Genomic DNA, 72,089 nt, shown 5'->3' with positions numbered 1-72,089 from the left:
GATGCCACTGGAAACCGGTGTCAGCATGTCAGCAATACAAAAGACTGGGGTGTGATCAATATCCTTCTTACTGGGAGCTATAATAGCTGTTTTCATCCACGCAATCACAATTTCACACAGGGGAAACCTTTTTTTTTTCTTTTTTCAATTAATATTTGTGAAAAAACCACAATTTCCACATACACAACAAGTATATACTGTACCTACAAGTATGGACACAACAACTTGTTTTCGAGGTTGAGTGAAACAGGTGAGTACAAGCTGAGCGACTCCTGCCCAGAGAGTGATTTGATATGCAAATAATGTTGACCTGTGGTGCAGGTCTGACAGAGTGGCCATCTGTTAGCAAGCCACAGAGTCGCTGGTGGACGAGACCTCCAACAGTAAATCCCTCTGCCTCCAACCTTCTAAAAATAGGCTACCTTCCTTTTTTTGTTGTTCTATTTATGCAGTAACAACCATGCTAGTATGTATTGTACACAGATCTTTATTTTATTTAATGTTTGTTACACACATATCAGCACGTAATCCCCAGTAAGAAATACTATGTATATGTTCATTCATGAGTCAGAGAGGTTCTCAACAGAATCCGAATTAAACCAGATGCGGAAAGTAATGTGTAATGAAAGTTAAATTCAGGGCACCAAAGCTTTCTGTACTGTAGATTGTTTACATTATTATTGTGTTTAATCTCACTGAAGAAAAAGAAATAAAACCATGTTATATAGTTGACCTCTCTAGGCTCTGGCAGAGAACAATAACAGGGGCCAACAACAATTAATAATTCATTATTATCATTACTGCCACCAACACCACTAGTGGAGAAAGTCCTATGATGAAAAGTGCATGCAGAATATTTTTCACAAATAGCAGGATGATGTGTTTTTCATGAAAAAACCGGGAGCCGGCCTTGAAGTCTATCCATAATGAACCACAGTGCTTTAGCATTTAAATATAAAATGCACTTAGATGTGCAGAATACACCTGATATGAGATCTGGCAGATTGAAGAGACGAATCTGAAGACTCTGAATAGGAACAGATGGTATTAAAGCCTTGACCTTACTGTAGCCCAGAGTTGCGGTGTGATCAGCGAGTCTGCTTGCAAAATAATTTAGCTGGGGAAAGAAGCGGAGACATGAATAGTTCAACGCGCTACGTTTTCACTGGTAGTCACATAGTTTGAATGTACGCTGCAGAATTTAATGAAACGTAAACACACGAGGAACACGAGCCACACGGAGTTAATTGGCTAATGGTTGAGAGTAAATGTATATGTGAGGAGTTACGGTGCCGCAGTTAGATGCAATCATGAAAAAGCTGGAACATGAAGAACAATAATGAAGCCAAAGACCAAAGTCGGGTCAGCTGCTGCACGGGTATTGATTACAGACGAGGAGCTGCAGCTGAACACAATCAGGCTAATTAGCTATTTCATTACAGTCGCTGATTGTCCGCGTCTTCAGGACGGCAGCGTGGTGCCAGCGCCGTGGAAACCACAACTTAACCACGTCTGACCGCCGAGCTGCCTGCACAGAAAAACCCGTCTCAGAAGGCAGGATTAAAGCATCTAAAAAAAAAAAAATGGCCGAGCCAAAACATTTAAAAAGACATCAGTTTTTTTCAATTGGACCCCAGTTTTACATTTGGACCAATCATGTAACGACTGGCATCAACACTGTAGTTTGTCTGTTGGGCTCTAAAGCACCAGCTCGGTAGCTCGGTTTCAAAGCACTTGATTTGTCTTGAGGGTGATAAACCAGGACAAATTCACATTTTCATGCAACAACTGACCAAACCTTTTAGGTTCAGTCCATTAATTAGGATTTATTTCCCTTTTCTTTATCTTTACGGAACTGTAGCGGAGACACAAATCAGTGTTTATTATTTACAGATCAATAAGTGTGTGCCTGAGGTTATTGGCCTTATGAGAGTTCTGCTTTATAGTGAGTGTCTGCCTCTGAAATTCACTGCAGAAGTGAAAAAGCACAGTGAACACTCAGTCTAATACATCTGCCCAAAGCACACGGTGAGAGCTGAGCTCCCAAGTTTGAAAAGAAAGAAAGAAAAATTTTAAATTAAATGTTTTCCATCTATTCAGCTACCAAAGAAGAAAACCCTCTGCCCCTCATTTTCCGCATTGTGAAAGGAAGAAATAATGATTTCCTATTTGGTATGCATTTTTTCTGCGTCTCACTGGTGGAATTTTGATTCTTGGGGAGCAGAGAGGCGGGGTGGTGCCTGCGCCTTATTAAAAGTCAGCTCTGTGTTCCGTATCTTATCAAATACAGAGACAAAAATTACGGAAACGAGCCACTAGGTTAGATTGTCTGCCTGAATGGTAAATATCAGGTGAATAATTAGCTTTCCCTGTCGCCGTTTCTGTCTTTTGTAATGTAAAGTGCTGGAGCACCTCTGAGAGAAGGGTACCGCGCTGCTTCTGTAAACATCTTTTCCTCTTATTACTCACATCCCTGGGACATTCAGTATCTCGACGGCATAAAAAACAAACTGCATCTTCAATAAACCCAATTATGGGAAAAGTTCGATCAGCTGATAGTGTCCTCGTTGAATAACCTATGAATCTTCTCCCTCATAGAAACAAATGCTGTCGACTGCTGCAGCAAGTCTGAGGCAGATTAGGCACTGTGGATAATTGCTGCATAAATAACACTGAGACTTGACAAAGCTTAATGAGAAAGTGATGAAATCAAGTATCATATGCATGTGTCGTGAAGCCGGTGAAGAACATTATAAACATGTAAGTGAACTGTACATAAGTGGAAGTGACAGTCGAGCCTTAACCCTGATTCATAATTCAGTAAGAAACTGTTGATTTTCCTTCGTGATTCATAATTAAAAAAGTCGACTAATAAATTTGTGCATCAATTTGTAATGTTATATATGCAGTTAGTGTTTTCATGTATCATTAAACAGCACTTTAATTATTTAAGACCAGTATGTATGTATGTATTGTATGTGTGTTATATGTCTGACACAGTATGTTCACTTATCAGTGTTCACACTCCTAATCACGAGTCGAATCTTTTTGCTATTTAAAAATATTGACCATGAACTATTGAACTATTGAACTATTCAATTACATTAGTTTCTCTTCAGTATGAAATATATGTATATTTATATGGATCTGCACACCCAAAACAGTATTAACTTTTAAATACAAGTGCACAGTCTCCATCTTTGGGTATCTGCGCTCATCTAAAATGCAGACGCCCCCTCTGTGCCCTATGAGAGGTGAAATATTGTTATCAGAAGAGCAATATTTTAAATATGACACAGTTTGCTGACGTCCACATGCTCACACACATGCACTTATTTGTTTTCCATTGATTTTTTTAAATCTATTTTTGGGTTTGTTTTGATTGATCCAGTGGTGCTGCTCAGGATACTCCACTGGATAAACTGTATTTTCATGTGTTTCTTTTTCTTTCTTTCTTTTTGGTCAGTTACAATATGCCCATGGACAGAACATCTTTGATTCTTATACAGTCCCTGTTTCAGTATAATTATATGTTGAGGGTTTGCTCTCCTATAATGTAAGCTTGATACACTTAATATTTCCTGCCACACTCTCCTCATCGTCCTCGTTTGCCTCCCGTCTACTCACTTTGTTTGTGATTTGTGGTTTCGTGGTTTCAAAGGCCCGTCAGAATCCTGCTCTTTTTTCCCCCCGTGAATAAATAACATAGAAAGACCTTCCATTATATACCCTACTTAATCTTGTTGATATTATTCTACTTCCTTTTTATGCCACTCCATTCTTTAATGCATTTAACGCTTTCCGACATACATCACCCCCCTCTGTTTACAGTCTGGTGTAGGCCTGTACGTTGTAGCCGTTCATCATGGCGAGAGGCTTTTTTACCCCTCAGCCCTGAGATTTTTTTCATTGTTTTGAACACTATTGAATTTTTTAATGATCGAGACATCTGTGGAAGAACAGAGGTGAGATGAATACTGAACTCTCCAGCTCATTTTTTCCCCTGATGTTGAAAGCTACAGACTGGTGTTTAGATACTTCATAAATGTTAGTGATTACTTTGTGCTGCTGTCGATAGACTAATCCATAGAAGAACCAATCACTGTTAGTGGAGTGATTTTAATGGAGGAATGCAGCGCCAAGGCTGAGGAGATGTCCAAAATCTATTATCTTGATACAGTCCAGCTAAAATATTGTGATTATATAATATAGAAATCAATATTACTACATATTTTGGTGGATTCCTTCTAAATGCAGAGTTTTGTAATGTTAACTGTGAGACCATATAATCTGAACTGTTCACATTTTGAATTACACGTCCCTGCAGAGTGCAGGAGTCCTTTTATAAGTTGGATTTGTCTTTGTAAACGACATTTACCAATTTGTTCTCTGTTTTGCTGCACGTACAGTAACATTTACTCGCTCTCAACTCTGAGTTTATGCTTCTTCTCTACATAACAAACTCAAGGCCCTGAGTGTTTGACGCCCTGTGAAATTCATCAGTCAGTGTCAAAGTCATCAACGACTCCCTCAGATTTTATAGAAAACATACCCCAGCTGTCACGGCAATATGAGAACTGACGTCAACGCTGAGGATTTTTCTGTCCATGATTTGTATTTACTTTGAAATATCGGGGACAGGACTCGCACCATCTGTTACAGAACCACCTTATATATCCAATACTGCGCCGAGCGTTGTGATGGATTCCACTGCAGATCCCAAAATCCCACCAAGTCCTGTACGGATATCTGACAGGGACTACTTTTTAGACAGACACAATCAAGCTAGAGGCAAGTTACCCCGAAAATCACAGTGTCGATCTATCATTGTTACATTTCTTATCTAAGTTGTTTTTATTGGGAAGCAAGACAAGCACATAATTAGTGATTTATGGTGCACGTTATGTGACATCACATACGATACTATAAAAAGTGGCAGTCTGCTTCATCCACTAGTGGGACGGGGTGGGGCGGGGCGTACACTGGGGAGATGGGAGCTGTTTTGTTGTTTTAAATACATTTGTAGTGACTAACTGATGAATGAATAAATAAATAGAAACACCTCCCCTCACTCCTCCTCGTCATATATTTATAAAATGAAATGAACAAAAACGCAAAGCAAAATGTGGGCTTCTCAGGGATAGGAAGAAGGGCAATCATGATGTCATGTAATAATAGCTATAATGGTAATTAGGGTCTTACATAAGAAGTGTGGTCGACAGCGATGGAGAAGAAAGAAGACGTTGTGCTGGTCTCTTGTGTGTGTCTCTGTCTGTGTGTGTGTATGTGTGTGTTTGATATCACAATCACAATACATCCAACCACACATTAAGACATACACAGAGATGGGACTTGTGGTTGTTTACACATCTTTGGTCTTTGGGCAAATAGTCTTTCTAAAAGAGTTAGGAATCTACTGTACAGTATTCTAGGTTTCAATAAAGACTCAATATGTTTTTCTTTCTATCAGCTGTGATTCTCTCAGTTGCAATGTGTAAAATCCAGTAAGTGAACAAGATTTTCCAAATTTCCAGTTTTAAAAGAGAATGTTCTCAGCAATAGTCAGAGAAATGAGTAATGGGTTTATGTGTTGAGTTACGAGGGCAGCCTGATTGTGAGCGATGTCACAATGGGATTCTGCGGCTCAATATAATGGAGAGTTTCTCAGTGACTACCCAGAATCCATTGTAAAATGGTTTTGGTGCCAGATAGTCCCACTTGAAACCTTTTTACCTTGCCAACCCTGCACACCCAGATCAGTGTACTGAATGATATGAATCGGTTGTTTCTGAAGAGTTAATAGAGACGAGTGATTCCCCTTTTTGTTGCGATGATGGAAAGTAGACCGGGGTCGCTGACACGGTTCTGGTTTTGTTTTTGTTATGTATTGATTGAGTCCTTTTTTTAAACTCAAAGATGTGATCTGAGGCATGTCTGCTTTTGATGAAGCATGTCTGGTCAGGCTGGATTAGTGTAGGGGTGTCTGTCTGTTCTGGTCACTGGGGCTTTGGTGATAATTTTGAAGTCAGTGTTGATTAGTCAGAGAGGACGGTAGCTGGAAGGGTAGGTTGGGTCTTTATTGGGTTTTAATAGAAGTGTCATGATAGCGATATTCATGTGCATGAGTATGCTGGAGGTAGCTTTAATTTTGCAGTTACTCTGTAATAGTGGCGATAAAATATCCCAGAAGTGTCTATAGAATTCAGCCAGAAGTCCATCTGGTCCAGGTGATTTATTATTTGGCATTTTACTAGACTTTGTTTCTGCAGGATAAAGGGATGCATCTAAAATGTTTGCTCCCTAGGTAGTGTCAGTGAATCCAGCTTGTTTAGATTGATAATTTATAATACAGTTGCACAGCAAGACATATGACATTGCTATGCAGTTAGAATAGTGACCTAAGTATTTGTGTCAATGCCGATCCATTGTACAGTAAAATAAAGGGTTTACTACTTCCAAATGCATTCACATCCTATGCCCTATGGTGTCGCTTTAGTGAACGTCAGTATTATGCAGTGCTTTAGTTGTAAAATGAAGATGCTACTCTACAAAGCTCTTTCTCCTCTGGTCATTATAATGGCATGTTTGCAGCGAAGGCCAAGCACTTGAAAACTCATCTAACTTACGGTTTGTCTTGTCACTTCAGCTGGCCTTGCAGATTTGATGTCTCCGTAATTCATGATTGCCAAAAAGACGACTCGCAGGAGTTTAACGTCCATTTTTATGGCTTTGTGCCGCCGACGGCTGTTGCCAAAGGCAGGGCGTTTTCAGACTGTCTGTCCGTCAGCTTTCCCGTGAGCACGTATCTCAGGAATTGGGGGGGGTTCTTCAAATGTGGCACAAAGGTCAAAGTCACTGTGATGTGATGTCACAATGTTCTGCAAAAACACTGAGAGAAGCTCAACTTTATGTAATGAGGAGCGTCGCCGCCGAAGCAGCAGCCAATTGCAGACCGGGGTTCTCACAGCGGGAGAAATTGAGAGCGCCTGAGTGGACACATCTGCAGCACTGCTTGAAAGTCCCGCCCCTTTGGCCGCTAGAGCAGGCGGCGGGATGCCAGCGACCAGAGCATCTGCAGACGTAAAAGATGCTTTTGGTGTGAACGTACTAGGGCTGACCCAAAAAAATCGAAGCTTCGTTCGTTGCCATCGTAATCGATCATGAAGTCCGTGATCACATTTTTTCTTTTTTTTCCTTTTTGTCACCGGTTCTCATCGGCAATTGGAAACCTGCCTGATTTTGGAGATATGCAGTGTTTGTTTGCCATTACTTTCATTATTTCCGCTACGATCGCGCGCACCCCACACCCCTCGGCCGTCAAAGCTTCGATTTTGATCGATTTTATGTCCGCGAAGCTTCGGTTATCAAAATATGATAATCGGGACAGCCTTAGAACGTACATTATCGCTTTAACTCAGCGACTGAAGGGGAAATTGTGACGATATTTCCTGCAACCTGACTGGTAAGCAGAGGCAAACAACCACAAAGCACTAATTCTTTTTTTTCTTTTTTCTTTTCGAATCAGTGAATCATTGGCAGGAGCTGATTTTCATGTTTAAGACTCTCTTTGGGCAGCTACGTCTGTATGCTCCCCTTGTTTATTTTTTAATAACGCCCACTAATCTTACAAATGTGTCCCATTGTTTCTGTTACACTGTATTCTCTTCATTAGCTGCAAAATGGATATAATTGAAAATATCAATTACAACAATATCAACACAGGCCTCACATCAGCAATACGCTCCCACCGCACAATAACAAGTTTATCACAGCATTTATTTCCTCGACAGCGGTAGAAACCTGGCAAATTGCGCTGCGAAGTCATGTCATCTTGATAGCTTTTGTACTTGTGCATCTCTCTTTTTTGCCTCCTCTGGCTGAGATTAATTGCTCCTGCACGCTGCACTGACAACAGCGTTTATGGAGGGAGGGCTGCAGACATGGGATGCCTGTATTTCAGGTCCTCAGCCTCCCTTACTTTTCTTTTTTTCCTTTTTTTTTACTCTCCCTCTGTCCTGCTTATTTACCACTCTGCACCAGAGGGAGAAGCACAGAGGGAACATGAACTGTAATGGGAAGGTGGGAGATAGGACACTACAAGCCATTGCCTGCAGGGTGAAGGAGCGCTGATGTCTCAATTTTTGATGCACCTCCTACGTTTTGCTTAAAAAAAAGAAAAAGAGAAAAAAAAAAGATGAAATTCATCATGCAGATACCTCCTGCTGACCTCGTGCCACCGCTGATCCCTTTGTCACCCACACAAGTAACCTGGCTGCTGCAGAGAACCAGGGAAGTGTTGTAATTGCAGCCGTAATTCTTCTAAGTGCAGAAAGTACATATTATAGTAGAGCGCATAAGGTATTAGGAGACTCTCTCAGCACCTCCCGACCTACTGAATTTAAATAAGGTTATGAAAACCTTTAGGATTCTCATGCCTGTGACATTGACCTGATCTTCCTGACTGGGTGATGGGAAATCAAATGGGTACTGTATGGACGTAGGAGCTACTGTTAATAATTCATCCATCTTTTCAACATGTGGGACTCCATGCAGGACAATGAAAGGTGTCTTTGGACTTGAATGGGTTTTATTCTCATCTGAATTAATTCTCCTTTGTGCATTGTTCCCTTGTAAGTTTCTTGAGAGGGACTCAGGGATGAGCACTCTAAAACGCTTTAAGAATCCAATGTGCTTCAACATTGAGGTTCTGGCGCAACGTGCCCAGAAGCTATTGAACAGTGTGTTGTCAGATGACTTAAAAGACAAGGCCTTAATTGAATTGACCCTCGCTCAGTCAGCTCCATAGTCATCTGCAAACTCCTCAACACTCAAGAATTCACTATCTATATGCATCACTCCAATGCAAGAACGGTGGTAATAAACAAATACATGTACAGCAGCCAACATTTGTTTTCATTTTCAATTAATCTGTCAGTTACAGCTCATAAACTTTAGTCTATAAAATTGTGGAAAATGTCGGTAACACTTTCCCACAAAGCTGAAGTGATTGTCAGTGAAGCTTAAACTTGAACTGCAACAGGAAAAAAATAATTATTTTTTTTGCCCTTCGTGATTTTAAAATTAAAATTTCTGGGTTTGGAGTTGTTGTTAAGACCTTGGGAACATTTTAAAGATGTCATCTTCAGCTCTGGAAACTTGTTTTGAGCATGTTATCTGTACTTATGACATTTTTGTACACAGAAGAATAAATCAATCAGTGGAGAAACTCTTCAGCAGGCTAATCGATGACAGAAAATAATTGTTTCTCGGAGCTATAGACTTATGAAAATTGCTTGTTTTCTCCAGCCAACAGCCCAAACTCAAAGATATTCAATTAGGAACGATGTTTAGCATCAAGAGGCAGACAAATATTTATCTTTTTCTTTCTTTTTTTTAATGCTTAAATAATGTTTTTATCAAACTGGGAACAAATTGAAAAAAAGTATCCAATAGATGGACCATCTCAGTTCCAATAATGATTCTGTTGTTATGCCTGTGGCTCATGTTTGCTTTTACCATTCCCAGTGCTTATGATGTGAGTCGCTCCTCGGGATTTGCAAGCTGGTTCAATAATGCGAGAGCGAAAGCGCTGGTGGTGGCGTCATTTATCAGACACAAAGAGCCGGACGAGAGCCAATTCTGTTCCTTTGCCACCTGATGTTGTCTCTCGGCGGACCGCAATTTCGTCAGATAAGTGTCCCTGTCCTCGGGGGCGAGACGGGACCCACCTGGAGAAGAGATCCCTCACATTCTATTATGCCTCTACTGTCCAGACCAACACCTAGAGTCACGGTTACTACAAACATCCATCACATCTCTCTCTCCCCCTCCCTCCCCGACACAAACGCAGAGAGGATAAACCAAACCTCCTCCATGACCGTCCACCTCTTCTTCTGCTTGTGCAGTCTCCTCTGATCTTCTGTGAAGCAGGGACGGACTGAATAACAATTATCTCCGACAACACTTTTCAACTTACTCCCTCTATCTACTTCAGAGAGAATCCTGGCACCAGTGCGTTTTTTCAATCTTCAAGTCGGGAGGGGCGAGGGATGTGTTTCGCACTTAAGTTTATTACAAAAGATGTGGGCCATTCGATTTGTTTATGAAAAAGAGAGCAGGCAGTAAAAGCGCATCATTTTTTCATGCATTTGTCAAAGACATCAGCCGATTCCCACAACTGTCGCTGCGCCTCATAAAAAACATTTACTTTTACTTTGCAGATGAAGCTCATTTCTGATCACAAATTCACTGACGGCACAGAAATCCACCAGGCAGCCACATTAAGCCGGCGAATGCACGCTGCTGTTTACACCCCCTCCCCAAATACACACACACACACACACACATACACGCACATGCACCCCCACACCCCGACCCGCTTTCAAGCCCCAGTGGCATTCTTCTATTCAGCTGATGAAAGAGATTGCTTGGGTCTTGCGCTAATGAATTGGCATTATTATTAAATGATGTTTGTAAATTATGACCCAGTTTGCTCCCAATGAATGGTGCAGGAACTCAAAACCCACATCGTCAATTAGGAGCTCATAGCCACTGTGAGCAGTTAGTTGAGGAGTTGTGCTGGGTGGAGGGTGGGTGGGGGGTGTTGAGGCGGGGGTGGGGTGCGGTGGGGTGAGTGGGGTGCGGTGGGTTTAGGATGCAGGCTGGAGTTGGGAGATTCTATTTGCAGCTCACTAGCGCTGCCTTGTGGCACCAAGACAAACATCCATATTCCACCTCCTTAAAAAAAAGAAAGACAAAAAAAGCATCCCTTAGTAGGATTTCATTAAAGTGTGACTCACTGTTTTTATTACTTTTTCATTGTTTTTATAAAATAAATATTTGATATTCGAGTTGAACAGCAGGTTATGTGTGAAAAATTAACGGCTGTTTTTTTTTTCTTTTCTTCATTCCCTCAGAACACTGGAGTTGGCCACAGTGTTTAAAGGCAAGGGACTAAACACATGTTAAGATATGAGCTCACACATCCAACTGTGACTCCTTCATTAGGACCGAGTTTTGTGTTCCGTCCTCGGCCACAAGGGGGAAGAACAGTGGAACAGATGCAAAACGCAGAGCTTCTCATCTCAGTGATCAAATATTTCTTTTTCATTTCAAATTCTGCTTTGTTGTTAATGATGTTGACAACAACTTCAGTCGACGTTTGATAATTCTGACGGCTGAGCATTTGACAAATGCAAAAGAGCAGATGTTAATTAGTTTTTTGATCTTGTTTTTTTTTTCTTTTTTCAAAAAATCTCTCCTTGTAATGTGTTTGTTATTACCTTGCATAAGAATGGTAGAAATTCAGACCTGCAGCAGCGTCATCCTCACAGTGACACCTTGTGGAGGCTGCGTGACACATGCAGAGCATCAACACTGATAATCAGCTGATCTCTCCTTACTTTGGATTGATTTTAGACAGTTCATGAAAAACAGTGAAAGAGAGTAAGAATGAAATTTCAGTGACATGTGATTGTCACATCACAGAAGATAGAGTATTCTCTTTTAATCATCTAAAAGCATGATATATATGTATATATGTATATTTCATCACTTAATATCATTCATTCTGTGTATATACACAATCATGCCACACATTAGCAACAACTCTCTTTTTTGTCATGTTGGTTCTGTGCATTACCCAGTGATACGAGATGATAAATAATTAACTAATGAAAGCAATTAGTCAACATAAAACCAACAGTTTAAACCTTGATTTTATTATATACATATTTTAAAATCTACTTGCTGTATGTCATAAGTCCATAGGTTTAAGTTTCAAAGTCAAATACATCATTAAAGAAAATATGTAATAAAAGAACACACTAACAAACAATAAACAAATACAATTAAATAATAATGATAATAAATTATTTTAATTGACATGAAGATGTGAATGAAGCTTTGTGTTCTCTTTGACTCATTATGCATTGAGTGGTGTTTGTTTACTGTGTAATTTGACACAGGGTTGAACTCCAGTTGACCCCACAAACACAAACACAGAGGGTAGCACTCCCAGGTGTCCGAGTTTACAGTGTTTTCAATGCACACGCTGCAACAGTTGTCCTTTCCCCCCTCAGCTTGAACAGCTGTGTTGACATCCTGCTCTAAAAGGAGTCGGGGGCTGATCTCAGTGTGAACAGACCCCTGATAAATTAAACTTTGGGATAATTTAGGGTCGTATTGTTCAGTCAGAGGTTGTCAAGGATACACCGGGTGTTGATGGACCATCTAGTCAACCTTTGTAGTGTGTATTGAGACTGCAACATACCTTCAAGCTGCTGCAGTCAGTGTGAGTAAGTCCTCCTGTGTTTCTACACTCTGATTCCCTGCCATATTTTAAAAACAACATCAGCACCATGAAATAACTCCATAAATTCTGAACAGACCCAGTTTGTCCTGGGATAAAGCCGGTGCTCATCCTCCACTGTCAATACAACATGAAAATGTATCTGTTACACGGACATGAGTGAAATTTTAATCACCGTGTGCATCTTCCCCTCCGTCTCCCAAACCGCCAAACCTCCCGGGACGGCAGGTTTAGTCTTACAGTGTTGCGTGATTGGCTGCGTGCCACTTCCACTCTACATTGACCAGATGTCTGTCCCACGCAGCAGACAGGCTTATAGAGTGTTTCCAGCCATAATGTATGAGTGTATCGCGCAGCGCCGCCGCACAAATCATTTCAAAAACACCAGAGAGTTTCACCATCTTTATCAGCCCTGAGTCACCGTATCAGTTCGGGGGAAGCAACTCTCAGGAATAGACGTCATTCTCAGGAATCTCTCTCTCACAATCCTCTCACTGTTTCTGTGTGAGACTCCCATTTAAATTCCATAGTATATCATAAGGAGGCAGCAATAATAACAGCATTCGATTTGGTATTTAGCTTTATGTTCATCCATTGCTGGGATATAATGGAGAAGAAAACTCACTTAATGTGTATTTTTTTTGGCACAACCCTGCAATTTGACGAGGCTGGATTACTGTACAGTACAACTCTGTAAATAGCAGACGAGGGGGAAAAAATACTAAAATCATGCTGTCATTGTAGGGCTCTCGTTATTTTTTTTTAATGCTTCTTTGAGTGGAGTTGCATTAGCATCATGGTGCCTCATTATCCTTGAGCTTCTCCACTTGTGTCATATTCAACTTTCACTCTGAGGGGGGGTTTTTTTTGGTCGGTGAGCCTGGGCCGTCTCCGTTTCGGATAATTTTCACAGCTTTGTCTCGATCCAGAGTCAGACATTGCAGCAGTTAGAGCTCGGAGGGTGGGTGAGGAGGCGAGAGGAGGGAGGGGGAGGTCACATTCCTGACCCACTGAGGCGAAAAGGAAATGATGTCACCCCTTGCCCAGACTACCATGACTCATTAGTTTCAGGCTGTGCTTTAAAATTGCCCTACATTTGGAACCCTGGCACTTTCAAACTGCCTTGGCCACTGTGCCACAGTAACTCGACGAGGAAAAACACCTGGACTATTACATTTCTCTCTCTACACCCATTTCCATGTTTCTTTTTTCTTTCTTTTTTTTTTTTTTTGCCCATGAAAAACAAGTAAAGGTTTTCATCTTGCTTGTCCAGGAGTTCTTTTCTCATTTCTCTTATGAGAGATTATCTTTTTAGTGCCTTGTTAGCAAGCTGTAAATTTTTATTTGTTGCAAGGCATTCCTTGTGTGCAGCAGCTAGTGTGGCACAAATGTAGAGCAATGCGTATAGGATTAATGAGTTTGAATTTGGAACAGGCGGCGGTCCTGCAAGCTGAATGTTTATTATTACGTCAAGGCTCGCTTGAGAGTCATTTCACATCATTATTGCTAATGCACATGCGATTTATCAGCAAAGTCTCTGGATATTTGCATTGTGAGTCGACAGCTATGAAGAGTGAAGCCATATTGCATACAAAGTTTACTGATGAACATATGGCCAGATGTATAAAGGAATACAGATGGAGAAGCTATAGCGGTACAGAAATTCCTCAAAGTGCGGGAGTTTGTGAGATGTCAGTAGCAGGATCTGCACGTTGTGGGTGGAACAGGAGGCAATCAACACACCCACTGCAGAGTACATAAGTATACATGGTTAGGTGGCCAGATGTGTACATTTAACTGGCTTCCTGTGCAAGTGAAAATTACATGAAATTGTGTGTGAATCTGCACGTAGGCAAACATGGGCCAACCACTGATTAACCCCAGTTATTTCAGCCTACAGACTGAAGTCCAATGAGAGTGCTTTGAAAGAGTTATGCATAGAGGAGTGGGAAAAATGCACTGTTGCCTGTCTAAAGCATATTCTTCTTTATATACAGTACTGTATGTGACCTAATGTTTTGCTGGAGAGTTACATACAGTACATACGGTACATGAATGTTTTTATTGAGGTGTAAATTCCCGGCAACAAAACCGTAAATCTGTCAGTAGTTGAACACAAATGGCTTCATTTTAAGATTCTTTTTTTCAATTGTGCAGCCTTGTGGTTGAAGTGTTCACAACTGAAACAGCAAAGATGTATGAGACAAATAAATTATATGCTTACTTGAAAAAGAAGTCCTTCTCCCTTGTTCATTTCGTCACATAAATTGATGTTTTGTGATGACAGATAGAACAAATGAGATGAGAAAATTATAAAGCTCAGAACAAAAACACAGAGCAGTACACGCCTTCTTTTTTTTCTTTCTTTCTTTTTCTTTTTTTTTAAGTTTAAGGGTTGATGGATGTTCCAGTTTTTCACCTCTCCGTTCAGACCCGGCCTGGGAAGAAGACTTCCCAGCTGTTTTGAGTATTCACAAGTGAGCCAGACAAGCAATGAATCATGAGATGCTGTACTGTCCACAGACTCCATATACGTTTAATGGTATGTGATACATAATAGGGAGGAGAGCCACAGCAGATAGAAATGTATGAAAGTTAAGATTATATAAAAGCATGGTACCAGATTTGATTGTGCTGTCTTCTGTGGCACCGATGTCATTCAAGTCGGCTCAGTATAGTGTATTTTCTTCAACCTTAAGTGGGCGAGCTGGTTTACATGCAGTCTGTACAAGAGCTCAATTTTTTATGCCTCATAGACCTTGTGCCTGTTTTCAGTCTGTAAGAGGCTCAGAACAAAGAGGTGAAGCCAAGTGCTGCCAAGTTGCAGGGTGCATTCGAGCAATTGTTTCGCAAAGTCTCAGTAACAGGGAAAGCTCATTGAAAGGAAAGCTACAGTATGCATGACCAGAGGCTGGAGGCACTGGATGTCCAAGGCTTAAAGCACAAGAGATGTATGTGCAAAAAGTGGAAACATATGTCCGCCCGCTGTACGCGTGTTTCCTGTAATAAATCATAGATATTGTGGAACGGTGCGCCACATGAGTGAGCTCACTGGATACTCACAAGCCACAGAATTGCAAATATCAAACAACATGCTGTTTCTAACCTTTTTAATCAGTGGTCCTGAAGAGGCAGAGTATGGAGAGACAGCGGTGGAGAGGGAAGAAGTGAAACGCAGAGGGAGAGAGATCTGAGAAAGAGAGAACATTTGACCTTGCGAACCAGTCTCGGGGTTTTGCATTCCTGGGAGGTTGTTGTTGCTCGAGAGGGCCGTGTGATTTCAAGCTTTCACAGCTCCCCTCGGTTTCTAACCTCTCTGTGTTTATGTGTGCGTTGGGGTAAGAGGAGAGAGGGATGTGGGTGAGAGTGGGGTGGAGGTGGGGGTGGAGCTCCCTTGTGTGCTCCATAATGACCACCACTTGACTTTGGCATTGTGCACCGCACTTGTTTCCCGACCAAACCCCCGACCTTCAAAGGCTAAATTTACCCAGAGGACCCTCTGCTATGTTCAGGTGGACTCTGTAATTTCATCAAACCGACCTTAATACTTCAGAGCGGCACCTGACGGATATAAAAGCAAAGAGGTTTCTCTTCTGCCACCACATACAAATGAAATCATTTTCTGACCAGGGACAGAATATATTTTTTAATAAAATTTCCACTTAAGTTTTTCACTGTTACGCAACAATGTTCACTTTCCGATAAAGCATTTCAAGAGGGCAGACATCCTTACTGCAGAAGGTAAACGATTAATTCTAGTAAAGCTGCAACAATTAATCGTCAACTATTCTGAGAAATAATCGGTTTGAGTAATTTTCTTAAAGAAAAAAGTCCAAATTCTCTGATTTCAGCTTCTTAAATGTGAATATTTCTGGTTTCTTTCTTCCTTTATGACAGTAAACTGAGTATCTCTTTGGTTTGTTGACAAAACAAGACATTTGAGGATGTCATCTTGTGGTTTGGGAAACACTGACATTTTTCAACATTTTTTTACATTTTATTGACCAACTAATCAATTAATCGTTTAAATAATCGACAGATTAATCGATAATGAAAATAATCGTTGATTGCAGCCCTAAATTTTAGTTGTGGTCCAGTTTGATTCCATGTTTTCTCTGCAGAATATCCAGATAAACTGGACTGGATTGTTGTTCTTGATGCTCTCCTGCTATTTCAATGTACATATTTGAATTGAAATATCAATATTGATTCTCCTCTTATGGGAAAACTAGATATTTATGTGCATCTCCCTCTAGATCCTGGGGTGAAAAAGGAGGAAGCATTGATTGAATTGTCTGCGCGTATGCCGTGTTCCCTCTCAGGAAAATCCCCCTCATAAAATCTAATATTAAAGAATTGCACGGCTAGTTACGCGTGACCCCAATCGTAAATTATCCCTCTATGTAAACTTGTGAAAGTCAAAACAAAAAGAGGGTTATGGCAACGTGCCCAGATGGAGGCATTATGCCACAACACAGCTACACACCACAACGTTGAGTGTGGAAAAGTTCCTCTGTGCATGCAACAGAGGTATCCAAGGGGGGGGAAGAAAAAAAAAAAAAAGCTCACTTGTGGTTGGTCTTTTAAGTGGGAGCCAAAGAGCCAATTAGAAGGATTAGGGTGGATCACCACTGGTTTTGTCTTGATGTGCTGCGGTCACCAGATTGCCAGTCTGCTGCTGTGTTGCTTCTGGTTCCTCCGAGGGCAACAGGTTCACGTGGATGGCTCAAAACAAACACGCCGGTACTCGGGGCTCTCTTCGTCTGCGGTATCTGATACTACTTGAAGAAGAAGAAGTGCTAACTACAAATCCAACAAGAGCCACACAACAGGAACATACAATTATATCATACCAAATGGATGGAGCAGCAGTGGGAGAAAGCTTTCTGTGGCACAAGGACAAGAGTAATGGTGGGAATGTTCTCATGTCACGAACACTGCTCCAGCCTTGCTTCTTTTCTCTGTCTCTGTGAATGAAGCATGGGCTGCTGCTGCTGCTGCTGCTGCAACTGCTCATCCACAATTGAGTTAAGAAGCAGCATAAATAGACTTAGACACCAGAGGGGAAAAAGAAAAGAGTGTGGTTGATGCATTCGGTGCTATGGGATGAACTTTGCATTTGCCCTCTGGCACGTTCAGTTTAGTGAGATCTTTGACTCGCAGTCTGTCATCACAGAATTCACAGGTTTTGGAGAAATTGTTGTTACTGTGCTGTTTGTCAATGTGTTGTTGAGATCCTCTCATTATTCGGAGAGCGTGTTTGATGTTGAGGAAGCACTGCAATGTTTCCTTGGATTCCTTCCTCTTCTGTTACAGCTGATATGACTCTGTCAGAGGACTGTACTGACAGTTATTGACTTCCCATAGTTATCCGGGCAGCAGAAAGCAAACAACTTTGTTGCCACCTCAAAGGTTTTTTTTCCGCCTTAAGACCTCATCTTTTTTTTTCTAGAAAACCCAACACAGATTGGCTAACACAAAGGTTGCACCACTTCCCTTGTTTTTTTTTCTGCTACTGTAAGAAAGACAGAAATCATCATACACACCCTAAGTTAAATGGTACAGAAAAGTCTCTACATGCTATCGTTGGAACAAGGGATGTTGGCATGTCAGCCCCTGGGATGGGTGAATTGAAAGTATATTTTTAGTTTTGGATGCTTAACTTTAAATATAAAAATAAAATTGTATCATTATATCTTGTAGGGATGCCCCAAATTATGCCAAAAATGACGCTTATTGGCCGACACAGTATCATATCATCGGCAAAAAATCGAATCGCAGCATCCCCATGATCTCCTCCTGATGTACGGTGCTTTAATTTATTCTCTAAGCTGCTTTTGCGGAAACACTATTGAAACTATCAGACAGTGATATATTTAGTTCTTTACCAGCCCACTGTCCACAAACACCAGACTCCTGTGTGATGTGTTGTGGATATAGTGAGGCTGGGTGGCCATTTCACCGCCGTGCCAAGAATCACAAACTATCTCTGATGAAAGTAGCGAAGGGAAAGGAAATTGACCCCGTGTAAACACAGCAAAGTTTGTTGACAGACCTCAACAAACATTGCAGACAGTAACATCATCTGACGTCTGGGCCGGTGTCGCTGCCTATCTGAAAGGAACATCTGGACATTTCATCACATTCCTCTGCCTGTCAGCATATTTCCTTAGTGTACACTTGTATTATATATGTATATATATTATTAATGTCCCTAAAAAAAAATTATCCCCATCTCTCTATCTATACAGATCCCCTGAGGAATTAATACCAATCAGTGTAATTGCTCCACTCATAACATCACCCCGAACAGTAGATCTCATCCGACGCATCAACCTGTCAAAAAAAACCGTCAAGTCAGAGTTTCTACTTTGCCTGCAGGTGTGGGACTGGCTTCTGTGGAGCTGTAGATCTGCTCCTCGTTGCACCAGAGCTTGCACTTGTCATATCAAAGATGAATGGATAATGCTGCAAGCAGAACTTCTTGTGTCAGTGATGCTGCTGCCAGACTTCTCACTTCACAGTGGCAAACTGTTTGACCTCCAGTTAAGACGGTCTGTACCCACACGGGGGCTCTGGGAGTCTGAACAGCGGCCTCCTGTTGCTCCTTCTATGCCCATATTGACCTAAGACACGTAGCCTGACACACACCCTGACACCAGAATACCCTACACTCCCTTTCTTTCATGTGCACTTGCAACGTAGCGATTGGAGGAGCAAAAGTAGACTAAACACACTGAAGGATCTGTGAGAAGACCCCGAAATAGCTCATAAAAGGCACATTGTGTGGCTTATATTTTTCTCTGCTTACTATAAACGGAGCTTCTGTGGGTTCTGAGCGCTCCTCATCCTCCACCCGTCCTCCTCTCCTCTTTTGTCTTTTCCATAAATCAATATCTGTCTGGGAGTGTGGGGCTGCTGATTGTTTTTACAGAGCGTTGCTGTGTAATTTGGCTAAATGGTACTTGCACCCTGGTTCACTCTGAGATGGTAAACAGTCTGGCTGGTAAAAAGGGAGTCGGCTGATAGTCTCATAGCATACAATCAGCTATAATTGGTATTGTGGACTGTGGATATATTTGATTACTTACCTGGCAGCCTTGAAATAAGTAGTACTATTTTGGCTAAATTGCATGATAAGGATCAGATTTCCCTTGACATGTCTGAATCATCTCTAATCACAGGTATTTGCCAAATATGAAAGTTTCCCAGCCCGAAATTGAGTCGGGACTTTACACACATGAATTTTCTCACAGTCCAGAGCCCAATAAAGTTTGCTTAAAATCTTTTACAATGTTTTTGAGCTGCTATTGTTACTAAAGTCAGTGGTTTCAAGTTATGAGAAATAAAATCAAAGGCTCTGACTCAGCAGCTGGTGCACTTAAACTGGAATTAGAATATACAGGTTGTAATAAAAAAAGAAGAAGAAAAAAGACTCTAAATGTTTTCTAAAATGTAAAAAAAATATATATATTTGAACAAAAGAAGCTGAAATAAGTTCTTTAGACCCTGTAATCGTGTTGTTCTCTGTGCTGCATTATTTTAAAGATGATAAATCGGCACTAAATCGTGGAAAAGTGGAGCTCATCATGAAGAACTAGCAGTTTGTCTTTATTTGTCTGTAATAATGGTGGAACTTCCACCACCCAAGTAGCTGCCCTAAACACCTCTTTTTGTGTCATGCATCTTAATTTCAGTCTCACTTTCCTTTGGTTGGGTGCATGTGCGCGTAATGAACAAGTATCAAAACAACAGCGGGCTTCATATCACAGCATTCACGCTTTTCAAAGTACGTTGAGAATGGGGCCGTTTGGCAGCGGCCTCACGCTGCCAAGTGGCAAATTACACAGAGGGGGTCCTGTTTTAAACTTTCAAACATTCTTTTATTCAATGTATCTTTCACAGACACGTCTACACACATACACACAGTTCCTAGAATGCTTTGTTCCCTTAAGCCCCATTTTGTGTGAAATTTAATAAATGTAACTTCCTTTGATCAGCTCACACACACAATATATCTAATAATGAACATAAACTAACCCACAAACACACACACACATGGGCTCAAATCCATGCGGGCACAGCTGTATTGAACATTTCCTCCCTGTTCCTCACTTCTTGCTTCTTTCCCAGTACTTTTCCAGTTATATCTGACTCACAATTGCACTGTGCCTGAACCCAACTGCCTCCCACCCCTCCCCTCTCCTCCCCTCCTCTTCCCTCCCCTTCTCTAAACACAATTTGAGAAAGTTATATGAAGTTAACTGTGTGGGACACTGTATATATCGCGCACACATAGCTGGCGTCCTTCATACGTAGGTTTGCGGATGAACAAGTTGCACTGCGACCTCTTATCGCTCGGTTTCAAGCCACAAGCCCACAGTATCTGCTCCAAAACTATTGCACAAGCTTGAATGGTAAATCTGTTGATATTCTATATGTTTACTATCAATGAAATGCAGGAAATGCCAAAAAAAGAATAAATACTTTTAACCTCCCTGTCAGAGTTTGTTGAAAAACGATTAAAAATCCATCACTGATAGATATAGATTATTTTTGGACGGGGTCAGTGTTAAATTTCGAGTGCAATTATGAAGTCTTTAAAAGAAGATTGTCCAAATTTTCAGTGGCATACACCACGTCACAAAGCTGGTTCTCATATACTGTAATAAGACTTGTATTCATAGCTTCAAGTTGTAAACTACTGCGACTAAAAATAAATAGGAAAATGGCTCATAGGTTGCACACAATACTGGCTTCAAACTGTACACGCCTGCTGCTTCATTGCATGGCTGTCTTCCACTAACCCATGCACCGCAAGATAGTGTATGCCCACACATAGACTGGCCTCAGGCACATGCATTCTAGGATCATTCAGTTTCAACCCTCTGTGTAGTCAGGTTCACAGTGTATGCCACAGTAATGACTAAATCACTGTCTGTTAGCGCACTACCCTACAGTTTGTGGCACACTCGAATCTCCTCTGGTGAAGTATCGCGTTTCCCATCGTTAGAGGCGTTGACCCTAAGCTTGAGTATTCACTGGGTTAAAGAGGGAATGTGTGGCCTCCTGTTGTGCTCAGCTTTGACTGTAAAAACATGAACTCTGGGCGTCGAGGGTAAAGGCTCTAAAACAACCTGCTCCTGCGCTTTGAACATTCACTTTGCGTCATTCTTCATCAAACTTTGGAAATAAATCAAACCTGAAACAATTTCCTTCCATTTTTGTCTTTTTGATAAAAGTAATTCCTGCGAAAAAACCTGTCAGGTATGCAGGTTTTTCCTGTGTGCCTGGCTCCAATCAATGTCACCTTTCAGAGGCCCTGGACGCAGGGCAGACCAGGGGAAACGATGGTCACAAAGGGCTCTTTGAGCTGCACAGAGCCTTTCCCCCATGCTGACCTAAATCTCCTCCTCTGCCCCCTCTCCTCTCGCCCGCCTCATAACAGCGTCTCAGACATTCAGCCTTCATCCAGGCTTCACACAGAGAAGCAGAAACGTGTGCCTAGTCAGGGAGTCAACCCTGCAGGACTCTGCAGGCTGTTGGTGCTAAAAAATAATGAGATTTGATAGGGAGGTGAGAGTCCAGATGATGCAAGTAAGTGAAGGAGTGATCAAACATCAATATTGCATTTGGTTCATAGGTGGTACACAAGGAGAAGCTTGTAACTCCTAAAAATGAAATCACATACAGTACAGTATATCTTGTGCAACTGTTTCCAGAACTCAGGAGTTGAACAGGTTTAGGTAGATTTAGTTAAAATGGTAAATGACGCTCCTCTGTACAGGAAGACACATTTTCTGTAGGTTCCACCCTCCACTCTGTCATCACTCTTACAGCCTCCACTTTCATAAGATTACATGAACATGTTTACACTCAGCCCCCAAGGCAAACTGAATTACATTTGTATCATCACCCTCCCACGCCCAAAACACTAGTGTGAGTGCTTACTCTCCCAGCAGAGCGTTGCCCCGGCCCAGACCGGGCCTGAACATTTCTACATGTGACATGTTCAGCGGAGACCGGCTTGACAGATGCAGTAGATGAACTGATAACCGTAATGAAACAATAGACGTCTGTATGCGGCGGTGACTGATCTCTTCCAGACTTGGCCTTGCTTGTGCCAGAATCTACACAGAGGAATTTCTTGATTTTAAACTATTTGAAGTTACAGGAAAAAGGGGAGAAGAACTTGTATTTGCTTTAAAGAGGAACTATGCAAGTCTGGTTGCTTTTCTGCTGTTTTGCTAACCCTCCTCCTGGCCATGTGCATTATTTTGTTTATTGCGAAGCCAATGAGAAATCAATCAATAGAGCGGTATATAACATTATATATCATATACGATGTTAAGACGTGTATATTTTTGTAGTTTAATTTGTCATAAACAAGAGATTACGGCTTACAGGGCTGTACAGGTTGGTTTTCAGCCCAAAGATGCAATAAGTGACACGCACGAGAGCCTCCATTCTCCCTCGTAACAAGTTAAGCATTTATTAAACCATCACAATTACTCCAAAGCTGTTTAATTAAGGTAAAAAGCTAGCATAGTTGAGCTGCAAATCCTGCATAGTTCCTCTTTAAATACTGAATCACTGATATTTTAATGATGCAGACAGTCATCAGAGTGTGAACGAAATAAAATATGAAAAGATTTGTTTTCATTTTTTATAAAGACTTTTTATTAAATTTCAACAATAAGTTAAACAATTTAATTTGCGGAGTCCCAAAATCCATTCGCACACATCTCTCAGAGAAAATATAGCAGAAAAAATGTTTTTTAGGAAAGCAAATGAGTGTTGCCAATTTCTAAAAAAGGAAAAAAAATAAAGCCTTTCAAGTAAGACAAGTAGAAAATTGAACTTCATTCAAACAGAATTCATACTGAATTCTGCTATTTTGTTTTCTGGTGTGCAAAATTACAAAAATAGATTTTTCTTTTCTTTTTCTTTTCCACTGGGCACAAACTTTTAATTAAACTCCCAAATGATTGAAATAAAGACAGTTTTTAAGATGGAAAACACTTTCACTAACACCCCACCAAATAATAATGAACATTTTAAAGGCAGAAATGTGAACACCAGTAGTAATTGTTGGATTAATGAAGACTTTTTTACAGTATAAATGACATTTTACCTGAAACACAAGACACACAACAGCTATCTGAATGCTAGCATTGCACAGCTAACTTCTAGCAAAGCCACCAGTGAGTGTGTGTGTGTGTGTATATGTGTGTGTCAATGATGCTACTATAACAACTGTAAATCAAGTATTGGGAAAATCATGAGGACCCACAGCACCAATACCTCCTGTCATAGGAGTCACTAAATGGTTTAAATGTGAATGGAAGCCCTTTAGCCTGCTAACATTTTTTTTATCCAATATGTAGATCTGAAGTGTGAAATGCTTTCGTCTCTTCCCTTTCCACTCTACACTCTGTTTGACAGAGAGTTTTTAATGCAATTCTTTAATTTTTTAAAGCATTTGCTTAAAAAAATAAATAAAAAATTGCATCATTAAAAAAAAAAAATCTGACTCCCAAAAAGTCAAACAACAAAACAAACATAACAGGAGAAAAAAAGCAAAGCAAAGTCAAAAGACTAATTTACAGTCCGGTTTAGGTAGATCAAGGATCAATGAAGGACACTGCGATGTAGCGGGTGCCGTTGGTGGTGGGCAGACCTTCGTGGAGATGAGTCAGTCGTCCTGGGTGCATGAATGTCCAGCCTTTCCTCGGTGACTCTATGGAGCAGTTGTACCTATGGAAACGGCAGCCTCCGCCCTAAAGAGGAGATAACAGACAGCGGGTGGAGATACTTTAGATTATTAATTGTGGAAAAACTCGCAGGTCTAAGAAGAATAGTGGCTAGGAAGATGATTTAAATGTGAAGAGCTGAGATTAAATAAATAAAGTTTGATAACAAAGTGGAATGTCAGCTACAGTAGATCATCAGAGTGACTCATCCTCCTTAACACCACCACCACCACCCCCTCCTCCTCCTCCTAATCCCCCTCCTCTCCTTGCCTGAAAATCAGTGTCTTTGCTATTGAGGGCGATGTTGATGGTGAAGGTCGAGGAGTCGTGGTGGGGCCTCAGGTACGCCTGTCTCCCAGGCGTGTACTTCACCACAAAGTTCATTAAAGCGTAGCCCTGCGACGAAGGCAAAGGGATACATCAAGTCAGCTGACAGCCACTGTTAAAGCTCACATTTCAACAAAGAATGTCAAATACACATAAAAACAAGTCCAAACAGGAGATGGAAGTTTTTCTACTATTTCAACTTAGTTGGGTGGGTTCAGTGTTTATCTTTGCGCTGTTTGACCATGATGTCACACCGACCTTGGTGTAGTAGCCAGAGAAAACTTTTAATGTGACGGGCGATATGAACTCTCTGATGAAGTGCAGCCACTCTTTATCAAAGCCGATTTGCTTCATATGAATGTCGTCGGTGGGCACGGTTTCATAGCCTCCAGTGATCCTCTTGTCCTGAGAGACAGAGAGAGAGAGAGAGTGAGACAGAGAAGAGATGAAATAAGAGCACGCTGCAGCATGATTAACGACGGAACAAATGAGCCACCATCCTCGGTGTGTGAGTGCGGTTTTCAAAGTGATGATGATGATGACGTGTCTGTGTGTGTGTGTCATCAAAACCGCGGGCTGTGCTGTTCTCTGGCTGCATCAGGCTTAATGACCCATCCAGCTCGGAGTTAGTCAAAGGATCTGTACACGTTTAGTCTCCCAGGCAAAGTTTAGGCACATTAATTACTAATTTCAAACTACATAAACCAGGCCACATGAATTAAACACCATGCACATAAAACACCCCATCATAACATTTTGTTTCATTATATTTAAATGGTGCATTTTAATATTATTACCTGATGGTTGTAATATTAAACCTGGTGGTAAAAACATTAAACATGCACATGCCCTTAACACCAGGCGTGTCTGTGTGTGTGAGATGGTGTGTGTCCAAATAAACATATCAAATAAAAAAAAAACTAAATAAATAAATGGCTGCACGGCATCTGCCTCACACAAGGGTGTGATAGTTAACCTGAAGGTAACAGCTCCCTCAGCCGTCTTAAAGACACGGCTGTTACAGCCAAGTTTACAAGGCCACACGACGGGTTGTTTATTTCCGTTCTTTCACTTTTTCCTAATGGTATCCGTGTGTGATTAATCACAACGCAACTCCAGCAAAACATTCAACCGACGCACCGTAATTGTTGAAACTCAGACGATTTAAAAGTTGTGGAAGTTTTCGAAAGAAATTACAGCAAATGTTTTCTGAGTGTTAGAAAATGAGCAGCCGTGCCTCCAGCTGTGCCGACTGCGTGCACGCATTGTTGGAATTGATGTGTAATGGGGGGGCAAGCTAAACTGCCACAAATGTTTTGAAAGGTGTTATTTAGTGCTACAGTAATCAGACGATTGAGAGAAAATTGACAACAATTTGAAAATTAGATAAAAAGTTGAACGTTTCTAAACTGAATAGTTATTAGATTTTTTTTAAATCCATGCTAATGGTGTTAGCAACTGTTAGCATGCTTACATGCTGATATGTATGAACATGTTATGATGCTATGTGAAGCCCTTTGAGACTAACTGTTTGTAAAAACGGGCTATACGAATAAAATTGCCTTGCCTTACATGAACTCAAATGGTGAATATGGTAAACATCTAGCATGTTAGCATTGGCATAGTTGCTCCTGATGTTAGCAATTAGAAGAGGACATCTTAACTTTGCCAACAGAGCTAATTATGTTGTTTGAGAAACAATGAGCTGATAAATCAAAAGAATGTAATGATTTGCAGCTTTAACTTAAAAATACACACACTTCCTGTCCGTGTTGCAATTGCAAACATTATTGTCAACATAACCATGGCTGTCTGTGTGTCTGCAGGGTGTTGACTGCAGCTCTGTGTGTTCAGGGAACCTTAGTTTATAGTACTGACCTCATGTCTGCCACCAGACCATGAGCCGTAGTGCTCCATCTCCTCCACTATCTCATCACAAGCCTTCTCCGAGAACACTGGGAACCAGAAAACATCTGGACACGGCTGCAACACACACACACACACACACACACACACACACACACACACACACACACACAAAGAGACAACAGAGATTAGACCTGAGTCACGCATTTAGCGTCACCTGGAGCGGCAGTTACTGTAATGTTCTGCACAGATACTGAATGTGAAAAGCAGATGCTGGGCTTTCTTCGCGACGTTATGTCATTCTTTTTACACCGTCTCGCTGTCTGTGGTTACAACTCCAACACATGCAGATACACACAGGTAAGTACAAACCTCCTCCATGCGATTCTCAGTGAAAATTCGAGTGTAGTTTTGGTGGATGTACTTTTCTTTCCAGTCCTGCATGGAGAAAGAATTTCGGATTAGTGGCCTTTCTTTTTTTTGGATGGATGGGTGGGTGGGTGGGTGGTGGTGGCTGTTTGCTGACCTGCATACCTCACAGAGCTAATCCCCTCTCCCACAGGACACGTCGCAGCGTGCCAAATACAGTTGTAAATCGCAACGCCTTATCAGACAGGAGCCTTATCACACTGAAGTCATTGTGTCAAAATCATCTCACATCAGTAATCCTTCCATTATGGCTAATGACCTTTTTACAGGTGGCTGCTGTTTATTTCAGCTATTCAGAAAAAAAAAAAAAGTCTTTTCTTTTTTGTGGTTGGAGAATAATGGGAGCTCATAATGACTTACCACAGGGTTTTCAAATATCTGCCACAAGTCACTGTTGTAATGAGAAATGTTATAATTGGCTGTGGAAATGAGCCTCCCAAAGTCGTGACGGTTTGTTAAGTACATGAAGATTCCCTGCAGCAAAGAGGCAAAGAAAAGTTCAGTCAGCTTCACATAAGTTAAGTAGTTACAACAGATCCATTTCTACATAACCAAAATACATGCACATCTGTAGTACATTGTAGCTTACGATTATGATAAATGTATATGGCAGTCATCAATGGTCAGCACTGACGTAAAACCAGAAAAACAAATTGACATATCTCAATAAAGTCTGATTTAAGTGCATTTTAACACACTGAAATCAATTCTGTTCAATTTAGACAGAATCCAAACAGACACAGGTGCCATTATAAATAATCTAGGATTATTTATGGGTTGTGGTTGGGGCGACTGCAGGGTTGTTGGTGGGTTGGGAGCAGGACAGGGAGGGACAGTGAGGTGAGAGGAGTTGGAGAACAGGAACAGACGGGGTTGCTGGGTAGGACAAAGCAAATCCAGGAATGATATTCCCTCTACGGTGAAGCATGGAGGGATGGGAGGTGTGTGTGTGTGAGGGGGGGTGGCGCTGTGTAAGGGAAGATTTGGACTCACTATCAGACTAGGCTTTGGAAATGCCAAAGAAAATAGCTGATGAATTCAGGCTGGTTTTAAAAATCTCCCAGTGTATGCTTCCAAATTGCTTGTGAAAGCTGTGATTTAGAGCAGATGGTTTACACCAGTGAAACGGATTATTCTTGGAGCCTAGTCTGAGATCAGTGAGTGTGTTTTAGAGGGAGCAGCTCGTTACATGTGTTTGCTGTGAGGTTTTGGCTGTTCGGGGCAAAGCATCAGGACAGGGGACTTGCATGTGGACCAACTCTCCACTCTTCTTTTCTCCTCCTTCATCTCCTCTTGGAAGCCATTACCAAAAAAAAAACAGGACAGGGCAGATATCTTTCTCTCTCTTGTCTGTGTTAAAAGACCCTGAACGCATCACAAGCAAAAGGTCAACATCAATTTCCAAAGAGCTGCCAGTAATCTGACCCTAACTCTTTTCTCTAAATATGCAGCTGCCCAATGTGAAATGCTAAAACCTGATAATCATATGGTTTCCAATGGAGAATAATAATGGAAATTCTATTTAAAACCTGCAAATTTACAGAATTCAACTGAAAAAATCCTCAAACAAATCAAATATACTCATTTAGCTTGTGAAAAAGTGTGTCAATGACCCATAGCTTGGAGTGGCCTCTCAGTGCTAACCCATTGGAAATGGATGTTTCACAAAGCAGAATAATTAAAACAAGTGGAAACCTTTGGGGGCCTGAGCATATGGAATGATTCCGGAGAAGGGGAGTCTTTTTCTCTGTGACTGGTCTAAAATAAAGGAGAAGCATCACGTAAATAGGATAACATGGTTCAGTGTTTCAGAGTAAGAGACAGGGTGACAGTTGAGATAATACATGTCACATACAGAGCAACTCAGGAGGAGAGGGGGAAATTCGCCTGCATGAAAAAAAAGGAGCAAGATTCCCTCTGAAGCTGATGTTTTTGTGGGTTAACATGGGTGGGATGCACGTGGTGGGACGCCCAAGCAAATCCAACAGCGCACACCGAGTTTGGATCAGGCAACGGTTAGTAGTTGAGGGCCGAGCACAGTGACAGTGGGTATTAGTTGGGGAAACATTTGAAGAGTTTAAAAAGGTGGAGAACAAAAGAGAAACGCAGAGCAGAGGAGACAGCTTTCGTCAGCCGGGCATTGCAGCTGGTTGCACACTCTGTGGTCGTATGACATTGAGGACAAGAGAAAGTGAAGGGTGATGGGATAATAAGTGGAGCGAGGAACCTGAACGCACCATAGAGCAACCATAAACAGAGAAGAATCATGCCTTGATGACAGACAAAGACATTTCAATCCACTTATACTTGCCACGCTTTCATCTCGTGTTCCCGTTGAGCTGTTGACTTTTGTCAGGGTTAACTTAACAATCATTGCATTTTTAAACTAGAAGCACTAATTCTTTACTCTACACTTGAAGTACACACTTTCATTTTCTAAAGAATTCCTGAAACCTCTCTATAGAGACATTTTCTGAATGAGGAGATAACATTCTCATATTTTCTACATCACTGAAATACTGTACGACTTTACACAAAGCCCTAGAAGACAGAGGCCGGGCGTTTCTTACCAGTTCTCTCGCGTTCCTACACAAGGCCATGTCTGGGTCCAGTTTTTCCAGGACAAAGTAGTTCCTCTCTTTCATTTCATTCCTCAAGATAGTGCCCTTGACGAGGTATATGTGGGCCATGTAAGGAATGTTCCACACACCCCTAGAAACAACAGGACACAGAGAGGGGGAAGTGCTCATTTTGGTATAAGTGCTCAAATTTTAATTCCCGGGATGCCACTGGAGATTTTGGGTTGATACTCATGCCATCCATGACTACAGGTGTACTGTACAGTAAGGGAGTGTGTCGGAGAGCTATATGGTGAAACAAAGCAGCAGGTTTTGTTATTAAATGTAGAAGAAACCGAATTGTAAAGATTCTTCTTCCCCCCCCCTTGAAGTGAAACATGTTTTTCTCCCAATTTGAGATGAATAGCTCCATCACACTTCAGTCTCTGTCGCTGCTGACTCCCACTGTCGCCCTGGAGATTGACACTGTTCCCGGATCCCAACCTCCTCCACACAGACACGCTAACTAACCAGTGCTGTAGGAGTTGCTAGAGCAGCGACGAGGACCTGATCCCTCCGCTGTTTTCCTCCCCGCAGGTTCACGGGTGATTAAACAGCTTTCCACTGTGGTGGGTGAATGTTTGTTCTTCTGCACCTTGTGGGTGCTATTTCAACTTGTTTTTAAAACACATAAAAGAAGTGAGTCAGAGACAGACAGAGATGCTGAAAGGCTTTGATGCTCAGCGCTGTATCACTGCTCAGGTCTGATTGTGGCTGAAACGACTCTTCATGTGTAGCATCCTATGATCATAATGAAGGCATGTTATGCGTGACATGGGTATCAACTGTTTCAACACAGCAGGACAAGAGTTATTTACAGTCATAAACACTGACAGATCCAATTCTGGCGTGCAGGTGTGCCAGCCATAAAAATGCAAAGCTGTAGCTTTGAGTGTGCCCGTGTCGCACTTGTGACTTACATGCGTTTTCTCTGCACAATGTCGACATAATCCTCAGAGCGAGCGTAATAACCATCCAGGCTCAGGGCTCCCCAGAAGTTGGACCACAGCTTGCCGTGACGAGTGACAAGGGGACCAATTATTTTTCTGTAGAGAAGCAGGGGACAGAGCGGAGAGATGGTAATTCTGTCAAAGCAGATAAAACTCAGTGACATCTCACAGACAGGCAGCCACCTAATGCACTGGATCCCTTGGTGGTAAAAACCAGCAGAGTGCTGCACGGAGGAGATCAGCCTCTCTCTGGAAAGATATGATCGCTGCCAAGTCAGTAAAAGATCCTAGAAATACGTAATGCAAACCAAGCTCACACATCACGCCGGATTGGATTGAAATAGGACAAAGACTCGCTGCAGCAGACTTTCTTTCTTTGTATTTGCACAAAATACAACAACAGTGGATTTTTCCACTGCTTTCTTTGAGTCGAACAAACCCAAACCGCAAGGAAAGGATTTTGTTTCAATTGAGCCATAATTTTCAGCGGCAGTCGATGCAGATTGAGATGGATGCTCTACAGTGCACTAATGCTAAATTGTCTTGGTAAAGATAGATTGGCATTTTCCTCTCACAGCTTCAGTGCCAGCAGAGAATTTCTCATGCTGCTCTTTAAATATCCTAGAGAGGCTCTTTTACATTGCATGCCTGCAGCGGGTCACGATACCAAGCCACAGTGACATCCAGTTTATGGGAAGCTTTCTTCACAATCATGAGCTGCAGACGGTTAAAAAGGGTTTGCATGTTTGTTTTTTGTATAATGCAAAGTGGCATTTCGGGGTTAGTGCAACAGACTCTTTCACTGTTTCCATGTGGCCGGGCGAAAACAGGAAGCCAAAGCGGCTTATTTTTAAACTTTCATTCACTCGGCTGTAATGTTCCTGTGGTTTTGCCACTCGAGGGATAAATTGAACGGTTGGACATTGGATCCCAACGGGGGCAGAGGAGGTTTGTTGTGCGTGTTCCAGTGCGCTTTTACTTTTCCAGGTGCCGGCGTGATTACCTGTTCTGCTCGATGAGGAGCTTCAGCGTCTGTCTGTTGGTGAGCATGACGTCCGAGTCCATGCTGAAGTAGTAGTCGCATGTGGCGTCCTGGCGGCAAAGGTCCCTAATAAAATCGAAAACACACAGCACCCGGCATGGCAGAGAAAGCAGTTATTATTCAATCCAGACCCGTTTACAGACATTGAAACACTTGGAAGCAATCACAGTCGCAAGCCGAAATTTATCAGCTCCTAAGTATAACATGTCATTTTCAATTGGAGAGTCAGACACTCGCTTACTATCTTTAAGCCTGCAGTGCATAATGAGATTTTTAGGAAGATTAGAGGCTGCTAATAAACCTTAGACTCCTTCATTATAGGGATGATCTGACCAGTGCTTTCAGGCATGCTCTGCTTTTGATAGAATCTCTGCGATGAGGCCTCCCAGATTGAATTATCACTGTGACAACAGACTGTTACTCAATACTGAACAAGGACAGGAAGGTCCATGTGGGTGTAAACTACACCTGTGAGGCTGTGGTAAATCACATCCACACGTCTCTACAGTCCGGGCCGAGGGAGAAGATACTTTCAAAAGTCTGACAATATTCCAGCCACACTGCAGCACATCCATGCATAAAACATGAAGTCTGAAATGAACACCTAGGAAATGAGACATTACCACTGTTAAATATCTGTGCTGTGTTCTGCAGCGTAAGGCGACTGCTTTCTTAAATAGAAATCATGAAGGCAGCATTTACAGATTTAAAATTAATCTAGCTGGCAACTTTTCCTTGAAGCTAACATTAATCTGGGCCAAAAATGCCATCATTTGGTTTCATCAGTCTTGCTTTTCAAACCACAGATGCCGAGAGATGATAGATTTAGAGGCCCACATACATGCCCATGTTCCTGGCTTCTCCTTGGCTCAAATTTTCTTCTGGTCCCACAACCTTGAAAGTTTTGAACACGTTCCTGTTCTCTTCCCAGAACTTCTGGATGTGCTTCTCGTGGTAAACCTCCTGAGGAGGGAGCCAGTGTTAATGGATTAGTACCAACACAGAAGGAGTCGAGATGTCGGTGTAGCTGCAGCTGTGTACACTCACATTGTTGTGGATAAAAAGTTTGAGTTTATCCTTTGGATAGTCCAGGGTCAGCAGCCGCTGGAAGAACTCGGGGAGGAATGGAGTCGGCTGCTCGATGAACACGCCAACCAACACATTGGGAAACTCCTGTTTAGATAAGAACATAGACAAATTAGGACTTTTCCAAACAACAGCTCTTGGTAATGGTAGACTGTTTGACAGAAATCATGGATGGTTTCGACATTTCACATCAGATATAAACAATGGAGTTGCTGCAGATGGTGTCCATGACAACTCTGCTTATGATTTCTCATGTGACTCTTGTTAATATCCTCTGCAGTTTTGTTGGTTGGGTTTTTAAAGAAAGAGCTCAACTGTTTACATTTATAATTAGCTTGCAAAAAATGATTGGACAGCCGATGTTATCGATGTAATAAGCTCATTAGGTGAGCTCATTAAAAAGACCTAAAATACTATTCTACTGTAGCTCCTAACCCTGATTGCTACGTGTCGCTCTCTAGAGGACAGCCTGTGTGGAGGATACTGGGGGACAGAAGAAGACATAAAGAAGAACTAAGCAAAGAGACACAGAGAAGAGAGGAGGATTTTCCCATGACACTCTGCTCCAGCCCACACAGCTCAGTCTGGACTCCTTATCCTCTTGACCAGTTCATGGCAAAGGTCCGGGCCAGGGATCAAAAGGGATCCAAGCCGAACCGTCTAATTTGCAAGTGCCACAATGACTGTGTTTCAGGCACACGAAGGAGAACTCATGCATCCAGCCAATTGGGACTTAAATTGTCAGAGAAAGACAGTGGACAGGCGGCAAATGGAAAGGAGTGGCACAAAGGGCAGTGAAAGGCTAAAGACTAAATAGAGAAAAGTGTTTATTAAAGCAGACAGAAGCGACACCTCGACTTTCATTTAACCGCAAAAGACAAAACTACAGTAGGCAGCAGCAGAGGCGGTTTGGCTGGTACTCGGTTCAATCCTGAAACCAAAGTACACAAAGAACAAAACAGCACTGCCAGTGATCTGGGTTTACCCCACAAGAAAGGGCAGTATGACCGGTCTTTCCACATGACCTGATCTACGGGAAGCCTTGGTCCCAAACACAGACTGACACAGTGGAATGAATTGCCCTCACTAACTCGCCCATTATTGAGAAGCAGTGCTTTTCCGCAACCATTATGAGAGTGACTGGGAACAGCTTCCACAGAGATGCCTTTCATGTTGCTGGGTTTGTATTGAAACAGCTCCAGTTCAACTATTGAAGCACACTTATTTATGGAGCCTCAGGGAGAACAGTAAATCTTTAAGGATGCACGTCGCAGTATTATATTTTGTGATAGATGTTCATGCCATTGGTGCAGAGGGAGAATTCGGATGTTATTTAATTACAAGGTCACATTTCGATGCATTTCTGAACAGATTGGTACCAAAGTAATTTGCAGAAACAAAGTAGATAAAACATGGGCTATACTGTAGCTGCATAGACCTGGGTATTGTAAATGCTTCACTACTCTGCCCACAAAGAGAATGAGTTACATTTTTGACAGAAGCAACCACACAGCCGGAGATATTTCCTCCTGCCTGTCATTGCTGCTGTCTATACGTCGCCAGTCTTGGCTGAACTTTGTGACAAATTTTCAGCATAACCACTATAACTTACTATTGTGGATATAACCCGTACTGAGGAGCCCACTAAAAGCAAGGCTGGTTGACAGTGACACCCCTTTAAATGAGCCCTTCTGAAAACCCCAAAAGCCATATCCTGCACCACAGCAGTGCTCTGCTTCCTATTCCCCAAAGAGTTTCCCTGGCACTTAAGCTCTTTCAAGAGGGTCCAAAAAGGACCAACGGGCACATAACCACTTATTCTTGGAAAGGGTGTGTGCACGGTACCAGCAGTCCATATCTGTTGAAATAGGTCTATGTGGGTTCCATTCCTACGGTCTAGACAGTCACTGATAGATGGATGGCAGAAGAGCAGGCTATTTTTCATCCTTTCCTCTGTCCACAGAGAGAAGGCGAAAGACAAACTTTCCATGGCAGGAATTTAAAAATGGAACTGAAGAGAGGACTGCAAACAGAACTAAAATGACTAAATTGGAAAAAAAAAAACTTACTTTTAACTGTGACATGTCCAGGACATCATCATCGCAGTGGCTACATCCATGTTCGTAGTTCCATGCATCGGGGACATAGTTGGCTAAGTAGTTCAAGTACATCTGTAAAGGAAAGAATTCAGAGCAGGTGAACGGCTTGACACGGAAGATTAATATCAGCATCAACACGAGCTCCAAGTGTTTTCTGCGTCTCAGCAGAGCGCACTTAAATCATTTTCATGACTTGTTTGGAAAGTCCTCCTTGGAATATGAACGAGATATATAGATTTACTTTGATCATTCACGTCAGACTAAAGCCCACAAGCTTATAAAAGTCGCTTCAACTGAAATTGAGATGCCGCAATCTAGTATAATCATTCCTTTCCTTTGCAGTTTTCCTTCATAAATTTCAACATATTGTAATCAAACTCATAGCTGCTCTGTATTTAGCGAGCATGAAAGTCGCACGTTCTCTGGGAACATGCAATTTCCACGGGACTACTGTTTACGGATCTGTTATCACAGACATTAACATAGCCATCAAGCCTTCGTCAACAGATTGAACTTGGCATGTGGACTGGAAAAATAACAACAAACTAATGGTCAGAGGTCCAACTAGGCAGCACCAGTAGAAACCACTGCTAGGAAACGGATTCTGTGATCTACCATTTAGAGCTGCGCCTCCAGATGTTGAGGCCTCTGGGAGGGATGACTCAGTTTGGTGGGTTTGGTTCATTACCAAGGAAGCCCAGAGACAGGCGGCTGGTGGTGGAGCGAGACGTGTGAGGAGTAAGGGGAAGGAAAAAGCTGGGAAAAAAAAAAAACCTCCAAAGAATGATGATGGTATTGTGCGTACGTCCTGGTTTTCCGCTTTATTGTTCTCTGTCACTAATGCACAGAGATGGAGAAGAAAAAATGCACTTAAGCACTGTAACCTAGTTTTAAGCCAGACCTCTTTTCTCCACAAAATAATGAGCTGGCTTTCACGGTCTGGAAAGTATCACATGAACACGATGTATATTTCCTGAATGTGTGGGAATTTATGCACTGAAATGCACTCACTGGTGATGAATGCTCATCGGATAAAACTCTAAAAGGCGCAGGGCAACAGGAGCTCATTAGCAAATGGGGAAGAGACATTTAATAATTCAACCGGAAGCTGGTGTCATAGAGGGACATGATTAACTTAAAAGTATCTGTGAGGTGCCATAAGTATAGACTGTATTTGGTGTGCCAGAGGGCATCATTCCTCACTCACTTTGGTGTTTCCGTTGCCATGGACAACAACTGGCAGAGAGTCGTACGCTGTGTTTCTAACTCTCACTCGGCCCGTTCCAAACTTGAGAAGCACCTCATCTGCCAAGAAGTGGAACATGAGACATTTAAGGCCAGGTTATGAAAGTTGACTCACCACATGGGCAAGGAGCTGTGAAGTTTTCTAATCTGTAAGATAAGTTGCCAAGAGGAGAAGAAAATATGCAGACTTTGACAAGAGTGTGGGAGCAAAACAGCATGCTGTTGGAATAAGTCAGTGCAGTGAAGGTTATCCGATAACCCAACATTCATTTTTCTTAACCGAGGGTTTTTCAAATACTGAGTTTAAAATATCTAACAAATTGAAAAGGAAATTGATTTATGAGATCTTTTGGCTGTGATTTTTCTCACCAACGGCCCCGTTCAGGTTCTGGAAAATCTGGCACTTGTGGTCCAAAGTCATATTGAGAGTTTGCTGAAAGACATGAAAACAGAGATAAAGAGCAAACCACAGAATGTTGTATGTATTCAAGTGATGTAATGTAAGAGTGCTGCTGTTGACACAAGATACATACTCTTTGCAAAGGATCCACGTATATTTTAGTGTAGAAGAGCTGGTCATCGTCGTTGTCATGGAGGTTCCACTGTGAAACTACTCTGTTTATGTATGGGGCGTAGCCGATTATACCTGCAAGTAATGAATGGTGTGAATGCATATCCAGCTGTAAAGTATAGGTTGAGAGACGTTTACAAGATCATATACAACAGGCCGACTGTTGGTGACAATTAAGCTGCTTCTGCTGACTCTATACTGGTTTAAAGACTTCACTCTAGGAAGCCTCATACAAAGTATGATTTTTGGCAATACCTTGCACACAAAAAATGGGCGGGGTCCTCCTTTTCCCACAGTCTGCATATAGAAATGAGTGTAAAATATACGAGCAGAAAGAAAGCTGCAATCTATATGTTATAACCGTTGCACAACTCACTGCTATCCAAGCCTCTGGAACAGTATGTGCCAGTAACTCACACCCTCTCTGTCTCTAAATGTACATCCACCGTCTCCTCGCTTTCCCTCTCTTGCCTAAGGTCGCTGACCACAGCAACAGATTGCAGGGTTTGGCTATGTTGCTGGTCGATGTGCCAGTTTGCATCCCATCATTAAAAAAAAAAAAAAAAAAAGCCACAGACACCGTAAACAACTAAATGGATAGACATGACATAATCTAAATACCAGAGGCACAGAAAGTTAAAAAGAAATCATGAGAACTGATGCAATTCATTTTGTCAGGAGCTCGTCTACAAAGCGCTGGCTTCAGGAGAACGACAGATCCTGGGAAGTGTAGCGCCTTTGTGTCCCCGTCTGTCTGGAAAAATTCACTGTTTCGCACTGCGCCGTAGTCGCAGCCTTTATTAGGCTCGGTCCTCTTAAATAAACAAGCACAGTCGCACACAAACACAACCCTACTGTATCTTGATTCTATCTCCTAAACACTCTACGCTCTGTGACACAGCAGTGTGTGTCCAGATGCCATAAAACATTCCCTCGATGGTCACTTGGGCGGTATCTGTAGGAACACAAACAAAACCTACAATTTTACACAAACTGTGGCACATGGAGGGGGCCAAGACAAATCCACATGTCATGTCAGTGACAATGAATGCTAAAAACAGTCTCTGATCAGTCTGTGGGACAGCACGGCTCCAATATGGGAGGTCAGACAGGGCTGATGACCACAGGGAAAGCAGTAATTCAGTGTCTTCAAGAACGGGGCAGGATGCAGCTGGCCTTACCGTTTGAGAACATTCTGTTATGGTTCCTTTGTTAAAACATCTGCACACTTTTGAGAACGGATGACCTGTGTTAGATTGTTAAACTCCTGTCTCAAGAACATCAGAAAAAAATGTAGCCCATGTGTTTGTCCCATCTTGGCTGTGTTATTGCTATTCCTTATTATCAGGCAGCCGCAACAAGTCTCCAAACACCACTCTTGCTGCTTGTGTACTGACGGAAAAATAGATCATATTTCTCTCATACTAGCTCCCTTTGTTCAGGCCCCTCTGTAAAATCCAGAGTAGAGTTTAAAATAATTGTAGATGTTTATGAGGAAGGGGGGAGGGCACTTAAAAATGAATCCAGAATGAAAAAGAAGTCTGCTTTTGTATCAGCCTTCAGATGAATGTAAACCGGTCACCTCTTGTCCACTGGGGCAGGAAATACCCCAGAGAGGCTGTTTACAGGAAAAACATACTTCTATTTTACAGCAAAAGATAATAATTAAAGTCTGGTGGTTTCATATTTAAGTCTGTTACCATTCCTTCAAGTAGGAAAAGGAAAGTCTGCACACCAACAACAGCTCCAGAGAAATAATTTATTATCACCAAAACAAAGGAGTAGCCTAACGTTTCAACGACAAGGGAGTAACAAGGGGGTAACGTTTTGACCCGAAACATTACTCCCTTATTTTGGTGATAATAAATTATTATTCTGGAGCTGTTGTTGGTGTGCAGACTTTCTTTTTTCCTATGATTTACTTGTATTGTCCAGCACCCAGCGTTTAGACATGGGGATCCGAATGCTTTTTCTATTTTTTTCATTCCTTGAAGTGACTCCGCAGCTCTTTGAATCAATAACAGCGAGTGTGCTCTGGTGTTTCGCCCCCCTGAATTCCTTCTAAGCCTGCAAGTCTTCAAAATCTGACAGCTGACGCTAGAATGTATAAACCCCTGTGCACCCATGGAGGCTGTGGGTTTACAATAAGGTTAAACACTAATCTACCGCAGCATAGAATTGCTACACACATGATGGTAGTGGTTTACTGAATTTCCAAGTTATATTTCACACTGTTCTACTCAGATAACCATCACATTATAGTGTTAATATAATAATATAATAATTCTCTACAGATGAGTGTGTGGTTTTATATTTGAATTTCATGTCAGAGCTACACATAGCTTTGGTTGGGTTTCAAACAAGAGTTTGGAGATTAAAAAGAAGCAGCAACATGTGAAGGGTGACACTTTAACATCTTTTTTTCACCTGATCACTGAGATCGCTGAGCATTTTGATCATATTTTGAATTCTTGAAACCCACCTCCAGAGTTGAGGTAGCGCTTGCCGCTGCGTACTGATGGGTACTTGTCAGCTAGTCGCTTATCAGGCCATATCAGTCCCTCTGCAGCAAAAAGCACTTTGTGATTGGCTTGCTGGAACTTCCTGAGAATCTCCTCTGGTCCCCCGGCAAAGATAAGATCATAGCTAAAAGGGAGGAGTGAAGATGAAATGCAACAGATGCTTATCAGTTTTTTTTATCCTTCAGGGGCAGCCTGACAGTTTTCTTAAACAAGTATATTTTAGCTCACATCTGTCTCAACCAAGGCTTCTACTTGCTTCAGACAGATAATGATCTAAATGTAAACAATGGACTGTCATCATGAGTGAGCATTTGTATAGGCTAGCATTCCTAGATTGTAAGGTAAATCCAAATGAGGTCCTTCTTTCCCAGACGGAAACACACAAAGATACACAAACCGTGTGTGCGTGTGTGTGATGATGCATGCATGGCCTGTGGAGCTCTGTGACAGATGGAGGAAAAAGTGCCTAACCGTCCACACAGACCTTGTGGTGACTTGTTTAAAAGCATGCTCCTATTCAAAGGGCAGATATCTAAGGGGGTGGAAAATCCAAAAGGTTTGTACGGATTTTATTTCTCTAAGGTGTGAAGTCATAAAGGTAAAAGAGCTGATTCATGCTATGAAACACTCACTTCCAGGAGTGACTTTGAGTCTTTAGATGTGTCTGTGTGATGCAATAAAATGAACCGATCCAGAAAAAAAAAGAAAGGTAGAAAAAAAACATATAAAAGGTTATATACACGCCAGTTTATGTAAGGTCTTAGGAAAAATGAAAGACAGCTCTCCTTTGGACAGCTCGAACCAGCTCAGTCGGGCATGTCATGAGAGAAAGGGAAGTCTACTGTAGGTGAGAAAACCTCTACTGCTCTACTGTATCCACATCTGGCTGACACATGTTCATACAAATACCCTCTGTCCCTTGTTAAATTAGCAATTATTTTTAATGCTCCAGTATAAAAGGATCTGTAATCCATGACAGGACATTCTGGACAGTGTTAAAGAGTTAATTATTCTATAATAAATACATAAAGATTCACCTGACCTGGAAATGAACTGGTCTGTTTTACATTCTCTGTCTCTCAGTTACTGTGTTGTGCTATTTGGTTATACTTTAGTGTGAGCACACAGGCCCAGTGGTTTTTTTTAACTCCCGGTTCCCAAAAGTCTTTAAATTAACAGAGTTACCAGATGAAGTCAATCTATAGCTGGCGGGACAGGAGCCAGGATTGTATTCAAAGCCGTATTGAACGTCCTCTCTCTTGCAAAGGGCTTGGAAATGAACTGAAAAATTTTAGGCCAACATTTAAAATCTCTCATCGACTTGATCTTAACTTAATGCTACCTCGTCGTCTGATCAATGTCTTGCCTGTGCTCACTCAAAGCTGAGCTGGCAAGAAGGATGACACAAGTGGTTTTCAAAGCGCCGACAACAGAGACCTGTTTTTCGGTTTTAGAAAGTCCGGTGCTGTAGTCTGGATGGGTGGAAATACTGATGCAGACACCCACCTCGCCGCCTGACTGGGGCTTATCAGTCACGACTACCAGACATTAATGAATGCCTCACAGACAGATACCCACCACCATGTTTAGAAAAGTGCTGTATAAATTAACTTTATTTTAGATACTGACCAAAGGATACAACTCTGTTGTAACACCTACCAAATAAATAAGAGCTATCTCAAAAAATTTTGCACAATTGAGAACAAAAATGTCATTCTACCACCTCAAATAATTTTATTTAGGGAGATTGTTTTCATTTTTGCAAACCTACCACATGCCTAGAAGCTCTATGAATTTCATTTTCACTAAGTTTGAGAAAAAATGTGAAGTTATGACTGAATCATGGGCTGACGCGGCCCAACCCAGCCGACGTGGCCCCTGCTGAATTATAGATTTTAAAATAGATTTGAATGGCTCATTATCCCCTGTGAAGTGTGAATGCAGTTTATTACACTACAATCATTTCCACAAGATGAAAGAAAAAGATTACGTTCCCATTTACCTGTTCCAAGGGTGGGACAACTTTGCACAGTAATTATAGGTAGCGTTATTCATGTGACATGCTACAGTAAGTATCATCATCATCTGCTCTATTTGAGGAACTATGGCCTGCAAAGCTGTTATTATTCTAAACCACTCACATTAACTCAGTGAAACTTTCCATTGGCCTTGAAAAGTCATAATTCAGCTACCTGCCTCATATTTGCTGATGCTCTATAATAACGCTTTGGCGTAAATGAGTGGAGGGCGGGTTAATGCTACATAATCATGCAGGCAGAAAGCATCACTTTCAAAGCAATTATTACAGTCTGCGACCTTGAAAATGAGTTTCATTCCAGATTCATTGATCTACACGGCAATTGAAGGTGTTTTGTGTTGGGTTGTTATGGAAATGTTTCATACTCAAAGTGTAATCAAAATTATCGAACATTTCCAAGTAGGAAAAGAATAATCAAAACAATCTTTTTGTTCATCTTTTTGCTATTTGTTGGCTCCAGACATTAGATTCACAATGAGAGACTTCTCTGCTCTACAGTATTTTGAAGTGTCTCTGGGGAATTTCACTGTCAGGGATGATTGTCAGTGAGTGCTGAAGTAATCCATCTGCAGCGGATCACATTGGCTTTGATATATATATTTATTTATTTTTTGCTGAAAATCCTCTTGAACTGTCTGAGTCTGGATGACTGAGAAAGACACATTACAAAGGAAAGCTACCACTGGCCTGAAGCTACAGTGAAAATGTAGAATCATGCTGCCGTGTGAAGCCAAACATATTTGATTGTCAACGTACCTGTCTACGGTCAGGACAACGAGATCCTCCTGGTCAGCCAAAGCCTCCATGGCCTCCTTCAGTAGTCTGACTTTCTGCCCTCCACCTATAGACCGTCCCACGTCGCCACCCTTCCATGCCTCTCCCATTCCCAACACCTGAGCCAGGACACAAGGTGGACAAGGTGGTTACATGCTGTCATTCCGACATCCCACCACTCCAACATACCACCATTTAGACATACCGCTATTCTGACATGCCATTGTCCCACCATTCTGACAAGGCTTTCAATATAAGGAAATGTGCGTTACTCAACAGGTGACTCCCTCCTACTTATCTGGACTCTCTACTTCTGGACTCTCTCTATCTATCTGGCCTATCTAGCCTCGACCTGGTCTTTTTACTAAACTTAACCAACTCCTTTCATCATTGCTTAGGCCTAAGCCCAACCCGTGCAAAAAATACGCTATTAAAGGAATTGACGGAAAGGCAGGATGTTTAAAAAAAGAAAGAAATACCGTAATCATTCCGACCATAGGAGGCAAGAATTGTCGGAATGATGGGACATTTGATAGGTCTTTAATTGTCTAAATGGCAATACTTAATTTTTTATGTTGGACTGGCGGGATGTCAGGGATGGCGGTTGCCTCCCCGGACAAGACGTAGAACCAACACGAAAACTAAAAAAGGCAGTTCTGTAAAAGAAAGACATCTCCACACATTCTCAGATTTTTTTTCCAGTTCTTAAAATCAGTTTGACATTTTCCAAGACCTTTCCTAAATTAGAACGCAAAGATGGGTCAGTCTACTTTATCAAGAAAATTACAGTTGATTGAAAATGGGCTAAAGTTGGTGCTTTGGAAAGTGGGTCAGTTATATTATCCTGTAAGATGAATCTTTTTTCACTCAGTGATCAGTAGGAAGGCAAGTTTCATTCACTCCAGTGCACCAGTGCTCCCAGAATAAACTCCTACGAATACTCATCAGTATGAACTGCAGTAGTTTCATAAAGCCTTATACTGAAGATCCACATGAAGCCAAATTATCAGAGGTAACACATGTGTAGTCATACTTGGTTTGTTTACATTAAGCTACAGTTAAAGCTGGACCAGGCGATTTAATTGGACCACTGTCCTCGTCCCAGTATACAAGCAGCATGGGAGAGGAACTGATTTATTGACTTAAATCTGTCCAACTGCGCTGTGATAGGTGCTGATAGACCCCATGCCAGCTTGTTAGTATTGGACCTTTTTCCAGATGACCTGTTACGTCACACACCAAAGACCCAACAAACAAGTGGGCTAGCAGTGAACTGTTAGACTGTAACATGGACGCTTTTACAGCTCTGTTCGTTTAGTTTTGTGTCCAGTTGAGGTGTACGTGCAGGAGGAATTTGATTCCCGACTATATTATCTTGGGTGCCTTAGTCCAACTTTCACAAGTGTGATTCATTGCGATTTCAGTTTAGTATGTGTATTTAAAAATCTGGTTTTCATCGGGCTAACATGATGTTATGTACTGTAAACACACTGACAGTTACCATAGGTTGTTAGTCATTTAACCAACGTGGTGTTTAAGTTTTCTCAGACAGATTGTGATGAGTTAAGATCCCCAAAAAAATGTCATGAAAGTAGCTTGTAAGTGTGTGTCTGCAACAGATGGAATACAGGTGCAGCAGGATCACATAGGAGGATGGAAATGCGAGCAGGGCATGAACTCATCGCTCCGAGCTAGAAAAACAATGTTTTTTTGCTGCTGCTTACAGGCGCAGAGGGAAATTCAGGACCCACACTGAGGAGTGTGCCTTTATTTTCGCAGCTTGCTGCACTTCATTGTTTCCTCTAACAGACCTAATCAATCTTTGGAAGTGTGTTTTAAAAACACATTTGGCTGCTCTGCGTGTGTGTGTGTGTGTGTGAGGATGGCATTGTTTGCTGGTACATAATTTTACAACATGAGAAGACCTTCTTACCTTCACAGTGTAGTTGAAATAGTTTGCAGACTGCATAAAGCGGAGGAAGCCGTCTGTTTCCTTTGTTGCTACAGTTAAGACAAGCAATTTTTCTGGAGAAAAAAAAAGAGAGAAGAGAAATTTCCGCAGTTGATTACAGGGATTTGGGAAAGCACTCTTTCAGCAGAGAACTGTGACCTAGTTGTGAATTTAAGGCTTTGTACATATGACATGTATATAAGTTGTTTTAGATCAGTTAGATTCCCACTTGTATGAACCAAGTTCCTTGTAAACCTCAGACCTATGTCAACAAACTGGTAACAGTTTGGTTTAGCAGGCTTAACCCTGAGTTTCAAATTAGGAACATCTACCGGAGTTTTAATTTGATTCAAAAACAGAGGCTTATTTTTAAACATGGCCTCAAAAATTGAGTTCTTCTTGGGTTAAATGGAACTCCCACAAACCTCCAGGACATTTCCAGTGGTCATGAGTGCTGAAGTCTGAGGTTTCAGGAAGGGTTAGACCAAATACAAATTAGCACTATAGCCTCATGTGAAGCGCGAGAGGCAGACCACACCCACTGAGATAGTTTTCACTTGTTCTATTGTGTTTTCTTAAACCAAGTAGCTTTGATCAGAAAAGCTGCGATCTGTTATTATGAGCCAAGGAATGAACGAGCCTCGTGAACTGGGCCATCAAAGTGTTATTCTATGAGGAGGGCATACTGGTTGAATCCCAGCTGACTACAGATCATCCCAGAATGTGTGAAAATGTTGCTCTGTACCAACCTTGAAAAAAAGTTAATGACACTTTAATATGGTGTTTCAGTAACACATGAATACTAATCCTGCTTTTCATGTTCCTAGAGCCAATCTGCCTTCAATTTAATATAAAGCGCTATGTTCCACTGAACCCTCGTAAATTATTTACAATCTTACTCTGGCAAGTAGGATGGGAAGTATGAAAGAGCACATATCAGGGCCGTATAAAGACTCCGGGAAGACCTAATCCGTTACGCACTCCCCCAGAATACAGCTCAAGAGCTGACATTGCACCTTTGTAATAAAGACCATGAAGTGGTTTTCATAACTTCATTTCCAGGGCAGTCTGTAATTAGCCTGGAGTGTATTGATTATTTGTCTTTTAATCTCTCACCATTCACGTAAAGAGTCCAGCTTACATTCCAAATAGAGGATGTCAAGATTTTCATGCGGTAGGCTATAACCCACCTCACTCCCACTGGTCAAAAATAAATTCCTGTGCTGCTTCCATGAAAGGCAAAGTTATTTTACCGCAAGGAGCGCAAATATGTTGAAATATTATTTGAGTAAAGCCCATTTTAATAAAAAAGGGTTTGTACGACATGAACACACTCTGTGGATCTTCAAACACTGGATATAAGGAAATCGAGTTGCCTGATCTGTGCCGTATTTGTACCATTTGTTTTTTCCACACTGGGGAAGTAAACTAAACAAAGCCTCGGGTTAAGTCCTATTCTAAAGCTTATTTTCCAATTTACCAAAAATCACCCACATCCCACCCACTCATCCACACTAAAGTGCATTACAAGCAGCCTCCTCCTCTTTTCCATCTTTTCCTGTCAGTGTCTTAGCCATTCTCTCATCCCAGTCTAGCCTGTGGCCCTGTCATTGCTCTAATAGCCATTCCAGTATTACTCTGACACATAAATTCTGTCGCAGGTTGGAAATAGTCTGACTCTACCCTGACAGTGTAAAACGGCACGTAGAAAAGAGCTGGGCAGTTTAAGGACAATGTTAGTTTCAAATTAACACACAGCGCAGAGGGTGGGGGTGAATATTCTGTGCCACATGTGCCAGTGTTCTTGTTCTTGTCTGGGAGGTAGAAGAAGATGGAGCAGACAGAGGGATGGTGACTCTACATCTGGGAAACACATTTCTCGAGAAGCTCTGTAAAACAGGTGATTTAAACGGTTACAGGACAGCTTTACATGCTGTCAGATTATAACACTGACAAAGTTGAAACCCACGCCGTGTAATTAGGTATGCAGAGTGCAACATGTGCATGCCTGAAGACCAGATCTCCTGGCAAATGGTTTCACTTTTAATTAAGGAAGACAGTTTTCTTTCCTCTGCTTTTGCTGCGTGGGGATAAATACGGCAATATCGGTGCACAGTTTCGTACCATCTCCTCTGGAACGTATACTAGTGGTGCCTTAAGAATTTTCTGCTGGAGCTTCTGGGCAGTATTTGGAAACCTCTAAGAAAATTTATCATTTCATAATGCCGTGATTACAGCCAGGACATGTGTTTTGAATATCTCTCTACTGAACTAACTTCATTTTCCTATTCCCACAAATTTAAATCACTGCTAGTGGCTTTTTTTTTTGTATTTGTACAATTTGAAGCAAATGGTGAGCTGCAGGTTGGCAACCCTGCTGTGTACTCACTTAGTATAATCCATTTTAATTTTCAGAACAATAAACTTACAAGAGCTGCAGCTTTATTTGTGTTGTAGTAGGCTACACACTGGCACAGAAAAGCCGTATTATCTCTAATGGCTGGGATATATTTTCTGTCTGGAAGAAATAGACTGACACCCAACATCGATCATCCGTCTGTGACTGTGTCCTGACCTTATACACCCACAGAGATTTCCTCATTTTGTCATAAACTTGTCGGCCACATGTATCCGTGCTCCGCTCTAACACAGCCTGGGGATTTAAGCCTTAAGCTTTTAAAATAAGATGAGACACTTTTATTTCCTACATTAAAAATGTTCTCTAAACACCTCGACAAGTTTCTTTCATGACCGTTCCATACACAAGTCCTGGTGGAAAAATCCCTTCCACTCTGGCCTCATATTAACTCTTTGGCTGGAAGCTCTGGCTGGATATCATGGCATTGTTACCACAGACAAAAGTTCCTTGGGAAGGACTAGGGGCTGCCAGTTCATTGCCAAGCCAGGGCCATTTATCTCTGTCTCTACAGATCATTTATCATGCCACTTTAGACTGCCCACTTTTTGATTGGACTGCATTACTTTGGCACATTGTTGAAAGAAAGACTGCTGAATTGCACATCTGGGTGACAATGGATGAGAGGCTAATGACCAACCCTGTACTATTAGTGATGAGGTGCCAATTTTACAGAAGGAGCAGAATATTTTAGACTGAATCCCTTACTGAAGTTAAAGGTTGTTTTTTTTCAGTTTGGACATTTAAAGGGACAACGAGGAGTTTCTATTTGGTTATAAAAAAGTCTCACGTTAATGTGGATGAATCTACGCTACCCACACTTGTTAATGGCTCCATTTTCGATCAATATATCGTTCTGTCTCTATCGGTATTTTGTAATTTTAATTAATGGTGGAAATGCTGGGCGAGCCGACCAGCGTTTCCTTACTTTCGGTTTCGCGGACGCTGCCCGACGGGTCATGATAATAATGCCGCCGAATCGCCGTTTATGGTCGGAACTACGACGGTATCTGATCGTCTTCGAACCTCTGACTTTTATTCTTGATGAATGAAAACATTTTTGGCAAGACGTCCGTCTTACGCCGGTCCAAGAATTTCACCGTGCGCGCGGAGGCTCATGGTAAATGTAGTATGAAAACACTTTGCTTTCCAAAACTCCTCATTGTCCCTTTAAATTGAATCTTTTTCAAATGCTACACTAAAATTGTTTCCTACCACCTGACTGTATTAAGTAATATTTCATACAGATAACTCTCTCACAGATAACTCGTATAATATAAACTTATAAGTGGATGCAGATGACATCCAGTTCTCTTTCACAGGAGACTGAGCACATCCTCCTTAAACTCCCTAAATTACTAATAAAGACACTAAAATACTTGATTTAATCTCATGTCAGTGATTTTTGATGACCATATTACCAAATCATGCCAATAGAATGTACAAACTGTTGCCTGTCGACCCTGATTGAGTTCAGCTGCAGCTCTATTGTAATTTCCTCCTAGTTTCAACAGCACAGTCTCAGTTGTCAATTTAATGCAAATGGAAACTAATATCAACCACATTTTCTGTCTGTGAAAGCTGATTTTCATAATGCATCAAAAAAGCTGATATATGTTATGTCTAGAAGACATCAGACCCTTCACTCAAAGGGGCAGTTCCCTTTTGTTTTAAAGTAGACAGGCCAACCAAAATAAACCACGCACTCATGTGATCCAGCCCAAATGTCTCACCTGATTTCCCTTTGCTAACAATTTAATGTCATGGCCGGTGTTTAGCCCTTTTCATTGTATCAAGGCAAGTTGATGAGAAAAACAAAGAATAAGCTTAGTGGAATTAGCCGGGGTATTAATGGAAGATACATAATGGTTTATTGTTCAAATTAGTCATAGGGGATAAAAAAACAAAGAATAATTGTTGGAGGACAACACAACTGCACATCTAGCTTCCTATCTAAGATGAAAATTAGTTGTTAAGTTCTTTGGTATCTGTATTTATTTCATAATCAAAGTAATAATGATTGACTGAGGGACGGATGACAACACTCAGAGTGGTTTTCAGACAGCTATGATGTTGGAGGATAAGTGCCTTGTAAAAGTAAATCCAGCATGTTCTCTTGTCAGTACTGTATGAACAGCCCACAGGAGGACAGGAATGCAGCTCTTACAATGTTGCTGTTACTCTTCTCCAAGACCAGGCCTGGACGCCAAGTCGCCTTTCACTCTTTCTCTTTCTCTTTCTCTCTACCACATGGGGCCCAGCCGTCTAGGTAAACTTTCACACTTCGATGAGCAAAAGTTCTGACTCAGTGGCTGGGGCTAAGCTTAAGTAAGCATTTCTTGCAGAACGGAAAGAGGTATCATGGGAATGTGCCCTGGCCTTAAACATAAGGATAACAGGATCTTTCCTCTTCGACGAGACTGTCTTGGCCAGGGAACACAAACTACTTTTCTATTTTGGTCATCCAAGTAAATAAACAGCTTTTACCTACAGCCTCACAAAAATGAGCTAGAATTGTCTGGCCAAGGGAAAGTGCAGGAAGTTAATGGACTACATAACTCTGGCCTGCATTTATTTGACTGGGACTGTCTTTAATCGTAAGGTACGCTAGAAACAATGAGCTGGAAGATGGAAAAAGACGTGCTTACAACCACATTTGATCTCATTCAGACTTCCGTCCAAGAATTTCACATGGTGATGCGTAATCCTGCCATTTCAATGTGCCACTCAGAAAGCTGGAGATTCACTTGAGGATGAGCACCCTCCTGAAAAGCCAGCACGTAACATATGAAATGTAAATTTAACTGTTGCACATTCCGTGTGTTCCTTTTCTGCACATAAAATAATGAAAGGAGACATCAGTGGGGGAGTGTATGGCGAGCGGTGTTGACATTTTTCAGTATGTGTTAAGTTTATTGGGCTTCCAGGCATTCACCATTCATAGACAAGGCCTGGCCATTGAGCGTTGCCAAAACTTCAACAGTTCACACCACCAGGTTGTACAACTGAAAATGCATTGCTTAGCCTTATTCTAACATAAACTCAATCCACCCTGACAACAAGTTTCTCTGCGAGGGAATGTTATGGAAACATTTCAAGCCAAGTTGCATAAGAAGAAATTTATGGGGGAAAACAAGATTGGATGTCTATTCTGTTGGTATGCAATACATGGTTGGCTAAAGCACATTACCATGGTAACAGGATAAGGAGTTTTTAACTTGGCCTTCAAAGTTAGAAAAAGGAAAAGAGGCAGTCTTAACAGCCGGGCCATCACAGCAAAGGGAGAGACAAAATCCATTTTCACTACGTCACTGCGTGAGCAAAGACAGACCACAAAAATTTGTAAGTGAGAGCAGAAACCGAGCTTATCTCCATCCACGAGTCATTAACTTGTTGCAAAACTGTTCCACCATTCAATATTCTATAATGCAGTGCCAACAGTAACTACTTTTTTCATTTGTAGCCAATCAGTGGCAGCAGAACCAGGTTGTGAAACACTGACATAGAGGTCAAGGTGCTAAAGCGAAACGTGATATTGACTGTGTCTGCCCCTTGGTGCTGAAACAGAGTGAGTGCGACAGGTTTTCAAAGCTCTTTCGCTTCCTGTGGCAGAAAATAAAGCTATGAGATCATTGAGAGGGGAGCCAGACAAACAGGCCGCAGGTGAACAATACGCTGCAGCTCATTACAAACCTCTGTAAAGTCCTGGCGAGGTTCTGAGGATTCATCTCCCTGAGTGACCCCTTTCTCGTAGTTTTCGCATTGTCACTTGAGATCTTGTTATTGTGGTAAAATTTCTACTGTAATAGCAACTCTGTGGTTCAACGCTGGTGTTGTGTTTGACAGGAGCTACAAAAGAGGGAAACGCAAGTATTTATACATGTTCTGAATGTCCGCAGTCGAAGGCGTGTTGAAAAGGAGGCTGATGTTGTTTAAACATGGAGACAAAGGAACATGTGCTCAGGCTTTCTCTCCTGGAAAGCATTCAGGTGGCTGTGTTTGGCTATACAGACACAAAATAAAAATGTGTGAGGAGTCCAAACCGTTGCATTACTGTCACTTCCACACAGCTGCACATTCACTGCATGAAGTGGCTTTGAATGCATCTGTACGCCGCGTTTATAAGGGACTAAATGTGTATATGAAGGATAAACACACATAAAAATCCCAATATATATATTTTTTTACAGTTCTTCTGCACACATGTGACATTTCTCAGTCAAATATAGATGCATGCTTCCCAACCTACAGTTACTTTTAGAGGCTCTCCAGCTTTAGAATGCATTAGAATTTTAATGTAACCACAAGCAGCTTCGGCACAAAGAGAGAAGTTTTTGATATCTAAACGCCACCGGCTTCCAGACATGCAGACATTCCTTTTCACCTACAGTAGCAAATTATCCATCCACCATTATCGCTACTTAGGTGAGCACTCCATGTGCTTGTAATTAGTCGTCTCGGTAACCAGTTTTAAGGGATGGAAAAGTGAACGGACTAGAAAAACACCCAGGAGCTCGCAGATCGGTTAACGAGACTTTAGCTTTAGCCGCCCCGGAGCTAAACTAGAGTTTATTCTCAAAGTCGCCACAATTGATAAAACACACCACTTCTATAATACAAGAGCCGTGTAGTGCATCCGCGGCACGGGGCTGTGTTTCCAGTTACACATGTCAAACCACAGGCACTTCAGCCATGGGCCATGATGATGTCACCCGCATTCGGCCGGGAAATAGTCTCATCACACGTCAGCTTGAATCCAGATTCCAGACTGGCTTATTTGTTTTGCCCAAACAAAATAACTGATTTCATCTGGTATGCAGCATGCAGCGCTCTCGTTGGGGCAGAGTGATGACACTTACACTAGAGACAGTCATTTTCACACCCGCTGTAATTCAGCAAAATACACTCAGAGCTTCGACAGTTTTAGTTTCAACTAACATATTTTGATGACATTGGCCATAGAGGTGATATGAGCTGAGTATTTTCATGTACAGCCATGTGCTCTTATCTTGAAACAGCTCCTGATTTCTGCCTGGAAAGTGAAAAGAAGCTGCTGCTTATAAGATAAGCAGTGAGCTGCTCCCTCAGAGCATCTACGTGTTTTGTCAGTTTGCTCATTTGTTTTAAGAGACTGATTTCATGGAAACCAAGAAAAAGAATGTTCTACCTCTTTCTAAGTGAATGTATTTATTGTTTTTTATTTCTCCAGCTTGATCGTGTTATTAGTTGTGACTTGACCAAGTGGGATTTTGAACAGTCCGATCCGTCAGCTGTATCAATACAGGATTCAGCCAAAATGGCTTTTGCTAAAAACTCAACAGCTGCACGATTCCCTCGTTTCAGACAGTCATTATTTAAACGACCTCCGGAGAATAATGGGATACTTGTAGCATAAGGACTGTCCTGACAGCCCTGCATGTCGCGTCATCTTTTCTCAACTGCTGCCTAGGACAAAAACACTTTGCATCGTGGGAATTTCTCTGCTGGATGTCCTGCTGCTCTTATCGGTTTGATGTGTGGCGGAAAATACTTCAGACGCGGCTTTAGAAAAAAAAAAAGCAGACAACACAACGCATATTTGGCTGAGCGGGTGGCACAGGATCAACCCTGCGGTGATATAGTGACAATGTTCTGAGGCGTGATTGCAGGCCTGTCCTGCCAACAGGGTTTGTTAGTTAGTTAGACTGGAATTACAGGCAATAGAGAGCGCTATTATCCAGTATATACGGCATGCATAACCTTAGGTGGAGTTTCCTTTTCTTCTCCATAAAATACTGTGTGCTGACACGTCAGTGATGTCTGGGAAAGGTTTAATCTAAAAACACACAATTCCACGGGACGGTGGAGCAGACGATCATACTGAGTAATGGTGTTTGTTCCGGCCTCTCGTAAACATCCACTTAAGAAATATATCCCAGGGACTGTCAGGGACACAAAAGGTGTCTCCAAGTAAATAACGTCAACATTTTACAACTCTATAAAATAAAAACCGTGGGCCTCGTTGAGATCTTCTTTAGATCACCTAAAACTTTTTAGACTGTGGCCTCTTGTGTTCAGATTTAAAGCTTACCAAGCAGTTTGGTAAGGACAGTCAAGACAGTGAAGAAACATTGTTTCCAGGCCGATGTGAGTGGTTTACTGTCCCTCGTCTATTTTACTAGTTCGGGAGACCAATATTGTAAAGTGACTCTGAAAAGCTCCTCGGACCGACTCCAGTTGCTGAGTCGTGACCAGAGATATGCAGCGGCTTGAGGCTCACGCCACAAGAACTACATGTTAAATCCAATACTAATGTCAGAAGGTCTGTTCACATTCAGTCAAGGAGTCAGTGAAAGGCTCCTTTCAGATGGCCGGACGGACAGTGGGGGTCTACACCCGCCCCGCTTTTTTGTAACTTTCCAAAGTCGACAAACCAACAGCCACGTCTGCTGTTCTCAGCCACCGGCCGGCCAGGTGCGCATAGGTGAGAAAAGGGCCGAGCTCTGCAGCACCGCCGTCGCTTTTCACTGCTGAATCACACAGTTCATGTCTGTGCTTCCACCACAAGAGATGAGTTACACTCATAGGAAGGAACTGGAGGGATCAGAGTGCATAAGGTCCGAAGAGAAACACTCATAGCTTTCGATGCAAATAAGAGAATCTGAATGTGTCATGTTAAGTTTTTCTGAGCCTTTTTGCTGATGCGTTACAAACCACTTTTTCTGCTATTTTTATACCCATGACCTGGATCTTCCTCGCCTATCAGCCCAAAACACTCCGAACAACTTGACACGTTGGGTGACATGTCTTCGGAGGTTGCTCTTAAGAAATATATCCATGCCTAAACCCAAGCTGACCAAAGCTCAACATGATCCCACTGCGTCTTAACAGTCATTTGGGTCTCCTCTCACACGATACTCTGTAATTCCCTCGCTTTCCCTGGAAAAGAGATTAAAACTCGGGGGGAAAGTGACTCACGAAATGGATATTCCACACTATTAATACATCATATAATAGGTGTTGTGCTTGTGCATTTCTGACATTATTACCCGGGTAGGCCCACCTCCAATGGCTGATATCTAACTGATGGGCTAGTGGAGCGTTTTATCATTACCCAGTCAAGAACATATGGCTCTTATTTGGATTAGAATGGGAAAAACAAAAGAACATCTGTGCTACATATCATACTTTGGCATTTAATGAGTAATTGCCACCCGCGGTGTGTTCTAGGCCTCGGTTTTATTTATATGGTTGGGTTTTTGGAAGGAAAAAGCGTTTCTGCTGGTCATCGTCACTCAACTATTACAGCGAGGTGGGGTGTTGTGTATACACGCTTAATATTTTCTCTATGAACACCAAACCTGAGGGAAAACAAAACTGAAGTCCACTCAATTAGAATTCTTTCAGGAGTCAAAGTTTGTTGCATTGAGGTTTACATCCTTTTGGTCAAATCCTCTTTCAATTATCTTCTGTTTCAAACAGCAGAGCAGCTGTCTCCTTGTTCCCTGATGATAAGATCAGTCCAAGCTGTTGAAGGGATTTCACAAGCAAACATCTTAACCATTGTAAAAGCTTGGAGTGTGGCTACTGTGTGGGAGACACCCAGGTTAGTCCAGACCAGAGGACAGTGAGAGCCTGTGGAGACTGAAGTCAGCTGTCGTGCCCTCTGCCTCCCTCCCGCAAAATTCAAGCGTTAAAAAAGCAACACGATTTCCAGACATTTAAGTATCCGCCTATGTTGTTGTCTGCAGGCTTTCTTTTTTTTTTTTTTTTTACAAGATGCCCTGCGACTGCGACAGAAGCTGTGTTTAACTGAAATGATTTTTAGGGCAATTTACAGCAATTTAGCCACAACAACATGTTAATGGGGCGAGGACTTTCACACAAGTCAATAAACCTGTACATGCACCAATATCTAGTTTGTCTCAGGAGCAGAGCACTCAACTGTAAGAGCAGGTTGTGCTTGGCTCTGCTCCATGAACCTTCAATTATAGCAGCTTTACAGGCGCTTCTCTGTTTCTCCAACATATAATTAAAATCCAATGCTAATGGATTTCTCTGGCTTTCTGCTGTGGAGTAAATCACGGCTAATAACTGTATGATTGTTCTCATTTTCTTTGAAGTTTACATGCAAAGCAATAAAAACAAAAGAAACCATGAGCGACCCACCTCTAATTGGTTACTTATTTCTAACAAGCTGACATGTGTCTGCAGGAGCTGCATGCAGCTAGACAACATAAATAAAACCAGGATTGAGAGAAACCACAGACAGTTCTGCTCCGTCAAGAACTATCATGTAATTAAACGCTCCGGCTTATGAGCAGCCTGTGCGCCTTTAATGACATCACGTAGCGAGTTACTTTTGCACATTTTGGCGGATTTGGCGCATTTGGCTCGGCCATGCAGCGGAATATGAGAGTAAACAACTCGATCTAACATGGAAGAGCAGTAGAGATGTGATGGGAGCTGCGCTGCTGTGCGTCAGGGGGCTGCGTTAAAGCCCCGGGGCGAGCGAGAGGAGGGAGGAAAAAAAAAAAGTTTTCTTGTTGTTTACCTTTCGGGATTGGCACAGGAGCTTGAGGTGTTTCAGTAGAGTAGACACAATATGCAAACTTGATCCAGCATGAAAACACAAAACAAAACTTGAGGTACTCCATAGCTGTTGAACGGTGCGTGTTCCCGGACTGAGCGGCTGGAGGAGAGGAGAGGAGGAGAGGAGGAGGAGGAGGGGAGCCGGCTGGACTGTCGCCTCCACTCAGACCCACAGGGTCGCAATGTGCGCTCTCGCGATAATAAAATAATAAAAAGCTAATAAAAAAAAATCCACTTGTGTAACACGTTGTTTTTGGACTTATGGCAGCTCGCAGTGCTCCGAGGAGGGCAGCAGCTATAAGTACTGCAATTCAGGGGGAATTAGAGCAACAGGCGTGGTTCCTTAATTGCAACTGCAGCGGGTGAAGCTCCAGCCCCTAGAGAGAGAGAGAGGGAGAGGTAACGGTATTCACCCCTGACACAGGGACGTCCTGCGCGAAAGTGTGACTAAGCACAGCTGTATTTGAACCCCCCACCCCCACCCCTTACTGTTACACAGCCCTCCCCTGGTCCCCTCCCCCTGAGCGCCCAGCTTCTTTCTGCCCAACAGCTTTTTTTTTCTTTTTTTTTTACAGTACAGCCCGCTCAGAGGCTCAGTGGTGTGAGCCATGGACTCAAACTTCAAAATCACACCTTACTGCTGAAACGTTTTCTCTGTTTTCTTCATTATTTTCCTCTCTTTGTTCGCATCACACACAGTTCATGATTCCACAGGGGCCAGTCCGACATGACCGTGCCTCTTCCGCAGCAGTGGCAGAACTAGAACTCAGTAAGTGGTACTAGTCCTGTAAAGTCCTGAATTTACAGTCGGTAACAGAGTAACAAAGTAAAATCACTTTGAATCTTTTTTTTCTTTTTAAAAATTTTGTCCTCTTTGTTATATTTCAGCTCTTCCAGAACAAACTCTGGATCTACTGTACAGTATAGCTGCATGACGACACTGAACACATCATCTAAATGTAATCCAGATGTTCCCTGTTCTTACTCCTTTTCCCTGGCAACTGTAACCTCACCTATTAGAAGTAGGTTAGTGACTGTCCAGTTCGTGCACAGGTCATGGCCTCTGTCCAACTTACAGTATGTTGTTTTAGGCAAGTAGCCAATCACTGCATCCGTTTTTATGATACATTACTTTTATTGTAGTATAGTATATATATAAGTATAGTTTCCCATAGTTGTTTCAAAAGTGACTTGTGTGCTGTAGTTTCCTTTAACTTTTCCTTTTTTTCCTTTCCTTTTCTTTCTGTATTTTTGTCTAAACACACCAACAGACTTTTGAGACTTGTATATAATGTGTGTTTATGAATTTTTAATGTATATCTTTTGTTTACCCACCAGCCGCCACATAGGTAGTATCTGCTGCTCAGGCAGTCCAAACCCAACCGTGCAATTAAAATCAAAGATAAAAGAAAAGGAGAAAATACAGTGAATCAACAGAAAAATAAAAACAACAAAGACAAATACCCAGCTCCACAAGTATCAATGTGACATAAATGCTTAGTGAACACATTTAATACCGCTCAGAAATGGCAGCTGGTGGGAATGGCTCTTAAATGATCATATCGTCTCATATTTTCATCACTCTGCACATCCTGTGATACATGCTTAGTATTAAACCTCTATCCATTAATTCTATATGGTAAAGCTATGTGGATATGTGGCCAAATAACATATTTCTCATAACACAGGGAAACTCCTCCTACCCCTATGATGTTAAAGCAGAAGTAAGCGATCCGGTCGTTTTGGCTTCTTGTCAGCTGATGGAGTTAGCAGTCCCTGCCCTCGTCTCTATGTCACCACATGCACGCGCATCCCTTGGCTGCACACACAGAGAGGACCGCCCCTTTATGCCGTTCTCTCTCCTCATTGGATAAAGGTTGTATACAAGGAAAGTTTTCTCCTCGGCTTACAGCAGAGCAGAGCGACTGACAGACCCGTGTTTCGGACAAACACTCTATATAAGTGATTGCCGTCGGAAGATGTAACTATTTAAGACTTATATTAACACAAATATTCCGCTTACTTCTGCTTTAAGTCTTGTGTTACAGCTCTGGCTGGTACCCACTCTTATGTAATCACTGAACACTTTCAGAAATCTATTAACTGGTGATTCATTTTTATCAGCAAATTATGTTTTGGTAATTTTTTTCCCAGGCTTACTGTAATAAATACAGATAAGATATCATAGTTATTACAATGGTAATAATAATAAACGTACATGAAAAGCTTAAAAAAAGGAGGAAAAAAAGGTTCAGGGCATTTTTAGGCTGAAGAAACTTCACATTTTGTTTGGTAGATGAACAAATTAATCCACAGTTTCTCTACACAAGACAGTGGGTGACCCCCTGATCTCATCTAGTCGGACAGAGACAACACAGTTGTGTGAAACAGTAGAGCTGCAGATGTTTGAGCTGCTGCCGCTCTCCCACAGTAGTGTACTTAAAACACACAAAGAGAGAAATGAAGAGGAAAACAGAAAGCAGACATTACATCCAACTTCTATTAATGTCTGATTCTATCCATGTCTCCCAGTGTCTCAGCTGACCTTGAAACCAATGCTTTGTCTCATTTGTGTCTCATGCTCCTTATTAGGCACAGCAGACTGAGACTTACCCCGTGGCTCAAGCTGTTTTTCGAAACATCCTTGCATGGCAGCTGTGAAGACTGCCACTGCCCAGATTGTTTTACTTAATGACCTCACCACCTTCATGGCTTTCCAATGCAGAGGCAGTAGAAGGGAGAACTTTTCACGAGATAAATTGCTTCACTTCACTGGGGCCCTGATAAACCTCGAAAATGTAGAACCAAGCCAGAAAACTCGACACAGAATACTTGACTTGGACTTCAGCCACTTTTTTTGTTTTTTTTTGTTACAGTAATTCAGTCTGCAACTGACACTAAAGTGAGCCAGGAACGTTTGAATTAGTCTGTCAAGAGGAAATGATCTGTAGACTCTTTATGTCTGTCACTTTCAGCCTATAAAGGAAACCCCACAAGTTACGTTAACACAAAAATGGATCATCAGATTTACAGTTTAGGTACCAATGCGATTATTCACAATCAGAATGAGCTTTAACGATTGTGTTATATAACAGCTCAGTGACAAATATCTAACTGGGCTTTTTGCCCTGTTGGCCAATGAGGAGACTATCTGCAGCTGGAAGATTAAAGTGTTTGTGGTACCGAACCACACGCTGCATCTTGGCGGTGTGTGTGATAGGGAATATACCGCGTCTTGCTTCAGTTCACTGGCTCGACAACTGAACACCCACCAAGGGATTTTTCTTCTTCTTCGGAAAAGCAAGAGAAATGTTCTCTGGATTTGATTACACCCTGACAAAATGTCCAGAAGTTGTAGGAGTGGTTTCAAATCCCATCAGATGCCGAGGAGTTGTGATATACTGTAGAGTGTAGAGGTTTGTAGGAACCGTGAGGCCACCCAGTTCAGCCATATGCCTCTTTGAGGCAGGATTTGCAAGAATTTAACACCTCTTAAGTGCATGCAGTGGCACCGATGGCAAGTTTTAAATTTAGGGTGCATGTGGCGTGGGTGAAAATTGCGTTTAATTGCACATAAATTGCCATATACAGCATGTATAAGCTGAGAGACTGCTGCGGTAAGAGGATGGCGTAGAAAGCCAGGAGCTCATCAGGGCAACCACGCACAATTGCATGTAATTATCCCCACTCTATATCAGCCCGGGTGTCGATGGATTAGAGTACACTTTGGATTGCAAGCACACGTGGACATACAGCTAAATACAGCTGTTTACCAACCTGGAAGGACAGCGCAGACTCTTGGGAACCCTCCCCACTGCACAGGTGGCACACTCTGGAGCCTGCTTTCTCATTTTGGTTTATTTTAGTGCCAAATAAAACACACAAGCCGCCACTGTCCTTGCATTAGTAAAAGACTAAAGGCTGTTGCAGCATCCTGACGACAGCAGAGCATCGTCTATTTTCGGAGCTGTTTTGGAGACAGTGGGTTTACAGGCGCTGTTTAAATTTAATCAAGCTGAAAGTAGAAGCAGATGATTCATCAGGGAGACTCTAAAGGAGGTACCTAATATTGAACTTAAAGCTAAAGATTCCGTCAAGGAAAAAGAAATCTCCGTGGAAAAAAAAGAGGGGGACACATGGGAAAGTAAAGCTGAAATTGTTCTTCCATAGAGCTGCTGATTTGTTACGGCTGCCATCAATAATTTTAATATAATCTAAAAACCAACGTGTTCTCCTTTTCATTTATGCTGCTACACGGCTCCAGGGCATATCAAAGCCAAAATCACAGACCTGTCAGTGGTTGGGGGACACACCTTGGACTTCAGTTTTTTCTACTCTATATTTTTGACGTGGCCCTCTTTTGGTGGTACAGCCGGATGGTTTTGCAATCGCTGGTGAGTCACATATCCTAGACGCTCGGTCCCCTAGACCTTTCTTGAGAACCCACAATTGCACCATGATTGTAAAAGAATGGGTTTTATTTTTGTCCCATAACGCTTTGATCACTCCGCAGAAAGTAAAATTACTAGCGCAGATCAATGGAAAGGCCGCTCCTTCCCTTCAACTCAGCTCATCATCCTGAGAAGCCATGGCTACATCATCGCTGGCCCCCCCCGTTCTGTCTACGTTGACCACAGGGCGTCCGTCGACTCAGAGTGTGGTCTAGGGGTTGCTGGGATGGGTTGGTATGAAGGGGTTTTATCAACACAACATTTAAAGAGAGAAGAACTTTAACAAGGCCAGGAAGGGGGGAAGGAGGTTAGATGGATTAATGCACTTTGATCACGGCCGGGCTTTCATCTGGCGTTTCATCCTGATCTTACCGTAAAGACTTACGCAACAAATGACTGTGTATTGTAAACTTAATTCAGAGTTAAAGATGTTTGCAACTTTCCAACCTGTGCGCGTTTCAGTCCCCACAAATTTACATTTCAACTGAACAGACCAGGGTTTCTTGGGCAGTGTTCCTTCAAAATTACACATAATGAGCTCTTTACCCAGCCTTTCATTTGAATGTCATCATTAGGCAGCCATGTTCAAACCACAAGGCTCCAAAAACACACCAGAAGTAGGTTGAGGAGGAGAGGATTCATCCTTGCATTAATCTTCTGCTTCCACTGCCACCTCACTGTCTCAAACGATGCCTATTCTCTACTGATCTGATTTGCCAGGTGCAGCTTGGAGGCATCGCGATCGTCTGGAAACATAGTAACGTTTATTGGTTGGATTCCACTCACTGACAATGAGTTTTTCCAGTTCACAAAGGCCGACATCTTTACAATACCCAGAACTGATAGAGAGGAAACTAGTATTATATGTGCTGCCTTTCTTCTACTTGTGTCTACGGTGTTTTCTGAGCCTGCGTTTGTACAGATGTCACTTCAGCCACTTGTTTATCTCAGTGGGTTTAAAGCACTGATACCAGAAATTCCAGTTACTGTGTGCTGCTGGGAGCCAGCTGCAGCCCCCTCACACTGACTAAAACTTGCAACGAGCCCTCAGTTTGTGTTGAGCTCCATAAAAGAGTTAGAATGTAGTTTCCATCAAAACTAGAGTTTTACACTCAAAGGGCAGAAAATAGTTTCAATTAATCCATTTTAGTCTTTGGAGAAATATCCAAAGTGTTTGCAGTGTGTAAACTCAGCAGTATTGAAGAACCTCAGCCCACATTCACTGTTTGCACTAAACTATGTTTGTGCTGAATGTGTCACAGAGCACAACACACAGATGATTGTTTACCAACTGGCTACGTCTGCTTCAATCACAAAGGCTATGCAAGTTATTTGTGTTGTTGTTTCGACTCCAAGACTTCAAATTCACTTGGGTAACTAATGGTGTCATTTTTTTTGAAGACATGACCCATAATTATCACACAGTTAACGGGCACCATATTTGAATATGCGTCTAATTATAAGCGAAGTCTATAAAAGTATAAAAGAATTCCACATACTGCAGCTTGAGGGAACAGATGTGTTTTTTCCCTCTTCGGCATGATTTTGCTAGCAAATTATTACTTCGATGACATCAGTGACATCGCTTATGTGTGTGTGTGTGGGCTGGTTGTCCAATTCATTCCAAAGGAGGAGTCTCGCTCTGTAACATTTCATCTTACCGTAAGACTCGCATCTGGAGTGTGTACATTTTCTTCCAGTGTAGTGTAAACCCCAGGAGAGGGTGATTTCTGAGGAACTCTGCAGTTCATTTTCTATGGAATTTGTGGGAAACAGCGGTCAGTTAAACATTAATCTCTCCAAACCGCAGCTGTTCCTGTGCAGGCTTTTAGTTGGAGATGGCTTTCAGTGCTATTTCTTAGAATGTAAGGGTCGCAAGGAGTTCAAAGGTGAAAGTTGAGGTTTTTTGGTTTCAAACTAGAATAAAAAATGACAGTAGCAATTAGTGTGAGGCTAAAATCTACCTACTGTACAGCTATAAAAGTGGTGGTATTGAAGGAAGACTAAGGGTGAATTCCAATTCCCCCCTTAGCCCTAGCCCTTGGCCCTTCGTTTTGTGCGTTCACGTGAAGTGGTGGTGTCCCGATTCTGGTTCAGACGAGTGTTAGGTGGAAGTGGTAGGGCTATCTGGCCCTTCAAACGGAGATTTTTCAGAGGCACACTTCAAACCGAGGGGTATGACAAGTTTCCCAGAATGCATCTCGCGGCAACCGGCAGCTGTTTTATTTCTCGCTGTAGCGCTGTTATTACGTCACTTTGTTAAGTTTTAATATTTTTTCATGCGAGAAAGTAACTGTTTAGATCCCCAATGTGAGGTCGGTTTATCGAAATGACGGCTGTTTAGACGTTTGCTCCCATGTTTTTTGGAGAAGTGAAGCTCCACCTGTGGAGCAGATTAATGGCTCGTCACAGAGACACCACCCGTCCGGAGAGCTTGTCAGCCGGCCAACCTCCGTCGTCATCCCGGGAGAAAAGACAATCGCTAATTAATTTACCCGCAGGTTTTTAGAGGTTTACCGCCGGCTGGTAACATTCCTTTTAGGAGATGAATGCTGGTCTCATTGATGAAATGTAACAATTGTGGCAGTCACATTAGTTTGTTTGAATTAAAAGTGAAGGTTCATGTGTGTATTGGGCAGAGGAGCAGCACCTGGGGGCTCTGTAGCCTACATACAGAAATCACCACATTTACATTAAGTTAACATGGTTTTGAATACAGGATTTGTGGCAAAAGCTTGTCACGTCTGCTTATGTGAAAGCCAGCAGAGGCTACTGATGACTTTCAACCCCTACCCCTTGTAGCTCCGTTTCAAGGGGCAAGGGTTAAGGGCTAGGGCGAGGGATAGGGATGAAAATTAGAATTGGAATTGGGCATAAAAGCATCTTAAAAGCTAATCTAATACCTGCATGTGTGTGTATGTACTGTGGTTCGTGTGGATATAGTGTGAGTTCTCCTATAGGGTAAATGTGTTAATGGTCCTGTTTGTGTGTCAAAACATTGTGAACAGATTTGTATGAACTTTACTGAGGTGTTAGGTCACTGAAAAACCACACGGTGGCGCTGGAAGAAAAATCAGGTGATCAGCGGAGCTGGTACACTTCATCCACTTGGGACCATGAGCATCTGATCAACATGAAACAACAGCAACCAGTGTAACACAAATAACTGAAATGGAGTTTTTCCTGGAGTCGTGCTGCGAGAAAATGTAATGATCATGAGAAAAAGGAACTGAAAAATCAATCCTATCCTTTTTCCTCTCTGGCCTCAACATCTACACGCCTCCACTGTTCACATTGCTTTCAACCACAGCTTAATTAGCTGTAGAAGTCAGAGCAATGTTGCATCACACGTTCCAAAAAATCATGCCAGGCAATGTGTGAAAAACATTAATACCACACTAACTATTGCGTTTGTCAAGATTTGCAAAGACTCAGAAGGTATTTATGGAAAAAGTTTAAATATAAAATACATTTGGCTTTAAGCAGAAGTAAGCGATCCGGTCATTTTGGCTAACTTCTTGTCAGCCGATGGAGTTAGCAGTCCCCGCCCTCGTCATGGATATATTGGTCCTTGTCCCTACGTCACCACATTCACGCGCATCCCTTGGCTGCACACACAGAGAGGACCGCCCCTTTATGCTGTTCTCTCTCCTCATTGGATCAAGGTTGTAGGATACAAGGAAAGTTTTCTCCTCGGCTTACAGCAGAGCAGAGTGACTGACAGACCCGTGTTTCAGACCAAACACTCTATATAAGTGATTGCTGTCGGAAGATATAACTATTTAAGACTTATATTAACACAAACATTCCGCTTACTTCTGCTTTAAAGGTTTTGTTCAACATATTGTCAATGATATTTCCATCATATACATTCTATCAATCAAATATCATAATGAAAAGATTCTATTGATCCAGGTGTTAACAAGGAGCTGTTGCACCAGAAACAGTGAAGATTTAAACATGACCTTATATTGCAGCCTTCCTCTTTATCCAGTCCCACAGAAGCTCTTTTCATTGATGTGTGATTAAAAAAAATCTTTAAAAGGAGTGTTTTTTTAAGTTACACCCAAGGTTAACAGCTTCAGGTTAATGGCTTATTTGAAAAGGCAGAAAATTAAATGTTCTCGTTTCGCTTTTCATGTTATCGTTCAAGGACATCTACGTTTGACGTAATCAGCCCAGCCAATTACTCTGCGGGGCAGATTTTTTGCAGTCAAAAAAAAACTGAAATTCAAATTTAACCTGAGCATTTAAAGTAGACCGCTAAAAAAAGATGAAGGTGGTAATTACAGTAGCGTGTGAACTCTACTAATTAACAAGCAAGGCTCAGTGGTTTTACATTATTACCCTTCTCAAGGTCTGACAATTCCAACACTCAAAAACTCTTTTTTGAAGATTAGTGGGTGTGAAAGCAAAATGGATCTGATGATATAAGGAACAAAAATGAAAAGAATTGTACACTTGACACAATTGTTTTATTTATGTGTTTCCATTGACTGTTTGCAAAAATTTAAGCAGACCTCACTGAGTTATTTTGCATTCATTGCATGACTTAATGGTTTATTAGTTCACAGTATTAGTGCAAAAGTAGAAGAATAAGTATTTTAACTGTATATTTATATATATATTTATATATACCTTCACTAGAAATAGCTGAATTCCCTTTGATTGTGTTTATAAGCCAAAAATTAAAGTCAGAATACGGTACAAAGACACTTCAGAGGATGAAGTAGAAGAATCGTACACTATTGATGCATTCTACCAAAAATGACATTCCAAAAATATCCGACTAATAAATGGCAAGGATGGAATTCAAATTTACATAAATTGAGTATTTTCTCAACTACTAAAGCCATGAAAACAGAACAGACTGCAAAAAACACATCCATCTTAAGTACTTAATCATGTTGTTTGTCTTAAAAATTGAGTTTAAAAAAATGCTGCTCTTAGACAAATCCACTTATGGTAATTGTAGAAGCAAGTGTCGTTACATTGAAGGCAGAAAAATAACACTGTCAACACAAGAAATTCTCATAACTTGCTCTCCAAGCTGTCAATTTATAATACTTTATACAAAAATAAAAGCCTTTGTTCTTTTGAAAACTTGATACTTGACGTAATAAAATGACTTAAGATGGGTGTTTCGGACATTTTTCCAGTGCCTCCCGATGTGGACATTTTTTATCATGATGCTACAAAAGTTGACAAATGTTACTGGCCTTAATGTTCATGTAGCACATAAATAATACCTTTGCTACAGTGTGACACTGTTAACCACCCCTCATTAAATCAATTTTACAATATCGCATGTTGCACAGCTGAATCAAAGACCATTTGATGGAAGGTTTTATCTGCTTTTTCATACGCAGAGCTGTCACATGTGTAATGTAACAGTGGGAAAGTTAAAGATTCAAGCTGATTGCAGTGAATATACTCTAAATTTGACATAGATGTAATATTTTTTAGATAATCTAATGTATAAAACCTCATCTTATTCATGTTTTATCCCTATATTGATAGTACCAGGCGCAAATGAGTAATTCTTGTTGCCAGCAGCATCCAACACTATATTACAGTAGCATGCACTTCAACCTGAGTTTGTCCAAAAATAAACCATTTCATCACACACTGATATTGGAATAAAAACCTATGGCATAAGCAGGTATTGAGTTTGTTCAGTCAGGCTGTGTTGGGTTATTCTTACACAACAAGCTAGCTCCCTCTTGTGGACAAGACTGGTACAGCCTAACAAGCTGTGACCTGTCTGCCCCCCCCCCCCCCCAAAAAAAAAATCCTCTACATTGTTGACAATGCATAATTATTATGGCATTGTAAATATTACTTTGTATCCTGTGATAGTTTATGTCTGTTAACACAGAGAAGTACACTCATAGCACACAGAAACATACACAAAGCTGTGCGCACACATGTTGCTCTATCTTGACAAAGTGCTCAACAAATAAAATAAATCAATTAAATAAGGGCAGTAACTTTCTGAACTACATTCTACTATATTACATGAGTCCATCAGAAATCACACAATATAGCTACAAACATATTGTTGTCTATAAATAAACATCTTGACTACCAATACGACCAAACTACACAAGGTTGACCGCCTTTGCATACAAACTATTATGACACCGATCCGTCTTTCACAAACTGAGTAATAGCACTTGCCTGTAATAGTGATTCCCTTCCGATTACTTGAATTGTATCGTTCTATTCAAGTTCTTATTCAGTAGTAACATACAACACTCACAGCCCAGTGACGTGTTTTAACAACCAACCTGAGCAGCTAAGACTAAAACAAACCTTCTATTTCATTGTTCATGCAAAAAATGATAACACTTGAGTAACTCCTGGTGCTTCCCTTTATAAACTGTCCATTTGAAGGTTGTTCTCTGTTAGTCTGTGATCGGGCTTATGGGCCCGATCATCATGGCTTTGTGGCCTTGTTCTTCCAGGAATGTTGAATGCTCTCATGGAAATCCCATTTGGCTCCTAGTTATTAGTGCTCTCAAAGAACATGAAATCCTGCACAGAAACCAAGAAGAAAGTGTTCATTACACATTAACACATTAAGTTGACATTAACCTAATGCCTAACTGCAGTTTAAATATCTCAACCAAGGTGTAGGATTTACTGAGAAGCCGCTGTTACATTAACTGCAGCAGGTCTTTTTTTTGTTTTTAGCATCTGTGACTCTACTGTGACAGAAAGTAGCTCTGTCAAGCTGTTTTGCATTTGTGGAGATTGGGGTGGCTTCAGGTCATGTTTCCCACAAAATATAGGCTAAGTGGTGCATTAAGTGGTAGGTACATGAAATTTCCGACTCCTGGTGAAGAGAAACAGATTCCCTGTAAAAGCTGGGTCAAATGAGGTCACTGCATCTGTAATAGCCGCAGTTCTGGCTGCAGTTAATTTGTGACAATCCTGGATAAAAAGAGAAGTGCACGCAAATATAACTTTACAAGCAGCAATGCAACTGTTTTAACAAGTTGGTGATGTTATGTTATTGCACTTACGATGAGAAAACACGCGCCGATCATCACGGCCTTCATTCTCACATCCAGATCCATGGGGAACTGGATGCCGAAGTTGTCTGAGTCTGTGAACGCTTCCCGCAGAAGTCCGGTCCATTGCTTGCTGATTTTGCCGATCTTGCTGACTTCATCCATCGTCAAGATCTGAGGAAAGAATGACAGAGAAGATGAATCGCCGACATGTGTTGCGAGAGGATTGTTTGGTTATATTGGAGGAAGATCACGGTACGAGTCGTAATCCCATCCAATTGCATCTTCCTACCCACTGCCACTGTAACTGGAGTTCAGCTTCCCCTGTAATGACTTCAAAGCAGCTAAGGAGGCACCGGGATGGTAATACCATGCTTCAGTTACCTCCTCCGGGTCTGGTTAAAGGTCTGTATCACTGACCCAGATCCCTTCACAGCTCAGTCTAATAAAACCAGCTGAGCCATGGAACAATGTACCACTGTGCCACACAAGTGCATGCCCTGTGCGATGGCTTCATCCGAGCCACAGCCACAGCTCTGATTGGAAACATATTTCCTGCTCCAGTCCAGAGCACGAGGAGGATCCCTTACAAGAAAAATGCCCAGAAGGAGCGAATGTTACCGTGTCGTGTTATGTTTTCACCAAACTTAATGGGATCTCTGTGTTTAGATAAACCCACCTCAAAGTCGACATCTGGAAGGCAGCTCCACCCACAGAAGGGCCCGTGGATCTTCAGCACAGGCTCGCAGTGTTCGTTCGCGACGATGAATTTCGGGGAGAACGGGTGCCACTGCTGTATAACGTACCCCACTGTGTTACCAGGGGGAGCCTGCACCTCCAACTGAGTGAGGGGATTGTCAGAGAACATAGTGTGATTTGTACTTGCATCCTCAATAGGAGCTGTTTCAATAATACATGTAAAACTACAAGGTGTGAGGTGTAAACAATATCCTGAGCCACAGCCACCCTGAGCTCTGTAATTTCATCCACACAAGGCGAGCGTGTTGTGCCTTGGCTCACCTCTTGCAAACAACATGGGAAGAAGCAAGACATGCACTTCAGCGGCCTGGTGACGGTGATGATCTCCTGCCCGAAGTTGTCGAGGACGTGGATGGTGAAGGAGCGCAGGGGGCCGCAGCACTGTCGACTCAGGCAGTCGTTCTCTTCGACGGCGTAGAACACGTTCTGACCCACGGAGTTGCGCACTTCGTACTTGTTGTTGCTTTCAAAACCCACAAGGGCTGCGTGGAGATGAACAACACGTGTGAAGATGACACACCCACCCGCACGGAACCAAACAAGCTGCAGAAGTGTTCTCTATAAGCATGTTGACTTACTGTACCTTCAACAAGCTCGACTTTCTGTTTGATGAGTAGCTGGTCCACCTAGAAAACCAGATAACCACATACATTTGATTTTAAATCGGATTTCCTCTCCTTTAAAGGCAGCAGTTCAGCAGTAGGGGGGAGCAATGTTGAGAAAGTTGGCATAAACATAAATATATATCGCATCCAGATAGTATCAGAACATTCTTATGGAAATGGAAGCATGTGTACTGTATATAAAGTCAGGTTTCCAGAGAGGTAGCTTTTTTTCTAAACACTGAAAATGTTCATAGAAAAACAATCATGAAACTGTGCCGATACATTCTACCCTCCTGCTGCACACATGACCTGGATCGTTTATGAATGGGAAACATACAGTAAAAACTGGCAGTGTGACAGGGAGCTAGCATGCACAATAGCAGGACATCAATATTAATATTTTGTGTGGCAATGTTGTATCGATTCATGGACACCAAGGTCAGATCTTTTATGATATAAATTACAAATATGAATTGGTTTTTGATATTAGAAAAGCATACTTTTTTATGACTGTTGGTCAGTCTTGTTTGCTTGACAGTCGTAGTTTGCAAGAATAAAAGTGACAGTATGTTGGGGGTGTCGTATAGCTCACTGGTTTGAGCAGGCGCCCCATACACAGAGGCTACTGTATAGTCCTTTGCTGCATGCCAGTCCCCCTCTCTGTCTTCCCATTTCCTGTCTCTCTCTAACTATCCTATCAACTAAAGGCTTAAAAGCCCCAAAAAACTCAATAGCAAAAGTAACAATAGCAATACTCAGAATAACACGAAATGTTTAAAACCTGAATAAAAGTGTCCTTGTGTGACTTGAGTATCGTTATAATATTGTGGGGCCTCTGGTAGTTCATACCACTGATAGATAAGATAAGATAAATACATAATTCATTCAGGAAATGACTTGCCCTTGAGCTTAGTGGTAATACTGTACACTTAGTAGCCTAGTAATAAATAATAAACAATGTGAATGTGAAGAATCTATCCCCTGAATAGGTGATGAATAGTGGTGGTTATTGGACTATTCAATATTTAGGCTACCTCAAGTAATAAATAAATACAAATAAAACATGTTTCAGAAATGTTAAGTGTTAAAATGTTAAAAGAAAACAACACATAATGTCGATACTTACCTGAGTCAGGTATTCTAACCCTGGCGGACAGCCTGGTATTCCCGGGCTGGGCACTGCATACATATTCATGTTGGCCGAGTGCATGGAGACCTGTTGATGAGTTGATGGAAAGCTTAAAACGGAGATATGGCGCCATCTTGTGGTTGTCAAGGCGACGGTCATAAACAAATGGAGACATCACGGTTACAGACACACAGCGGTTTATACAGTTTTTCTCTGCCTCTGTGCGTAATATTGTCTAATAAACCGAACAGTGTGTAACACTACAATATTCTCCTACTGCACCGTGTGTGTGCTAAATCCGTGTGTGTGTGAGCTGCAGCACGTCGACAGCCCGGGGGGGAGGTGCTGCATGGTGGGCGACACAGTTATTCTTGGTTTATCTGGAAGTGACGAGCTCCTGACGGGAAGACACCACCATGAGAAATCCTCTTACTCTCTCTACGTGAGTGAGTGTGTGTGTGTAAGTGTGTGTGTGTGCGTTGTTAACAACACGCCTTAAGCCCCCACTACCTCGGCCGCCCCTGTGTAAAGATGTAGGTCATTTCATCTCTGACTCATTATCTTAAACGAGTGGTGTTCGCTGCCCGTGAACGTTTCATCAGCGGGTTAAAGGGAGCGAACACCGATGGGTGATCATGATCAGTCTACTTTTTCATCCAGAGAAGACGGCGAGTTGCTAAAAGAGACTTGCTAACAACCAACACTGACGTACACTCACATATAAGCTACGTTTAATATTAGCAGCGGGACATGTAACTCTTAGGATCGAAATTAGAAATACTCACCGCTATTTCACCTGCTACTTCAAATAATAACAGGCCACTCCGGAACCAAAGCCAGTGGAATAAAGCTCTGATCTGATTGGTCGATGTCATCGTACTTCCCATATTCATCCACCAATGGCAAAACAGGAGCGTAGATCTGAGCACAACAGAGCCAACTAAACCAGGCTGTACTAGAATAGAATAGCATATAATAGAAAAGTCAATAATAGAAAGGATCTGTTTAAATAAGTGTCAATTATACAGGTTTCCATACAGAGCTAGTGGATATAGGTTTGATCATTTTGCAGCCATCTATTATGTTTTAAATATATATTGGGGGTGGATATTTTCAATGGGGCACATTTGTATTGTTTGTCCTCTAGATGTCGCCATTAATACAGACAAGCAATGCACAGCACAATGGGATCCGACAGTGACATTAAGCATCTCTTCAAAATATAGCTACTTTATAATATAAGGATATTCTAAAGCTGGCCTATTTATGCTATTCGGGAAACTGATGTTATTTTTGTCCTTAACATCAAGATACATTGAGTTTGATTTAGATTTTATGATAACATGGATAGGCTACTGTCAGTTTAAATTCTCCCATTCCATTTTTACACATGGACATGTGCTGGGCGATGGCCATATGGCATTTGAAGCTACTATGATGTAAGACAATGAACATCGCCTGGCCTAAAGCTCACCACTGTTTAAAACTGTCAGTTGCGGTGTAATCAGCAAGTAGGTCATAAGCCACTTAATGTTGAATACATCACAGCCCACTGATAAACCTCCTCAGAGTTGAACAGGCCTCAAAGCCAAGATGTTTAAGCCTTAAAGTCCACCCACATAACCCAATAACCAACCCACACTCAGAGTGAGTCAGTGCAGATTATAGGGTATTAATAACAACACATTAGATAAATAATAACACACATCAAATAATGACACATGTAAGAATGAATGAATGAATGAATGAAGGCTTTATTTTCAGACATAAAGCCTTTATTCATTCATACATGTGTTCATGTATGTGTTAATTATGTCACAACCTGGTAAAAGCTATGAACGCTATGCTCCAGTAGTAGTAGCACTATTCCAAAGTTGTAGCTATTGGATGTCAAGCAGGTCTTGTGTTACATTTGCAAATTGCACGTTAGGTGAAACACCACAGTTGTGCCGTCGCTACAATGTAGTCGTAGACTAATTCTCAGCAGCTGTAGCCACAGAGCTGTGCTCCCCTCACTCAGCTGCACACACAAGCAATAGAAATGTGAAGATAAAAGATCTCTGGATATGCTTTTGAATGGATCAAGGTCCCGCTCATTGAAAAACAGGCAGAATGTAGCTCACTGTTGAGTGTTGTTTTCCTTTTTGAAAAAGATTGGAAAGGCAGAAAATGTGTAAACTCAGAGAAACAAATAGCCTAGTAATTCAATTTATTTTGATTTTGTACTCGTTTTACTAAAAGACACAAGGTTGATGCAGGTCAGAAGACTGGGATGATGTCACTTCCTGCAGATGAATGTGAATGTATCATTTTGTTATCATGAATTAGTGACAATGACAAAACAATCAGTTTGGAGTTGCTTTTTTTAATAAAACCCTGTTACTTAGCCAATTATCTAATTACTGTATTAGTTATAGCATGCTAATGAATTCCTCTGCTAAATGAATGAATAACAACAGTGCAGAGAAAGAACCATATCATGTCATCATGCATGTTAACGAAGAAGCTACTATTCAGAGATATAAACATATGTCAAAGGTCAGTCCCTGTGGATGAGATGACCTATAACCTATGACCTTTTTGCGTGCAATAAGAAACTCATTAACGTTTCATTATTGTTTTCTTGACAACTATTTCTTGTTGTTTGTGTATTGGTAGAAGCCTGTGGTTGATACCACGCTCTGTGTAGGTTGTAAGATATAAATAGAATTGAATGTGAACACACACGCACACACACAGCTGATGTGCACTTGAACTTTATGTGCAGGCCATTATACTTTGTATCCACTGGAGAGCAGTGTTGAGCTAATGATGCTCGGCCTCATGGCCATTACTAAGACTAATGCAGAATTTGCCTTTTCATTGTGAAACAAAATAGTGGCACATAGACTCGCGCGGACATACACACATCACACACCGACATACACTCCCAAACACACGTGCTGCTCCGTTACAAATGACGTGACGTCGTCGGGTCGAGTATCCTTATTTGCGAATACAAATTACCTGATTTCCTCAAGCGCTACTGATTTCTCCAAGAAACACTAATGAGAACAAATGATGACTCGCGTGCAGATCTGCTGACACTTCAGGCACAGACAACTAAAAACATGTTTTAATTGATTCATGTTACAGCGATTGCTTGTACTGACCTGGAATAGCTGGGAACACACTGCATGTACAATCAGTTGGGTGTTGTTTCCTTTACAAACAAATTGATTCTTAGTACTTTTTTTAAACCTATAGATTTTTACATTTTTAAAGAAACTCTGTCACATGTGAAATAAACAGTACTGCTGGTAGCATCAGGGGCCCATTTTATTATTCTGTCTGGCCAACAAGAGCACTGAAACTTATGTTCTTCATCAGTGAGATCAAAAACAAAAAAAAACAAAAAAAAAGAAGTAATGCAATGACTTTGAAATGGTGGCGTTCTCCGCTCCCATCTGAATCAACAGAGCAGACAGTCAGGGGTCTTTGAAAGCCAGTCAGATTGTCTTTCTGACTCCAAGAGCCCAGTTACTCCCACCAGGGGTCTGAATGTGTGTGTGTATGTGTGTG

General features: G+C 41.7%; 2 protein-coding genes across 4 annotated transcripts; both read right to left on the bottom strand.

Moving 5' to 3' along the window:
* Window positions 1-23,705: 23,705 nt before the first annotated feature.
* Window positions 23,706-55,025, bottom strand: plod2 (procollagen-lysine, 2-oxoglutarate 5-dioxygenase 2). 2 transcript variants are annotated; one of them, XM_085763944.1, is made up of 20 exons: window positions 54,531-55,025; window positions 43,564-43,655; window positions 41,613-41,749; window positions 38,779-38,942; window positions 36,259-36,371; window positions 36,095-36,158; window positions 35,688-35,785; window positions 34,451-34,552; window positions 32,343-32,468; window positions 32,137-32,258; window positions 31,257-31,361; window positions 30,224-30,349; window positions 29,256-29,397; window positions 28,381-28,443; window positions 27,046-27,159; window positions 26,629-26,694; window positions 26,269-26,373; window positions 24,649-24,795; window positions 24,334-24,459; window positions 23,706-24,090 (listed from the first exon to the last, which is right to left on the bottom strand). In XM_085763944.1, the coding sequence occupies exons 1-20, from the start codon at window positions 54,631-54,633 to the stop codon at window positions 23,935-23,937; spliced, it is 2,271 nt and encodes a 756-aa protein (XP_085620070.1). In that variant the 5' UTR covers window positions 54,634-55,025; the 3' UTR covers window positions 23,706-23,934. The 2 variants fall into 2 exon arrangements, with proteins under 2 accessions (XP_085620070.1, XP_085620071.1); XM_085763945.1 differs by lacking the exon at window positions 28,381-28,443 and having other exon boundaries at window positions 54,531-55,011.
* Window positions 55,026-65,200: 10,175 nt separating this feature from the next.
* Window positions 65,201-69,452, bottom strand: LOC146966679 (phospholipid scramblase 1). 2 transcript variants are annotated; one of them, XM_085763406.1, is made up of 7 exons: window positions 69,314-69,452; window positions 68,526-68,615; window positions 67,378-67,420; window positions 67,056-67,276; window positions 66,715-66,876; window positions 66,048-66,209; window positions 65,201-65,556 (listed from the first exon to the last, which is right to left on the bottom strand). In XM_085763406.1, the coding sequence occupies exons 1-7, from the start codon at window positions 69,419-69,421 to the stop codon at window positions 65,524-65,526; spliced, it is 819 nt and encodes a 272-aa protein (XP_085619532.1). In that variant the 5' UTR covers window positions 69,422-69,452; the 3' UTR covers window positions 65,201-65,523. The 2 variants fall into 2 exon arrangements, with proteins under 2 accessions (XP_085619532.1, XP_085619534.1); XM_085763408.1 differs by lacking the exon at window positions 69,314-69,452 and adding an exon at window positions 69,177-69,290.
* Window positions 69,453-72,089: the final 2,637 nt, after the last annotated feature.

The sequence above is a fragment of the Trachurus japonicus genome, chromosome 20 (assembly GCF_045865225.1).
Source record: "Trachurus japonicus isolate A0001 chromosome 20, Traja_1.0".
NCBI lineage: Eukaryota > Metazoa > Chordata > Actinopteri > Carangiformes > Carangidae > Trachurus > Trachurus japonicus.
Note: the sequence above shows the minus strand (reverse complement) of the source record. Positions and strands in the feature narration are given on the sequence as shown.

Bases quoted from the DNA above. Each gene is read 5' to 3' on its own strand.
- plod2 (XM_085763944.1), bottom strand. From the start codon at position 54,633: ATGGAGTACCTCAAGTTTTGTTTTGTGTTTTCATGCTGGATCAAGTTT. The intron at 43,656-54,530 runs GTAAACAACAAG...TTTTTTCTCCAG, and splicing joins TCCTGTGCCAATCCCGAAAG to AAAAATTGCTTGTCTTAACT. The intron at 24,091-24,333 runs GCAAGGAGAGGA...TCTCCTCTTTAG, and splicing joins GCAAAGACACTGATTTTCAG to GGCGGAGGCTGCCGTTTCCA.
- LOC146966679 (XM_085763406.1), bottom strand. From the start codon at position 69,421: ATGAATATGGGAAGTACGATGACATCGACCAATCAGATCAGAGCTTTA. The intron at 66,877-67,055 runs GTGAGCCAAGGC...CCCCTCACTCAG, and splicing joins TCCCATGTTGTTTGCAAGAG to TTGGAGGTGCAGGCTCCCCC. The intron at 65,557-66,047 runs GTAAGTGCAATA...GTTTCTGTGCAG, and splicing joins TCGGCGCGTGTTTTCTCATC to GATTTCATGTTCTTTGAGAG.